General features: G+C 37.8%; 1 protein-coding gene across 1 annotated transcript; it reads left to right on the forward strand.

Moving 5' to 3' along the window:
* Nucleotides 1-2,764: 2,764 nt before the first annotated feature.
* LRRC6 (leucine rich repeat containing 6) lies at nucleotides 2,765-36,051 on the forward strand (the record flags this gene model as incomplete). The annotated part of the gene is made up of 11 exons (XM_009695105.1): nucleotides 2,765-2,923; nucleotides 5,831-5,908; nucleotides 7,799-7,971; nucleotides 9,108-9,307; nucleotides 10,445-10,633; nucleotides 13,746-13,823; nucleotides 16,543-16,608; nucleotides 18,146-18,215; nucleotides 19,051-19,146; nucleotides 25,916-26,001; nucleotides 35,730-36,051. Coding segments are annotated over 11 exons (1,379 nt in total), but the record flags the coding sequence as incomplete, so codon positions are not given.
* Nucleotides 36,052-72,089: the final 36,038 nt, after the last annotated feature.

The following is a 72,089-nucleotide window of genomic DNA, read 5'->3' on the forward strand; positions in this document are numbered from 1 at the left end:
TTATCAGAGATGTGAAACACCCCTGAATGAGGTTAAAATAAACCATATTGTGTTACTTATGAACCCATAATCTTTTAGAGGTAAAGCAGTATGACCTAAAAGACTGAGTACTTATACATGTCACTCAGGAAAAAATCTACTAAGGAATTCCCTTCCTCTGTGATTTTCCCTGTAATCTGGTTTGATTGTATACCGTTACTAGACTGCCAGTCTCTTGCTGGGCTAAAATAGTGCTTTGGAAAGGCACTCCTTCTGTCTGCATGAAGCCAGCAGATGCCCGCTTTGAGCAGACACTGCCTGAAGGAGAATGGCTTCATCTGTTGAACAGCATGACATGAATTTGAGTCTTAAAATAATGGTTGCATACCTCAGTTTCCTGAAATGCGGGTTCCCCCACTGTTTCTTGATATACCTGCAGCTGTCCACCTGCTTATTCTTTCCTTTGCTTTAATACTTTCCTTCATATCTGCTCCCTTTTGAGTAAAATGTGTAATTTTTGGAAGCCCAACTGTTAGATCTTTGAGATCTGTCTCGAGTTGGTTGATGCCATCCCTTATTACCTCCTGTGTTCATGGCAACATGGGAGTAGCCGTGATCTATCAGGTCACCGGTCCATTCTCCTGTTACTGTACACGTCAGATATTCTGGCTAATGAAGTTCTCAGAAGTAATGTTACAATGTGTTTTGTCAATGTCCTGGAAAAGCTTTTATTTAAAATTTGTTGTTTTCTCTCACAAGTTTGTTTTCCTCAATCCTCTTAAATGAACTATATAGCATACAAAATGTCAAATTTTCACTCAGTTCCCTAGAGCAAGTCCCCAAAATAGGTCTCTAAAGCTCCACTGTAGCTTCCGTTGTGAATGATTGTCTCTACTTTGCAAGCCATCTGGTAATGAAAGTGGATATTTTTGCACAATCTGCAACAATCACTTCAATTTTCTTTTCATCAGCAAAGGGAAACCTGGCGGTGATAAAACTCTATCAGGAATAGTTTGTATGACTTCTTTTTGTATTAAGGATATAGAGCATAATGTAGTCTCCAATGTGTGTGTATGCAGATTGTGGAATATTGTTTTCTTGCTAAAAAATACCTCTTTGCACTGGAAATACTGGCAGTGAAAGGTCTCCCACCAAACACATTAATAAGCAGGCTATTTTTAAATTTTTTTTTCATTTTTTTTTAGTTTCCAGCAGATTTACCAAGTAACTTATTAGAAATGCCAGTGTTTTTCATATTTTCTGTCATATTTAGTCATAACTATCACCATTTTTTTCTCCTTTCTCTATTAATTTAATCAGATTTAATCAATAGGCTGTTGAAGGGAAGATGGTTGTTCAGATGCAGCAAACTTGTCCAGCATGATTAAAAAAGAAACACACCTTTCCCAATACACTTTATGTACAGGCAGGATCCTCTCTTCAATCAGTATCACCATTATATAATTCTGTAAATCGTGTCAGATGAAAGTCTGTTGAACAGAAGGGAAACTTAACCCTGGTCATCTGTAAATTAATACATGCAAAACCGGTTTCACCCCTTTCCCAAAGGCTGTACACAGAGGAGCTGCACTGACACATGCAAGTTTGGACTGTACTGATACGTAGTTTACGTAGCTTGTAGCAGACTAATCTGAGTGAATGGGTGCAGCCATTTCAGTACCACTAATAAAACTGGATGATGTCACAAAACCTCCCTGAGACAAAGAAAAAATGAATAAATACAAAAGTATTTAGTTAATGCATGGTAGGAAAAATTTGTTTTCACAGATCTCCATGAATTTTTCCTTTTTATTTATTTTTCTTCAAAGTCTTTTTTGGAAGACTTGCTAGTCTTTCTTTGGCATTAACAATCAGGAAAATACCTATGCTAATTTGATAAAACTCTGGGTTTTTAATCAGTACTTCACTGTAGTTCACTGCTTGTCAAGGAGAGGAAAATGCTAGCCTTTTTTTCGTGCAGTGGGCTGGAAACAGAGTAATAACATCTAGCTCAAGAGTCAGCACTGGTTCTCAGAGAATTTCTTTACCTTCATTATACAGAACCTTTTCACTGTTTGAAAGATTGCCTGGCCTTAAATATTACTATGTGATAACTCTGAACCCAGGTCTCTGGTGATTTTTGGCCACTGAAACTCTTTTGCTGGCTGCCAATGAGCTGCTGGTGCCTGAGAAATACCCAGGATTAAATTTCATTCTAACATAAACACTTACAAGCATGAATTAGTTATAGCTTTGCCTCAAGTACAAGAAAAGTAAAAAGTCTGCCCACTTTCAACATTTATCCTGCTTATTTTTGTGCACACTGTGCTGGCGGAAGAATATGATGACACACTGTGGGTAGTTTACTCCCTGCCCCCTTCTATCTATGATGTGAACATTGGGCATCAGGAAATAAAAGAGCATAAAACACTCCATTGCTTGTCTACATGAATCAATCTGCAACCTGAGCTATGACGAAAATAGTGGATGCTGGATTAATTTCTGCAAGCGTAGTCTCACACTCTTACGGAAGGCTCAGTAATTTTCATATGGATTTTTCCAAATGTTACAGATGACGTGAGTGTGTTTCACAAATGGTATTTACTTGGCAGAGTGGGCTGAAGTTACTTGTTACTTGATGTTTTTTCTAGTAGATTTTATTTTTGTCGTTGAAATATCTATTTGGTATGGTGGAACAAAAGATTTTAATGATTTTATAAGTTGTTCATAAGTCAAATGGCAGAAAATGACTAAAGGGAAATATGACATCTAATGTTTCTTTCAGTCACTGAAGATCTTGTTAGAAGATGTGCAGAACATAACAACTGTGAAATTTTTTCACTGGAAGAAATCTCTTTAAAAAAAGAAAAACTAGAGTATCTTGACAAATGGTGTCGAGATTTAAAAATTCTGTATCTTCAGAATAACCTAATTCCTAAAATTGGTAAGTGTTTTCTCGATATGTTTCTTTTTAAATGGATTTACATGCATAATTTTGAAATCAGAACAAAATATCTGATGTGTTATACTTTAGGGGAATGTAGAGTGAATAACTACAGAAAAGTTCTTTGTAGATCTGCTCCTACAGGATTTCCTTTCCCTGTCTCTTTAGTAAATATCTAAGAAGCTCAGAAATTTGCAAGAGAAACTGTAAATCAAAAAGACAGTACTGACATGCAAGTTACTAGAATATGAGTGTGGAACACCTTTTATTGATTAAAATGTCAACAATCAAGATATAACTTAAATAACCTGTCTTTGTGGCAGAGGCGCAAATACTGTATCATATACTGTGGATGTGGTATCATAGGACTAGCTCTCTTCAGGCTCATTTTTAAATTCAGTTTTTATACAATCGGTGGTTTTTGTTAACATTGAAATAATTTTCAGTCAGATAAAATACTTGCTTTTGTGCATAAAGACAGCCTTTTTCTGTTCAGTTTCGATGGTCTTCCTGCACCACAGGAGAAGGTATAATTTCATATGCTCTGTGTTTTGTGGTATAGGTTCACATGTTTGCTAGGCTCTCTATAAAAAGATACAGCATCAAGCCTTGGGCTGGAAAAGCTTAGACTTTACAGATAGCGTATAGACGAAGAATGGAAACTCAGAAGTGTTCAGGAATTGTATTAGCATATTTTTTCCAAGTTCCTTAAGAGAAGAAAAAAAAATCCAAAGTTTTAGGGTGAAATTTGCACTCGGGACTTGTAGGCAAAGGCTTTAAATTCTCTTGGGGGGCTCATCAGGAAACTGTATCTGTACTGATAACATCTGCATTTCTTAGAGTGGAGGAATCTTCTCTCAGAGAGAATGAAGTTTTTGAAACTGCTTTATGCTGCTCTGCCACATCAAAACTTGGACTAAAATAAATTGGTTTTCTCTCTCTTACTGTGTCCTTAATAAGGCACAAGACTTCATCTCATTCTTATGTCAACACTCATACCTCCTTTAGGTTAGAACTTTATATTACCATTCAGATTATTGCTTTTTGGACACAAGATTTTTTCAGCAACCTCATTTTTGAGACATTCAATTTTTATCTTAACTTAATCTAACTGTAGGAGTTAGAAAAGTATGCAACTTCCTACTTCATATATTCCTGTATGATATAACAGCTTTCTAAGAAAAAAAAAAAAAAGAAAATGCACTATATGCACTATATAAGTAGTGACCAAAGGGTTGCCAACAGGGATTATGTTACAAAGTACTGAATTTGAAAGGTAATTCTTCCCAGTGGATACCAGCATGTCCATGTGGAGCACACAGCAGTTCCAAGCACACTTCAAAATAGCATAGCCGAATGGTTTATATTGATTCTATTGGGATATGTCTTTTCTCTTCTTAAAGAAAGCCTTTATGTAGCCCTCAAGATCAGACTTGCCTACTAATCAAACAGCAAGTTATAAGGCATCCACTGTATGGATTAGTCCTGGTTCTTTTCTTTCCTATAAATAGAAAAAAACCCACAAGGTACCATTGGCTTCAACACTTGTCTCTCTCATATCTTCATGTGTACGGGCACTGCTGCTACAGAAATACTGTAAGAAAAATGAACCGCCAACCTAAACTGCACAAGTCCTTGCTGAGAAATTAATTTTATCATCTGTTTGTGAATTATGAAGAAAATATCTCTCCCAGGTCTTAGCAAACTAAGTGATAGGATTCATGTCACCAAACTTTTACAGATCTATCTCTTAGGCGGTTACTGTAGCCTCCCTTTATGACCAGTGATGAAGAAAAGGCATATTTTTGAGCATGATTTGGTTCACTGGTTCTAGACAACCAATTTAAGATAAGACAAATCACACCTTGAAAAGCCTATTTCTCTCTATTGATTACAGAAGAGCCTAGACAACTAACTCGTCTGTAGACATGATCTGTGTTGGGCAGATGAAGCTCCCTCTACTTGAATTTCACTGTCTCATCAGAGACAGTCTGTACAACAGTTAATCAGTGTGGCTTGTGAATTAGAGTTTGAGTTAAACTTTATGACTTCATTGGGTAGGTTTTCCAGGCAGATCTTCAAAACATCTGGTGATTGGGGAGAAACTGGTGAACTGTGACACAAGTTGTACTATGTATCTTGTCTCAGATTTCTGTCTCTGACCTGTGTGTCATGTAACTCAAATAGTTTTTGCATTTTTCAGATATTTTTAGGACTCATGAAGATCATTGCTGCCCTATTCCCTCTTTACCCTCTTTCTGTATTCAAAGGAAGAAATGCTAGCCATTCTGACACAACCGCACACATTGTGAACCTGCTAATTTCAATAGTTCATAGTGAAAATAGTGCAGGTTAGATTCCAGACTAGCAGGGGGAGAGTGTGTATGGCTTTGTTTTGTTCATACTGAAGCCATATAAATCCCTATTTGCAAAATTTTTAAAAAGGGAGGAGAGGAAGTTTCTCGTATTAACCCTGTGGATAAAAGAACTTTAAAAACTAAATATATGCTAAAGAAGCCAATCTTTTCTGTGTAAGTGATTGTAAAACTCTATTTTTATAAAGCATGAATAGGTATGGCCTGATGTTCCATCATGCCTTTTGGCCAGTCCTCTTGCGTTACATGTGTGTTTTATGTATTTGTGACAAAAATGTGTTTATAAACTTCCTTATTTATTTTTGCTTTTTTTAATTTTAATTTATGTTTTCAGAGAGCCTTTTTAGTTTTGTCTTTTTATTAATATTAAAATATTAACGCCCAGTAATCTGATACGTATTCTGATACATATTCTGATTTGTCTTTCCTATTTTTCTGCTTTATTGTTTCTTTGAAGTAAAGTGAGCAAGTAAAATGTTAATGCCCTTTCCAATGAAGAAAACTGAAGTAACGGATCTATGTTTTGTTACAGAAAATGTGGGCAAACTAAAGAAGCTGGAATATCTAAATGTAGCTTTGAACAACATTGAAAGAATTGAAAATCTGGAAGGTCAGATTTTAAATAAACCATTTTGTCTTTTCCTATTGAAATGCTTAATTTGTGACTTAGTGTAAAAGAGGGTGGAAGCCATTAACTCTGTCCACCAGTAAAGGTACTTTGTCCATAGTCAGAAAGAGCCTTTTTTGTGTGCAGCGTTTCAACAAATACTTCTTTGTAGCAAGTACTTCGTTCTGCTGAAGGTTGTCATTGAACTTTCTTTAATGTATTTTGACACGCTTTTTGCATACTCTCTCACCAGTGCTACCAGCTATGATAGCTCTATTCTTGAATACTTTAGAAAGTAGGCTGTAAAAAGTCTCTCGTGTAATGTTTCAACAGTCATCTTCAATTCAGCAATCAAGTGTGCCACATATGAAGGTTCTACTCTATGCACAGGTTGCATTATCAGTCTAGGGTATTTTTAAGAGTTTTTCAGATTAGTATTTTGTCTGTCATTGCATGAAGATTTGTCTGCTTTATTTGTGTTTAATCTTTTATCCTGTCACTATAATTGCATGTGCAAAGATCTAGCATTTTCCAAGATCAAAATCCAAGACTTAGAGCCACCCGTAAACACATTCCGTATTCTTTGAATACTTTCTGACTTAGTTGCTTTCTCTTTCTTGATTCTTATTAGGCCAGCTGCTGAATCTTTAAAATAGCCACCTTGACAAGGGAACAATAAAAAAAGCCAGGTTTTTGTTGTTGTTTTTTTTTGTTCATTTTGGTTTAGTTGGTTGGTTTTTTTAAGTCTACAAACTGATTAAAGAGGATGGCTTAAATCAAATTAAAAAAAAAAAGCAAATAGGCTAAACACAAATTTGTAAAAGTTGAAGAAACAGGTAGTACATTACCTATTTGGCAATTTGTTGAGAAACTTGCATCTGTTTTTATGTCAGTAAATTTTAAGTTCCTCTATAAGGCTGCACTATTTATTACGGTGATTTGTCATTTACTTAGGAGTTAGAACCTTTGGGAGTGAGCCTTGCAAAAATTTGGGTTATTTAAATCCCCTAATAAATCATTTTGAGTTGTTTATTTTCTTTCAGCTCCACTATGCATAAAATACTTGCCAAATAAACTGCAAAGGAAAAGAAGTGATTGCAATGATGAGCATCGAAGTTGAGCTTGCTCTTAGCTAAACTTTTTTGCTCTTAAAGTCAAAGTTATGATTCATGGACAGATTATAATAAAAGGAGAGGCTGGTATGGATCCAAATTTCTCAGAGCATTTTGTTAGCTAATTTAGAGTTTCTGTTTATAATGAAATGTTTTGGTTAACAAACAACATTTTCTCACCGGTATTTGCAATTTAACCAGTGATAAAGTATTCACAACGATAGCTGAGTCCGTAAAGTGGAAAACCTCTTCTTGACTTGAAGTTAATTTTTAGAAAACCTTATCTTTATGCTTGAATAATGTTAGCTAAGATGAACAGTACATATAAATGAAATTCACGATTGATCCTGCTCTCCTGAAGCAATTAGGCACTCTTTTAGCCATATGGTGAAGATTCAGTTGAGGAGGGGTACCAAGGCAATCAGATTGTTAAAACTGAAGTCCAGCATATCTCAAAATGAAACATTTAATAGCTCACCTACTATATCAGCACTAACCACAAAATTTTGATAGTGATAAAACCAATAATAAGGTTTGATATTTTGTATTTTATTGAGATTTTTTTTCTTTCTATGAATATTGTGACCTCATAAACTTAAGCTCTGAGTCACTCTTTCTCTTGTGGTTTGGAAAAGATGTACTCTGATAGGATGAAATTAATACACAGACAACAAATGCAAGCAGTTTTATATCCAAGTGTATGCATGTGTGTGTGTGTGTGTGTGTATGTCATACGTACATTTATGTTATGGACAAATTGAATTAAGTTTTTTTCAAATAGGATGTGAAGAACTGAACAAACTTGACCTGACAGCAAATTTCATTGGTGAACTCTCCAGTATTGAAGCCCTAAAATATAATATACATCTGAAGGAACTGTTTCTAGTGGGTAACCCATGTACTGAATTTGAAGGTTATAGACAATTTGTAGTGGCAACTCTTCATCAATTAAAAGTAAGATTTTAAAAATAAAATTTATATCCAAATCAATAACCAGCATTGTTGACTGAACATACTAATCCCAAACAAAAGAAATACCTGTGGTAGGAAAACTAGTAGCATTTTTCTTAGTATCGATGGGAAATTGAATTCTGTTCTGAAGAATAAGTGACTACAGTAAATAATGTGACAGTAAATTGATTCTGACTAAAACACATGCATTTGTTGACTTTTTCATGATTGCAGAAAGTTACTAGGTTGTTGGTACCATACCAACAATAAGTACCAAACCAACAGTGTAAGGCAGTAGAAAGATAGAAGTTGATGGAAAAATGCACTAAATTGCATCGGCTGTAAATAGATACTTTGAGATTGAGGTTTTGTGCAATGACTGAACTGATGTAATGATTTCCTGTCATTGAAACGGGCATCTCAGTCCTGAAATATGCTCCCACAGTTTCCCGTGGAGAAGCACAGACATTTGCTTAACTTAGTAAGAATAGATTCAACACACTTAGTTGGCAATAAACTAACGCCTCAAAAAGAATAATTTTGTAATAGCTTCATGAGCTGAATCAAGGTCAGACAAATATCAGAAAAGGCTGAAGGAAATTTCTCTACTACATAGTCTAATAAGACCAATTGAAATTCCTAGAAAATGCAAAAAGCAGCTCTCAGACTCACAAAACCATTTTCAGATCTGAATAGCAACTTATTGTTGATTCTTTTTAATATAGTATAACTTACATAGTGCTATGGAGGTTTGAAGGATATATTTTAAATTTTATACAGAAGGTAATCTATCAAAATGAACCTAGAGCATAGCCTCAAACTGTGCCCAGGGAGGTTCAGGTTAGACATTAGGAGGCATTTCTTCACAGAAAGGGTTGTTAGGCATTGGAATGGGCTGCCCAGGGAGGTGGTGGAGTCATCATCGCTGGAGGTGTTCAAGAAAAGACTGGACGTGGCACTTAGTGCCATGGTCTAGTTGACATGGTGGTGTTAGGGCAAAGGTTGGACTCAATGATCCCAGAGGTCTCTTCCAACCTAATCAAATATGTGATTCTTTGATACAGTTTAATAGATTTATTGATTTGAATGCGTTTAAAATTTCTCATGAATCTATATTGATTTTTTTTCCCTTTGGGAAGTGTTTGGATGGTAAAGAAGTAGACCGTTCAGAGAGGATTCAAGCACTTCAAAACTATCCAGAAGTGAAACAGAAAATCAGAGAACAGGAACAAGCTTATCTTGTCAAAAGGACCAGAGAAAAAGAAGAGGCTCAAAGAAGGATGCAAGAAAGAAAGGACAAGAAACAAAAACAAATGGAATCTAAGCTTGGATTTGACAGGTAACAGTAAGCAACAACAGTTTGTGAGTAAATGTCATTCTTCTCTTTCTTCATTAAGAATTTTGTTTTTCCTCATTAAACAGTTCATATAATTCCACTTAAATCTTTCTGTTTGTCTTTATTATTGATTCTGGCAGAATTATTTCTCCTCATGCATGTCATCTCTAATGAAAAATATAATTAATTGCAAACGTAATTACTGACCTGCAGATAGTGCAATGGAATTTTTTGTCCCAGAACTCCAAGCTGAATTGTCTGGGTGCCAAAACAGTGTAATTGATAGCTACTTTCAGTAGAACAGCTGGAAATTTGTATTTAAATTAATGCAAAGGTTCCAGAGAAAGCAGCTGTTCACCTATAATTTCTTTTGCTTTAGAGTTCTTAGATATGAAGACTGAAAAGGAATTGCAGATCTTTGTAGAAGTAAAAGGCTATGGAATGTTGATTTCTATACTTCTTCCACCTCATATCACTGAGATTACCTAAACAGCAGAAAGATTTTCGTCTAGGGTCATCTTCCACTGCAGTTGCCATCCATCTTATTTTTAATCCAATATAGACTAAGTTCCATGGAGCTGACTATGGAAATTTGTCCTTGTATATCACAGCTGTATCATAAATCTAGTTTTCTCTGTATATTGGTAGAGAATTTCTGAAGATTACAGAGGCTTAGGGCTAGGGGGAAAAATGATTCAAGTTCCAAGATGGCACTTGAAAAGATACCTAAGTAAAATATTGCTACCCTATAAATTTCTAACCTGCTGCTGCCTGATACTGGGAATACTTAAACATCACAGAGACTGAAGGTTTTCTTTCATCTGAAAATTGTGAGGGTATCTGTAAATTCTACTCCTGAAATTAAATCTGTTGATCTATCAGGGTTTTCAGAGGGTTAGGCATAACCATAGTATCACTTCTTAGTTAAGTCAATGAAAAACATTATGTCGAAATATGTTTTGTTGATTGATGAAAGAAGCAGAGCAGAGAAAGTTATCCAAATGTATAAGATACTGTTCTTGATAGGAATTATACAGCTATTAGTATTGGGTTAAAAAATATTATTGCACGAATTCATTAGCAAGGACTGTTACTCTTCCTTCATTTCATTGGCATAATATTCCATGTGATCTTGTGTAGCCCAGACTCCCTACAGGACAAAGAAAACCATCAGGCAGAAGGAGATGGAGAACAAGAAACATGGAGAACAGTTGAAGATGATGAAGACGACAGAAGATTTTGGGAGGAGCTTACACCATATACTCCAGAATCTAGACTAGAAACTCACAGATATATTGAAGAAAAACGGAGAGCTAAAGACAATATAAGGTATGTTTTTGTTTTAATATATTCTATGAATTGAAGAATGGGAAATTTTCAAAGGTACAGAGAAGAGATAGGTGACTGCCTCACATTAGATATTACCGAGAACTGGCAGCTTAAATCCCTGTTGCCTGTGCAAATATGCTTATAAAATCTAAATGAAATATTCAGACTGTTCATTTTGTTTTGTTTCATTTTCTAATATTTATTTATGATACCCTTTCTTTTGTTTTTCCTCAAATAGAGTTTTTAAATATAATTTCTCTTTACAACTCTGTTTTATGGAGTTTAGAAGTTTCATTTTTCTGTCAGCTAACTATGTTTCATGTAGTTCAATGTTTAATACCCTTGCTAAAAGGCATTTATCCGAAGTGCACATTGCATTATATAAAAGCCCTACAAGCCATGCTACAAAATTTTTGCACAAGTGGCATTTCAGGCATCTTTTCTATGTGACTTAGAAATTTTTTTACATACTTTATCAAAGATATTCACTCCAAATAATAAGATTCTTCACGTTATCTATGGTATCATGGTTATCATGGTGAATATGAAGATGTCTGACCCCTGAAAAGCCTTTAAAACTTTCTAAAATTGTCACTAGTTTTGCTGATCATGCAAAATTAATGCAGATACTAGCAAAAAAAGTTATTGTATTGCTGCTGGCTTATCATTCCACAAACACTGTAAGCAAAGTATTTTTTTTTTTTAATTTTTTTTTTTGCTTATATAACATCACTTGTGCCAGAGATTTTTCTAGATGTTCGTTTTAAGGGCATGCTTTTTAGAAGCTTTATCAAGCCCAAGTATTGAAAAAGTCAATCCTATGGAACTCTCCAATAAATGTGGAAATCTGCATAACTTGTCGCTATTATTAATTCAAGATCTAGCACTTTCCCGGAAGAACTACTGTGAAACCCAGATTCTAGATGCTTAGAAGTTTACTCTATTTGAGGATGCCTTGCTCTAGCCAAAAACAAATGTGTTCCAAATGCTTCCCTCTAAATATTCAAGGAGAGTCCAAATAGTGTTATAATAAAGATAGAATAATTCCTTTCTGGATTTTTCTAGATTTCAAAGGCTTTTAAAGGAGTTAGAAATCCTTTCACAGTTCAATTTTTTTCAGCAGTGAGATTTTTGTTAGGTAGTATGAGAAAGGTGAGAACAGAAAAGTGCCCCTGACAACTTCAATTTGAAGTTGATGATTCATCCTTGGTGGTAGACACCCCAAGGTGTGTAACTTTAATATAAGTTACTCAGTATAAAAGGATGTTTATTTTAGTATAAAATTGACATGAACTCAATCAGAGCAATGCTAAATTTGAACCTATCTATGACATGTTACCACACGTTAAATTTGCCAACTGTGGTATAGTTCCACAATTGATAATAAACTGAGCAGCTTTGGCTACTGCCAAATGAGTCAATACTTGGTGTTTCATTCAAAGAAAATTCAGACAAGTGTAAAATCAGTTGCAGCTGAAAGATGCGCAGGATCTCCTTTATCTGCTCATTGCCAAAACAAGGCCTCTCAGCTCATCTCAGCACAAAGTTAAACAAATTATCTTCAACTCCAATGATTATGACGTGACTGAATTTGCCTTAAAATGGTTCACATAGGCAGACAGATTTCATCTAGAACCAGATTATTAACAGCTAAAAGGTGGTAGGATATAATTTCCTGAAGTATTTCTGAGAACTACATCTTTAGAAAAGAGTGGTGGTTCATTCACTTTGCATTTAAGTGTCAAGAGTAGGGATCCAGCTGTAGAAACTACTAGCCCACAAACCCCACATTAAAGCTCTGATTTATACTATAGAATAGAATTTAACATATGGATAGTTTTGAATCTTTCTTAAACAGAAGTTGTTTTTATATAGTCATTCCAGTAGCTCCAGTTGAATTTTTTATTTCTTCTTCAAATCCATTGTATTTATAGACCAAATATTTTTTTTAATGTTTTTTTTTTCCCCAAGGTGGTCTAAATCTTACATACTTTATTTCCCTCATTAGTGATTTACCTTTATGGTTTTCTTAATCTTGAATTTAGTAAAACATTTGTTTGGGACCACAAAAAACTATGTATTGCTGTTGTCTTTTTGAGAAATGTTTTTTTTTATATGCCGGATGAAGTAGCCATACACACTATATTGAACAACTGAAGAATGAATTAATACAAAGCAACAATTACAGTGCTGTATTTTTAAAGAAAACATTAAACAAAAACCATTTTTTATCTGGGTGCAAGCAGGTTTTTCTTTCTCATGTTCCTTATTCTTCCTCTCCTTGCTCATTAACTAAACATCTATACAGGAAAATACCAGTACTACAAGTCTTAATGTTCTTACAGTCATGTGCTTTGTTTTGGCAGATAAATTTAAGGTAGCTTGTTTATTGCACTAAATGAAAGTCAGATCTAGTTTAATTGCTGATAGCTGGACATGGATAGTGAAGATAGTGAAGTCTCCATCAGTAACATGTGTTGTATTTTTTGAAGGAAGAACACAACAAAAATGTAATAGATGCATCAACAAATAATCTTTGGTCATATTGTATCCTATTTGATGCTGCTTGTAATCTTTTGACCATTAAAATTCTTTTACTAGTGCAGAATAGTGACTGATAGGCATGATATTTAAAGATATGCCAAGCATTTGTTCAGTAAAAGTAATTAAGTTAGCATGAATAAAACATTTCTTTAGAATTACTTGAATATACATCAAATCAGTTAACAGTAATGATACCTCATGATTATTATGACCATTCATAACTAGAAAAACATCCCTTTTCATATGTTTAAGCAATCCACTGATTTCTTAAGGTATGCCAGATAAATTTGATATATTACTGTTTGATAATGGACATTGTGACATGCAGAAGTTGTTATTATCAATGTAAGATGTGATATTACAAAGAATTTGCTCATCTTTAGATGATGCTTTTAATGTGCAATTGGACATTTCATATAACCTGTTTTGTTCCTGAAATAAGTTGTAACCTTAACATCAAATACCAGATAATTCTTACCTGTTGCCATCCTTTTCTTTCTTTTTTGCTATTAAGTGTAAAATACCAGAATGTGAAATTATAAATCATTTTTCTTTCTCTTTTGTTCAGGGAATCAACAAAGAAAGAGAAGCCTCTTCAGACATTGATCACTGCAGAAGGGAAAGTTCTGAATGTGAATGTGCCTAAGTATGTAAGGTTAAGAGGTTAAACAGGCTAACCTCTTTATAGTTGATTTGGGCAACTATTTCAAAATATATGACAATACAAAAATAAGAGGGCTGACAAATTCTCATTGCAGTATTATATTCCTGATGGGGAAACTGACTTCTAAATTTATATTCTGATGCTGGAAAAATAATCAGTTTTCGGTGAATAAAGTGTTGAAGGTTGTTTAGTTTAACATCTTGGTCTTTGATGATTGAAGAACTTGTTTTTCTGTAAAATATGTAAGACATTTTACTCTTTACATTTCTATGGTAAGGCTCTCTTGCAACATCTTGCTGACAGTGGAAAAAGTTTAAGTGGTTTGACTATTGAAGGTAAATGTGTATGACTAGCCACTTTAAATGCGGAAAAATACACCCAAGTAACATATCTGGACAAAATCGTTGTGTCCTCTGATGACAGATGTAAAACTGGCAGAACTGTGAAGGATATGTAATTAACTTCCATGGCTTGAGGTCCTTTGACACTGAATGAAGTCTCTGGCAACAGAGGCTGGTGATACAGGGATCTTGGTTTTTTTATCGTTGACAAAGGCATCTGGGTATTCAGGTGTTTTGGAATGAGTTTCCAGGAATATCAGACGTGCATTAACATTGGTTTCACTTGAAACAAGTCTTCCTTTTCTAAGGAAAAACAGGAGACAGAGAGTGCAAGCATTGTTTCCATATACACAGTTCCCCAAAGAGCCTCCTATGGGAGACTGTGATCAAAAAGTGGCCTACAAAGGGCCACTTACCTGTCTGCTGTTCTTTGAACAAGTTTTTGCATCTTAAGACTGATTTAGCTGCAAAATCAAAGCTAAGAACATGCTTATCATTAGCATTAATAATGCCTTCTAAATCTTGGAAATTTATAAATCCATGCAAATTCAAGGAATTTGAAAACTTACGTTATAGGATCAGTGTATAATTTTCAGTGTATAGGGAAAAATAAAGGTAGTGGCAGAAGAACTTGTGTTTATTCCATCTGTACTAGAGGATACTTACCATTGTGTTGATGTACTTGTTTTGTAAAAATGTGTTGACTGAAAGAAATTTTAAATCATTTCCCAGTTCAAAGAAGGTAAGTCTAAAATACTTTAAATCTTGTGTTAATAGATTTTGATTATGCCTCTAAAAAGCAGAGACATTTAGAATAAAGCTCTAGCTATCTTTTCAGAAGAAATACAGTCCCCTAGAGTTCGCTGTTAGTAGCAGTCCTGTTTGTGTCACCCGAGTTTTCTGGATTAGAATTTAGTCTGTGGATGTGCCCACGTAAAGCCAGATCAATGAGCAGTTTTTGTCATGGCTTCAACAAGAATATCACAGCTCTTCAGTGCAATCTGGCATTGTATTGGAGAGCCATAAGTAAAGAGATACAAGTAGACAGATGGCGTTCTCCAAAGTTTTTGCTGCAATGCCAAAGTCTAGTGTCCATAGCAATGTCCAAGTTTCTCTGATATTCTTTTGGAAGGTTAGCAACAGGAATGGCTGCATGCTGCTGAGAACAGACTATTTCTCTTCCTTAATTCTGATTAAGCTTCTCCCTAGAAAATTTTAGAATTCTTTTCTCTTTTTCACACTTCATGTTTTAGTGAATTCTAAAATTTTGTGATGCAGTAAGAGAAAAAACATGAACAGGAAACAAAGCTGTATTGTATTCTTCGCAGTATTCCATTAAGAAAGACCCATAAACTAAAAGCTCCATAAGCTTTCTTGAAAATTGACTATATCAGAATACAGGAGAACAAAGAGTAAAAAGTATATCTGGCAAGTATTTTTGTTGTTGAAAAAATGTATCATCTAAACTGTTAACATTTGAGCTTCTTTCTGTTACCTGAACCCAAAGTATCTAAGTATTTTAATATCACTGAACTATTACAGATAAATTATATTAAGCAAAACCCTCTCATTTTATACTAATAACTAATTTATAAAAATCTTCTCATTTATAAGTGGGTTTTATTCTGTTTCTTCTCTACTTTAATACATGGGAAATATTTGAGTATATGAGCAGAACTTGTAAGTCCAGACTTGATCTCCTTACAGTTGTAGTAATAGATGTTGTTTTCAATTTATAACTGGTAAGATTCTTTCATAATTTTAAGAACTCAGCCAGCAGGTCACAAACATGCAGCTAATACAATCTACAGTCTCATTTTCAACAAATATTGTAAAGCTTGTAGAATCAAAGATATTGTGCAAATCATGTTTTGCTCTGGAAATGCACAGGCAGATATTTATACTCTAGGCAATTAATTGCTATGAACAAAGATGTATTTTTTTTTATACATGATAACGTTAGAATTGCCAAGTTCCAAGCTTTTCATACTTTTCATGAACTGTTTTTTCTATGAATATGTTAATAGAGCAGCAGTTATCACCAGCAGATGTCTCCCTTTCTGCATTGACAGACTCATCTTAATTTTAACTGACCTTCAGCAGTATTTTTTTTGTTTTCTTGTGGGTTGCGTGGGGAGAACAGAAAATAAATATAAGAATGACTTTGGTTCAAATGCCAGTATTTTTTTCTGTTCATGAGGAAAATTGCAACTGTTTCTAAAATGATCATGTGACTTATTGTCTAAATGATATTTGTATTAATCTAAAATTGCTAGCAGTTGAATTTGAAGTATGCCATAATATTTGCTTCTTCACTCCAATTGCATTTATCCTGGAGGTTTTTTTGTCATTATTATTAGACTTCATTTCTGTTTGAAAGATGATGAAGAAAACAACCAGATCGTCTTGGATCTTGCTGTTTACAGGTCAGAATTTTTTTTTTCCTCTTAATTTTTGCCATTCTTAAGTTCTAATACACGCTGTTTCAATTATAATACTCTCTGTAATGGGGACTTTTCAAGAGGAAAACAAATACCATAGGGGGTAATGGGATCAATCTTGAAGACTGTGCCAAAGCAATGAAGCTGAATAAACCAAAGACCCTTCAGACTGTTCTGTTACTCCTGAATGAGGATCCTTAGTGTAATATAGTGTGTCTAATAGTCCTTTTTGGAATTGATGTTTTCTGCAGTCCACAGGCAGGTTTCCTCCACACCCATCCTTTTATACTTATGTAAAATCTTTTCCATTCTTCATTTGCAGGTTAGGGTTGTAGGGAATGGGTTTTTTCCCCATTCTCTGGCCCTAGAAGTGCTCCAGTGCAGTTCATGTCCTTCTAGTTAAATTCTTTTCCTTCCCAAGACAGAATAGGGTAGCCTTGTCCTACTTTCCTTGCTTACTGGAAAGAGTCCATGGCCCATGCTATTTCCTGAACTGTGCCACGGCATTGCCTGGAAGAAATGTGGTTGAACCAGGCCAAAATATGACAAGGAAATCTGAGAGCTCTTTAATAATATATACCACTAAGCAGCACAGTGGCCTTGCCCACACCTCAGGAAGGGGTTGGAAACTCACAAGCTTATTTACTCATAATAGGAACTTGTTATGGGAAAGCTTGAACTAGTTGTATAGCATAAAAACACTACTCATGCCAGGTATTCTTCCCTTAAAACTCATTAATTTCCCTCAAAAGAGGCCTGCTCCACATTTACGAAGTATAAGAATTAGGATTTTTTTGAGCCTCAGAAAATCTGTTCAGGTGCAATAAAATGTTAATTATGTTGTAACATTCTGTGCTCACTTGCAAGAAATGCAGAGTAAAAAGTTTGAATAATTCACCTAAGTAATGTTATAAAAGAAAGGAAATAAGGACTTGTGCATTCATGTGAGTGTATGTGTCACATGATGAAGATCAGATGTTAAAGTGGAGCTTTTACAGGTCACAAATTTTGTTTGACGGTACTGAAATTTAAAAGTACTGTGTTTTCTCGGAATGTAAAGTATTTCTGTTCATTATTTTCTGGCAAATTCTGTGCAAAAAAAGGAACTCTTATTATACATTTACTAGAGAAGCCTTCAGAAAGAAAAGTAGCAAAATACTTTTACAATTTTAAGTAACAAATAGATGAATTTTCATATTAATGTAAAGCACTAAACTAATAGAAGAAAGACCTTTTCATCTTCCACAAAGATTCTGAATTCTTGCAGTTATACGATAGCTGGTGTAATGGACTTGACAGAATTCAGACATTATTTTAATTGACATTTGTGAACACACAGGAAGATCATGTTTTTCTTCCAAAGATATTAAATCCTAATAATATTTCATGTAACTTAATACCTGAAATTGAAGTTTGTAGTTTATAAACTGTGAAATTATCGTTAGAGAGCTATATAGTCTGCACTGCTTATTTACTGGACTCTATTGTAGATTGATTCATTTATTTATATTTCATTCTGAAGACATTTGGACACTTCTCTGCTTGATGTTGATGTCCAGCCAACTTACATACGAGTACTGGTGAAGGGAAAGGTTAGTGTTTTCTTATCATATTCATTTCAAATCAAGAGTTAATGCTTGCCATAGTTATTCAGTGGACTCTGGATCTGATTTTTATGAGTTACTAACCATGTGCACCTATGCCAAAAAAATGTTTTGTCATACTTACATTATTTTGGACCACACATAAACCGTGGAAGTCCTTACCAGAAGACATACTAAGCCTGAAATGAAATTTCACTCTTTCTTTCTCGCCGTCTCTCTTCTTATTCCCCCCGCACAGCGTACCATAATTCAGTTAAGAAGAGAGCTTGCTAGTTGCCCTAGGCTAGAATTTAGCAATTTCAGAGTCTGGAATTTATAGCTGACAGAAACAAATGGATGTATATTATTTTGCAAGGGCATTTAAAATGTCATTCCAGTTTTCTCTCTTCTCATTGGTTTTAGTTTTATCATCAATTTTTAAAAAATTCAAAGTACTTAAACAGTAAACCAAAATCCCTATTTTTGACTGTACCAGCTGCATAAACAAAACTTCAGAATTACTTTATGTCTAAAATAGACTGGATAGTCTTTCTCATTTAATTGCTAATATAAGTCAAGCGCCATTTTATAACCTTCTTTAAAAATGTCACTTCAGGAATGACAGCAATTCAGGAATATACATATGACTATACTTGTAAGTAAAAGCTGTTTAGCATGCTAATAATTTATTAGAATTAGTAATACTACATATAAAGTGAGAGGATTTAGATATACTGCAGTTAAGATCAAAGGATGTGATAATGATGTTTCTGCATGTATTCTGTCCAGGTGAAAAAAAAAGATATTTTAGCGTTATATACTTAAATCCCATATTTTCTCATAGCCATTTCAGCTTGTGCTCCCTGAGGAAGTGAAGCCAGACAGCAGCTCTGCTAAAAGATCACAAACAACTGGTCATTTAGTTGTTACCATGCCAAAGGTATGTAAAATAATCTGAGCAGGCATCATACAAAGATACTTAAATGTTGTGACTACTTTGGGAATGTTTCTGAGTTACAGGTAACATCTGGCTAGCTAAAGTTATTCAGTCAAACTTTTTCCATCAGGACATATTTTCCAAAGAAGGAACTTTCCAGAAAGACAATTTAATCATAGAGCAAAACCTTAGGATTTAAGATCCCTTTAAAGGAACATTATGAAAATCAGTATTAATATAACTATTTGTATTTTCTTTATTTTCAACAAAGACAACTTTTTATATGTGGAAAGAGACCCTGCAAAACATGTAGTATTGTGCAAAGAGTAAGGAGATGGATTTTTTAAATAACTGAATATAAGCAACTTACCTACTTTCTTTTTCCACTTGTGAAATAATAAAAACAAATTTTTCAAATTTTTGTGGCACACGTGTATGAAGATTATGTTTTGCCTCAAGGATAAGGATGATGTACTGCTCTCATGTATCAGATGATCAGAACAAGAGTTGCTTAATTTATTTTCCCTTCATTCTCTGCCTGGATAGAAAGGATCCACTGACCAGTGTACAAAGTATATGTAATCACAGAGCAAGAGGGTTGTGGCAACACAGTGTTTCAACTGAAAAATGCTGCACAGCCGTCCCTAGTACTTAAAGAAGCCTGGGTAGAAGTCATATTCCCCTAATATTCCTAACTTTGTGCTCTTCCATCTCACCTGTGCTCTGTTTGCCTGTGTGGTGTCATGCTGATCAGAACATTCTGCTGGCAAGTAAAAGCCAACTGGCTTAAAATGGGTTTTGTATTCTCTTTCTTCCCTGCCCAGCCCAGTTCTTGCAGTGTAAATGACGGTAAACTGATAGGTATGTCCACTGTATTTCCTCTTCACTATGTGTCTTCCTATGGTTTCAGTAAATGTAGCTTGTACCCTGGGTACGTGAGTAGTATTTTGATTTGTGGGAAGACATAATGAGTAGATGAGGTAGAATCAAAGGTGGAATCAGGACATTTCCTATCCATTCCCACACATCTGCCGAAAAATTAAAGAATAGAGAGGGAATGACCAGCAATGAGGAACAGTCAAAGACATGGAGGTCAACTTGTCTTACTGAAGTAGTCAGTGAGAGGTAACAGGTGGCCAACCAGCAGACAGTGGAAGTTTAGGGGGCATTAGAGCTTAAATACAGGGAAGATGCAGGAGTGTGAACAAGAACAGAAGACAAAGGGCAGAGAGAATCTGAGTGGCAAAGGTATCTTCAGGTTTGGGCAGGTAGGATGGTGGCAGAAACAGGAAGGCATTTAAGGTGGGACTTGGTGTTGTCTGGTGCAAGACTGATTTCTTGGACCTGCAAGAAGAGCAGAGATGGATTTAAGGGCTTGGAGCAGACAGGGAGCTGGAAGTTTTAGGAAGATAGATTTCTGGAGATAAGGATAGATTATATGGTGGAGTTCTGGGAGCTGTACCAGAGGTAAATCAACTTCAGCATCTTGCTCCTCTGCCATTATGGCTTTGGAGCGTTGGGCTGCTTTTAAGACCTCTAGGACTACATCATTCAGAAATACAACAACTCTGTCCAAGGACAGTTATAGGAAAAAATAAAATTCTTGGTGCACTAACCTTACCCTTTTGGCCTCTAGTAAGTTTGTCTGCTGTGTAGGAGCAGTGAGACATGGTGCTACATATAAATCTGCCAGGATATATCAATTACAACATTTTATTCTGAAGGAGGAACCTTCAGCTGCTCTTTGGGGTCATTTTTTTCTCTTTATGCTCTGATTTAATTATAAGACTATGCAACTAGTAGCTGTAACTAAAAGATTATTTTTCAGCTTTTTTTCCACTTGTGGTTCCATACCTTCTATGTTTTCTTCTATACTCCAGTTCCATACCATCTGTCGTTCCCTACATGGACAGCCTCTCATTAAATCACAAACTGTCACTCTAGCATCAAGCATGCAGTTTCACCAAGAACTTGAAGAATGCTGAAAATTGTACTCATTTGGTTAAGATTCATATTTTGTTAATGTTCAAAATTCAGTCGTATGAGAGTATATTCTTTCCTAAATTTATTTCTTTGAAACTGAGGCCTTGACATTTGCCATTTTAGCTAATGTAATTTTCAATTATTTCTGAACATTTTTATTTACTATTTACTTGTCTTTTGGATATTTTAAGTACTATCAGTTTTCTATCCCATAACACATCTTTATTACTCATTTATCTTGCTATTCTATTCTCTTTGTGGATGATCAATGCCTTAGAAAATTTGAATATTTCAAAGAGTCTCTGGATATATTCAACTCCACTGCCTGCCTAGAAATTCATACCTAAATCAGCAAAATTGCTATTATCTCTTCATATTGTGATTGAGAACTGCCTTTATTCCATTATTAACTTTATATTTCCCCTACATTTCACCTACCTTGATATTTTAACTACACCTACATATCTTACTTAGCCTGAGGGTCTGGAGCCTACTTTGTCTCAGAATGTCATAATTCACAGATATTTGTAAGACCTGAGGAGAGAGAAGCTCTATGGAATAACTAAGTTGATGTTCTCAGCTTTGCCTTTTTTTGGTTAAAAACTGCTTGTGTAGCTGGGACACAGAGAGATATGCGTGAATGGAGTGCTGCATGGTCTATTACCTTCATTGTCAATGGATCCAAAAACTTAGATCCTGGAAAGCAGCTTTGCAGAAAAAAACATGGGAGTCTTCATGGACACCAAGTTGAACATGAGCTGACAATGTCGTCTTCTGCCAAAGAGGGCTAATTGTATCCTGGGCTACATTAAGACTGTTGCCAGCAGGTTGAGGGAGGTGATCTTTCCCCTCTGTTTAGCATTGGTGAGACACACTTGGAGTACTGTGTCCAGTGCTGAACTCCCTGGTATAAGAGAGACATGGACATACTGGAGACAATCCAGCAAAGGGCCACGAAGACAATGAAGGGACTGGAGCATCTCTGATGAGGAAAGGCTGAGAGAGCTGTGACTGTTCAGCCTAGAGAAGAGAAATCTCAAGGGGATCGTATAAATACCCATAAATACCAAAGAGGACAGAGCCAGGCTCTTTTCAGTGGTGCCCAATGACAGGACCAGAGGCAATGGGCACAAACTGAAAGACAGGAGGTTTCCTCTGAACATTAGGAAACACTTTTTTACTGTAAGAGTGGCTGAGCACTAGGACAGGCTGCCCAGAGAAGTTGTGGAGTCTTCATCCCTGGAGATATTCAAAACCCTGGGCAACCAGCTCTAGGTGGCCCTAGTTGAGCAGGGAGGTTGGACCAGATGACCTCCCCAGGTCCCTTCCAACCTCAACCATTCTGTGAGTCTATAATCCCATGATCTCCATAGATTTGCTGACCAAAGATGGATTTGTGCTACTTCACAGCAATTACCTGTAGCAGATACTAACTTACTGTTCTTTGTTCTATGTTACAGTCACATAATCTGTTCTCTTCTCCCAGGACTGATTTAGACTGAACGAGTTGTATTTTTGGGATATATATCCTTTTCAGATGCTCTCTATCCATACAAATTTTATTGGTATTAATAGGGTGTAATCTAGGAAGCAAAGTATAATAAATAAAGATTAATGACAACTGGAACGTCAATAGATATTTTTCTTCCAGAACATTATGACTGAGGTTATCAACAATGTTTGAGAATACTAATTTGGTATTTAACTTAATAGGAATTCCTTTTAGTAAGATAATAGGAAAAACAATGTACATGTGACTTCTTTCAGGCTGTATCAGAGATAAGATAAGCCTCATGACTATATTGCACTATATTTAACCTTTTCATTCTTGATAAATCGTCATTATAAAAATAAAATTATTTGCAACTGTGTAAATGGCCTAGTACATTCGTTAGGTAACCGAAATGTTAAAAATGCTATTAACCTAAAAATAATTTCTTATGATATGCTTTTTCCAATACTATCCTGAAAAGATCTCTCTCTTCTCCATAACAGAACAGAAAGCTAACTGAATTCAGTGTTTTTCACTTGCTTTAGTGAGTTTCTGATCAGGTTACTAAACCTTTTACCATTCATCTTCCAGCCTGTTCATAGTTCCCTAGCCTTTAAAATGAAAAACAAAGCCTCTTTCCTTGCCTCTCTGATGACCTTGCCATATCACAGATGTTGGAGATAGTAAATTCCACATGAAGTAAAAGCAAGCAAATAATTTTCATCTTCTTTATGGAAACATTTTTCCTAAATGTGCTATTTACTGCACAGCAAATCACTGCAGAATGGGTGTCTATCTAAGGCAGTGTCTACCAATATTTTTTGGAAGGTCATCAAAACAAACTGAAGGACACAACATTTGGTTAAATGATACAATGACACTTTTAAAGCGTAGTGTTTCTACTGAGGTAATCATCTGTACAGAGAGTAAGATGAGTAAGGGGTTGATAGTTACCACGTTGTACATGCTTCAGTTTCTGGGAAAAATGTTTGTGACGAAGCTTTTCAAACTTTGAACCTCTATGGTCTGGCAGTGTCACCTTTGCAGATGATGCAGGAAAATTAAAAACTGAGAGTTTCTTTAATAGACTTTGACAAAAACTGGCATATGAAATCAGTGATTTTGTAAAATGTCATCAGTAGATTATACCAGTAGCATTTTAATTTTTAAAGAAAAATAATGAAAAAGCAGTTTTTATTTAGGGTTCTGAGACATTTTGTGTCATGTTTTAAAATTTCACTTTCCTTATTATAGTGAATCAGAGAGAAAGATTTCGACTGTTTGGTTAATTCTTTATTATATAAGCAGTCACAAATGAATCCTGAGAGCTTTTTATTGCCTGGGCATTTAGAAATTTAAAGATCACTGAGCGTTAGATTTCTTAACTAATTTAAAAATAGGAGTGGTTTATGTTATGCATGTCAGTGTTAAGGTTATTTGATAGAATTACATTATATAATTCTCACTTATCTAGGTATGATAAATGCAGTAATATTTCATTCCTGTCAAAGGCATGTGGAGTTATACAGCTGTGGAACCCTAGAAATGTATTCATCCTCCAGAATAAATACCTTTCAGGGAAACTCTGTTACTCAGTGGAATTCCTGTTGTAGAAGAAAGTCACTGTAGGAAAAAAATGTGGACTGAAAATATGACTCAGCTTAAAAATACAGTTTTCACATATTCCTCCTGTTTCTCAAATATGTTCCAGATTCTATTTAAAACATCCATTTCTAGAATTCTCTGATAATGATTTAAAAGCAGTCTACGTTCTGTTTTCTGATTAATGCAAATATTAGCAATAGCTTCATAGAATAACTTTCAGAAAGCTTCATTACATTAATTTAGTCTGTCTTCCTGTGTACCACAGACTTTAAATTTCATACAGTTATCTCTCTACTGAGCCCAAAGTCTTATTTTTGACCACAGCTGAAGCTGTGGCAGTTCTGTTTTCCAGAACAGTTATCCTCACTTGATCACCACCCCTAAGAGATGGACAGTCAGCTACTGGCTTGGTGAAGATCACATACCTTTATTGCATATAGAGTTGTGTTTCAAAAAAGAAGAAAAATTAGAGAGTAACAATTTTATTTTTCTTGAACAGGCACGGGAAGACATCTTTTGAGCAGAAAAGATTTTATGTCAAACAATATTCGTTAATTGATAATAGATGTTGTAGTAGGCAAATCCTAACCCTTCCCTAAGTTCCAGGATCACTTCTTGTCAAGGAAGCTTTTTCTGTTGATTGCAGAATCAGCAAATTTCCTCACCACCCTTGATGATGTGCTCTGAGGGCAAAATAAGGAACATTAGTCTCAAGGGGAACAAAGGAATGGATTATGGTTACAAGAACAGAATACTAGAGGACCTCCTGAGAAGAGAGAGAAGGTCCAAAGAAACAGACTTTCCTTCACCAGAGGATACAGAGAATCAGAGGGGATCAAGCTCTTCATGATGAATTTCTGAAATGAACCACAGAAGATACAGGCTCTGTCTTATTTCTTGTAGATTTAGAACAGAGACTTTTAATTCACTGGGCTTCTGGAACAGACTACTTTCAAATCAATTGCACTAAGAAATAGTCAATAAAGTGAACTATTTGATATAGTTCCTTTTCTCCTCCTTCCTTTCAAATGCTTAAGGGCTCCCTTTCCCATGATGCTGTCAAGAAGGGAAGGAGATACTTTTTTCCATGAAATACCCTTTTTGTCAATAGCACATCTTCCAAAAAAAGGTGATGGACATGCTTTCTTTTAGAAGGTGAGTTCACTTGGACTTTGAACTTGACATTCTGTTTTAGCAAAGGAGCTGAGAGAGTTTGTGGTAATTTGTCCCTTTTTTAAAGGCTGAGAAGAAGTCCAGACTGCAGCAAATTCTTTAATAAAAATGTCTAAACAGACACATGGACACCGGAACTCAAATGCAAGTGAGAGGCACATCGTGAACCAGTTAGTTAGCTATGGAGAAAATCAGTAATGTGCATTAGTAACATGGTCCTAAACAAGACAGCATGTATTTAAATACAAATAGATGTATATATTTAAATATATTTTTATATATATACACTCATATATACATTTGAATATAATTCCATTCAGATCATTTGGTTAAAATTGCCTTATGCATGTGTTTCATGCTGAGTGAAGAGTGTTAAAATCTAACTGAAAGGGTAAATGTCACAAGAGAAAGTTTATTCAGACCCTCTTAATTTTTCTATTTTTGAGAGGTTATTTAAATGCTTATGAGCATAATTATCAACTTTTATGAGAATTATTTTTCTGTATGTTTTTATTTTAGGCTAAAGAAATAATCCTGGCTAAGCAAAAAGTATCTACCTCAGTTAAACATTCTGACTGCAATACACTGCAAAAAAATGCAAGAAGGTAATTCTTTTTTTTTTCTTCCACATTAGTTTTATTTTTTATTTGTGTGTTATTCACATGCCAGAATATATGCTTCTTATTATGATATCATTGAAAGTATGAAAATATTGGTTTATATAGAGTAAAACTATGTCTAAAAGCTTTAGACTAATAGCCTGTCTGGTGCTGTTGATAAAGTGATCTGCTCCATGAGAAGAGCCAAAAAAGTATTTATTTCTGCCAATCAGTTTTATTCCATCAGCTCATTCAGATTATTAAACTGGTGTATACTAACACTAAATCACCTACTGAGAATTACCTCTGCAGAGCTCCTTTCTATGTAACTCAAGTCTGAAAACAATTTAGAAAGCAATGATTTCAAATCTCTCTCATGAATGTATTTTCTCACTGGTAAACAGGTTGAGCTACTGCACTAATAAATAGGTTCAAAAAGCAATTCTGCAGGGCTTTATAACATAGATCCATCCTATTAAAAGTGATGTAAACTCCAGCTCTTGAAATCTTGCAGTTAATGACTGCCAGAAGCAAGCAATTATCAGTGTTGCACTGTTTTTTGTTTTTACTCTTAGCAAGAGTTACTAGCCATTGCTGTAGATAGACACTAGGGTTGGGGGACACTTGACCTAAGTACAAATACTATGATATATCTTTTAATCTTTCCTTTCCTCTTGCTGTAGGCAATGGTATTCATACCAGAATAAGATACAGTAACAACAAAGTTTGTGAAGCCTTTTATATGTTTATCTTTGAAGTGTTGCATTTGTTTCTTTGTTTCATTTCATTGTGATAAATGTTGATGGAAAGGCTAAGCAGTTAGTAAAAAATAACATTATGGATCATGAGTATTCTTCTTGGTCTCAATATTTAGGACACTGGCAAAATGAGTCTGCAAGACTCAGTTGTCATTAATTCTGCTTTTTATTTCTTATTTTAAATAAAGATCAGTCATGACTTCTTTTCTTGAATGACCAGCATGATGAGAAGACGATAGGGTGACTGCAAGAATTTGATGAGATTCTTAATGAGCCACAAGCACTGCACCCTTTCATTAGGCACAGTAATCACCACAGTGCACTATCTTGATTATGGAGTATATGAAATATTTTTAACAGGTCCAAGCCAAATGGTGAGTACCTGTTCCCCATGATATTTGAAAAGTCATGGCAATCAGGTGAAGTCCATGGTGACTGGAAAAAGGAAAACATTGCACTCATTTTTAAAAAGGGTAGAAAGGAGGACGCTGGGAACTATCAACCTGTCAACCTCACCTCTGTGCCTGGGAAGATCATGGAATAGGTCCTCCTGTAAGTTATGCTAAGGTACATGGAGGGGAGGGAGGTGATTTGAGACAACCAGCATGGCTTCACCAAGGGCAAGTCTTGCCTGTCCAGCCTAGTGGCCTTCTATGATGGAGTGACTGCATCAGTGGACAAGGGAAGAGCTACGGATGTCATCTGGAATTCTGTAAAGCCTTTGATATGGGCCCCGACAACATCCTTCATCGTTCTCTCTGAATTGGAGAGATATGGATTTGATGGGTGGACTCTTCAGTGCATGAGGAACTGACTAGATGGTCACATGCAGAGGGTGATGATCAATGCCTCAATGACGGAGATCAGTGATGAGTGGTGTCCCTCAGGGGTCCGTATTGAAATCAGTATTGTTTAATATCTTCATCAATGACATAAACAGTAGGATCAAGTGCACTCTCAGCAAGTTTGCAGATAATGCCAAGCTGAGTGGTGCAGTTGACACACCTGAGGGACAGGATGCCCTCCAGAGGGACCTGGACAAGCTTGAGAAGTGAGCCCATGTAAACCTCATGAGGTTCAACAAGGCCAAGTGTAAGGTCCTGCACCCTTATCAATACAGGGTTGGGGATGAAGGGATTGAGAGCAGCCCTGCAGAGAAGGACTTGGGGGTACCGGTGGATGAAAAGCTAGACATGAGCCAACAATGTGCCCTCACAGCCCAGAAAGCCAACCGTATCCTGGGCTGCAACAAAAGAAGCATGACCAGCAGGTCGAGGGAGGTGATCCCACCCCTCTACTCTGCTCTGGTGAGACCTCACCTGAAGTACTGCCTTCAGGTCTGGAGCCCTCTGCACAACAAAGACATGGAGCTATTGGAGCAGGTCCAGAGGACAAAGATGATCAGAGGGCTGGAGCACCTCTCCTGTGAGGAAAGGCTGAGAGAACTGAGGCTGTTCAGCCTGGAGAAGAGAAGCCTCTGAGGAGACCTTATTGAACCCTTTCAACACTGGAAAGGAGCTTATAAGAAAGATGGGGACAGACTTTTTGGTAGGACCTGTAGTGATAGAACAAGGAGAAATGGTTTTAAACTAAAAGAGGGTAGATTTAGACTAGAAATAAGGAAGAAATTTTTTATGATGAGGGTGGTGAAACACTAGACCAGGTTGCCCAGAGAGGTGGTAGATGCCCCATTCCTGGAAACATTCAAGGTCAGATTGGACGGGGCTCTGAGCAGCCTGATCAAGTTGAAGATGTCTCTGCTTGTTGCAGGGAGGTTGGACTAGATGGCCTTTAAAGGTCCCTTCGAACCCAAACTGTTCTGTCATTCTATTCTGTGATTCTACTTTGCAAAAGGAATGGTTCTTTCCCACAGAAGCACAGCTAAAGCTTTAGATACATTAAAAGAAATCAGTTAAAAAAGAAGTCTTAGCCTTTTTCTAGAACAAAACTAGATCTTCCTTCTTTAGATAACTGACATTATCTCTCTTCCAAATGGATTCTGCCAAACAGCAAAAGAGTTGGGAACTTGTTGATTAGGGATATATATTTCCTTAGAACCCTCTGTGTGCCTTTAGTTTTGGCTACACAGTAAATGTTTAAATGTTTAAATAGAAGTAATAATGGGAACATGGACATAATGGAAGTAATAATGTGAAACGATCCCCTTTCCTGCTAGCTCATGAACTAAAGATACACCATGGCATAGCAAAATTCCAAGAATTTGTGTTTGATTTCAATGCAGTTTTAAGTAAATATGAATATGCTTACTGCAGATTTTGAAGGAAAAATACAAATTTTACTGTTCAAATACTACAGGAACATGTATCACAAAAGTAGAAGTAGGAAGAAAGGCTTTTGAATTACAACTCTTACTAAAAATAGTAAGTATTGACCTCTTTAGTTGAAAAGTTGCTGACTAGCCAGATGTTAAAAATTTGCTGAATAGTTGTCTCTTAGATTACACAAGAACATTCATTACAGTGATTACACTTGACAGCTACAGATGTCTTAGCTAAATGCTGTCAGACATATAATCTGCTAAGCTATAATGTAGTGCTTTAAATCTCTTTTAAATCTCTTTAACTCTTGTTAGCTAGATTACATGATGATACTATCATTACTTCTACCACATAAGAGAGATTTCTTCTGTGACTGTATACAAAACTGTATTTCAAACCTTCAAAGAGACAAGTTTCTATGGGAGGAATTTGACAGATTGATTTATTATGCTTATAAAACCTTTATTAATGTAGTAGCTGAATACGCCATTCTTTACTGTAACTGGCCTCACTGTGGGGTAGAATTTGAGTTCACCATAGTTGCATTAATTTGAAGAGACAAAGGAGCAGCAAAAGAGCAGCAATTTCTAGGGTACTTCACAGAGTTGAATTAAAACCAAACCAGCAAGTTCTGATCTATACACAACTTTTATAATGAAATAAGGAATGTAAGGTAGAGGTGATTTCTATTTGAGTGTTCAAGAATTGCAAATCTGATGGCTGTAAGTGTCTTTCTTCTCTTAGCCAAGTAAGATTGCATTGACTAAGCCAGCAGGTGCTATAGAAAATAACATACAATGCATGAGGCTAGAAATCTGAGTTACATTCTACTGGAATCAATTCTTGGTGGCAGTACGTAATTTCTGGATTTTTGGGGGACTGGCATTTTTGGGGGGGGCGTGGGGTTTTTGTTTTGGTTTTTTTTGGTTGCTTTTTTTTTTTTTTTAATTTGTTTGTTTTTAATCTGGATTCTTAAGAGGAAAACAGAAAAACAGAAGAAAAACACATGCTACTGTAATGTCCGCCACTGTCTGCTGGTCCACCCATAAATGTTTTTGAACAGGTTATCCAGTTTCAGCCAAATTTCAGTGGTTGTGAGAGATGTCAAATATGTAAGATTACCTGTAAGTTATGTTGAACTTGAGACCAAGAAAACTTGGGTGTTTTTAATTACTGTATTGGATTTTAATTCCAAGGTTTTTCTAGCAAATGTGCCAACATAAGACTCATGAACAGCACTTCCTTTATGATTTATAGTTTCACAGTGATGAACAAGCATTCATTTACTTTCCTTGGTGAACTTGTTGTTTTTAGTTGAGCTTTTTTCAATTTATTAGCAAGTAAAGAATAAAAGACTGATCATTCCAAAAAATCTCTACAGTTGTCTTACTTGAAATGTAACAGTGTTGCTGAAGATGAGACATACTGCAAAGCTCTGATTTACTGGATGCTTGGTTCATTTTGGTGGTGAAGATGTAAAGAACAAATTTTTGGGAAAAAATTGTAGATGTAAGGGTAAGAATCAGTCTTTGGGAGTGAGGAGTCCTAATTTAGATCCTTGAAAGTATCCATGTGAAGTGTGGGAATACTCCCTTTCCACAGACTTAATGGCTGAGAATCTTCCCCAGTCTTACATTTCTACAATTTACACACAGAGGGATAGAGGCGTGACAAGTTGGGAAGGAGAGAACTTCGTGTTGCAAAGTATTTCTCTTTGGAGAAAATGAATATAATTTCCTTAAGACTAGGAATAGGAGGCAAGATGAGGTCAGAAATTGAATGACGCTGTAGGCAAACTAAGTTGAAAGACCTGCAAGAGGATTTATGTGATCTTTCAAAACCTGAATTCACTTCTGTGTCTAAACCAAGCACAAATTTTTTAACTTGAAGAAAGCTAAGTGCATCCAAAGTGTGGCCTGCACGAAAGATGAATAAACATGTGGAAAGATCACAAATGGCAAATCAGTTACCAATTCTATCAAGATGTAGTGTTTGCCTTCTATAAATACCTGTGAGTAGATCGTAAATCTTGAGAGTTGAATAGATTTACAGAAATAATATTTTCAGGCTACATAGTTTGTTAGCTGTCATGAAGACATTGAGAATTTTTACAATGCAAGTTACATTGTCTAGGAAAGGAGGAATCGTAGAAATTGTAATACAATTATCTTCTTAACCAGAAAGTGGAGTCAGGTATGACTAAGCAACATATTAAAAAGGCTTTTTACTCAAGTTAATTTTAAAGTATAGATTCATTTGCATTCTCACGGAGGCCTGGAACTAATCAAAGCAGAGGGTATACATCTCTATCATTTGACTGATGAGGAAAACAAAAGATGGGGTGCTTCAGAAGTGATTTGAAGATTAATTTGCACACACAAGTATCTGGTAATCCATAACTGTAATAAGGGTGATGACACTTCAGAAACATGCCCTTCTGGAGAAAAGTGTTCTCAAGAATACTGTTCAGTTAACTCTTGATCACTGCAACCTAAAATAATCTCTGGTTGTCCATATGTGACAAGGACAAAGACTGAGTCTTTAAAGTCTCTTTGTAACCTTCCATAACTTTGTAAACAAAGTCTTAACATCTTGTTAGAATAAAGTGTGTAAGTTTTTTCAGTGTGAGTTTGCCTAATGTTTAAACATTAGGGACTCAACTTTAACTGACAAATTTAACAATGCTTTTTATTTTTCTGGGTTAATCAAGGAGCGAAAAAAAGATGGTATTATAACCAGAGCTAGAAATTCAGGGTCAATTTGCACATTGCAGATGTTGAAGTATATTTCTTGCTAACAGATAAAGTCAGTTGGAAATTTAGTATCTAGAAGCGATTGTGCAAAAGAAGGTAAGGAGTGGAACAGTGGAGTTGAAAATGTCACACTGATTATGATTTTCTGTCTAACTTTTAGAAATTTGGATGCTAGTGTTATATACGTTCTCAGTCTGATGAATCCTATTTGTGAGTTGTATTTGTCTTTTAGAACAGAATGGCTTAGATATCATCAGCCTTTTATTTATCAGAACTTGTTACCAGTGTTTTGTTACTTCTGCTGGATCGTAGTTTAGTCCTTGAAAGATGAATTTGATTCTACCAGCCATTGTGTATTCATATCTTCCTGATGATCCACTGATTCTGAAGACTCCAGCTACAGCTTCATTTCAGATTACACCTATGTAGGGAGATAGGAGAGGCCTCTTATGCAATGAAAGAGGTATTAATATTCCAATTACTTATAAACCTATGATTATTTGCTTAGATTACCTAGTAGATTTTTCTAAGCCTGTATTTTCAAAGTTGAGACCGGACCATGGCAAGTGTCACACAGTCACCGTCAGTTTTCAACCGACATAAATAAAATTTGTCTTTGTCAAAGATCTCAAATAAAATATAATTCCATATACTGGAATCACTTTATTTTCTTATTCAAGAAAAGGATTTATTAGTACTTTTTCTGAGATGATAATGACTTTTGTGCTGTTTCATTCACAATGTTAGAAGACTGGAAAAAGTGCCTTTCCAAAACTACTGGTTGTGACTCATAAATATCTTTGGAAATCCTGGTGCCAGAAAGAAAATTTTCAATCAAACATCAAAAAACATATATTCTGGATCGAATGTATCAAAAATGTTTAGCAATCTTAATTTTATTGAAACTCAGAAGTTGAAACAGTCATCATTAAAATATCAACTATGTGAACAAAAGTATAAATTATCAAAAAATATCAAATTATCAGATATGTGCTCTGTCACACACCAGATTGTTCATCAGGCTGCTGTAGTTATGCAAAATGGAAGGACTGATCTTCTTTATTGTGCAGTCTTTTCATTTTCTTTTTTAAAAGCATTGTTGAACTATGTGGAGATAGAAATAGCCTTTCTAAGGGGAAAAAAATCCAGGAAAAAAGAAAGGATTTAATCCAGTATTATTTATTTTTATATGGTGTTCTAATATTTAGACCACAATTTTCCCTTGAGTAGAGAACACTCAGCAGCAAGTAGCAGTGCCAAAAACTGTGAACTTATTTTTTAAAAAAACCAAAACTGAAATTGAAATAATTTGCAAATATTGAGATTTCCAGACATGTGCTGTAGCTGGTCCTGCAAGAAGTATTATTGTTTTCATCACTGTTGTATTACCATTGCTCATGGGAATGCTTCAGCAACAAAATTATTTTTCTTCTGCTAGGTAGAATTAAGTGGAAAAAATGTTTGGATGACCTAAAACTCATTCCTTTTTCCAGAAATTTTCAGGTGGTTAGCCTTGACATCATCAATACCCAGCCTCTTTTTGCATAGATTACATGACGAGAGGAGCAGATTCTCAGTAGATGTATGGGTTGTAGCTGCACTGACTTCAGCATAACTGAGTCTTGCTGTCAACCAAATACTTTTGTCATGGCAGTTGAGATAGCACTATGAAACTTTACTAAACAAGTATAGAATATTTGATCATGTGCATGTAAGTGCATAAAAATCCACTTCCTTTCTGGAAAAAAATCACCTGTGTTTGATTTTTAGTCTTTCCTATTGTCTGTTGTTAATAGGTACTTCTAGATACTACTGGTTGAATTTTGAGAATGAGTGATGTGTATAATCCTTTCATGCATTGTTGATGTAGATTGTTACCTGCGATGCTTACTGTTAATTAATTTCTGATCCATTGAAGTTTATTCTGCTGCTAAGCAGTAAGCTATTCAAACTCCATAAAGTTTATTGTATTTTCACGACTAAAAATTTATACAAATTTAGAGCTGTTGAACAAATGTAAAACACCACTACTGATTACAATACTTCAAATCAAGGAAAATCTTTTCTAACATGTGACAGAAACACAGGTTGAGGTGAAATAATTTTCATATTTCTACTTTTTTAGGGTGTGCTGTCTTTGGAATCACCCCAACAGCTACTGATAAAGTAATTCTGGGTCACGGCACATTTCATAAATTACACAGGAAACAAAAATGTCTGTTACCTTTTGGGATCAACATTTTCTAGCATGTTGTCACAAAGTGAATGCTCTTTCATTTCATTAAACTGTGTAGTATAACAAAAAATCTGGCCTTATAAATTGAAGAACATTCAGGGTAAAGAAATAAGAGTTTTCTTGTATCTGTCTTCAGTACCCATAAAATTCTTCTCTGAGTAGTTTTTATTTGTGCCACATTTTTTGAAAAGGTTATCCAGATTATTAAAGCAGGGTGCTTCTCTGGTCATTTTCCACTCAGGAAAATGATCAAATAATTCTTGTAGCACAAGAAAAATCTAGTGGCATAATGCTGAAAGAGGCAACTAGGCTGAGGACTGCCTCTTCCTTGAGTCATGCTTTCCTCAACATAGCATAGGAACAGAGGAGGAAACCTCCCATGAATTCCTTTGCATCTCTTCTTCACTGGGACAGAGATCCTGCACACAGATGTGGGCTGGGATGTCTGCTCAGATCGCACAGAACCTTGATGGAGAAGCACTGGCAGAATTTGGAAGCTGCTTGGCAAAACTCTCTCTTTGTTGTAACAAGTAAAGATGGTGTATTTTCAGTTAAAAATCTTTTAATATACTTTATTTACGTATTTTCATTACCTGTGGTCATCAAAGAAATGCATTCTTTCATCCAGTGGCTTTGCTACTTTTTGGTTTGTTCTAGTTTTAATAAGCCTTTTTGATCTCCTGGGTAAACATGTAGTTTTGTTACATCTTTGAAGAATGTCTTTTGTAATGCTGAGCTTGGAACTTTGACCCAAAGTAGCACCCAGTATAAAATGAAAATTAGTATGAAGATGTAAATATTGTGTTGGAATTTGCAAAAATAAGAACATCATTGTACAATTAAATTTCCACTTTGCCATTTTTCATGTAAATAATTACAGATTACTTGAAAACAGGTTAGATTCTTTCCATTTAATTGTTGAACTCCTCTGTTAGAAAAGAACAGTGGCTTTAAATGCTGCAAGACAGAAAGTATATTTGAAATCTTTGATCATCATGTGATGTGGATAGGTTGCCTTAATGAGTGGCGTTTACATATTTCTAAGTGTGATCTAAAAGAATATCCTTAATAGCAATAGAATTTGGAAATTCTGTTATAACTCTGACCTTTATTATACTTTCATTTAAATATTTTTTCATAATACAAACATGGTGAAGATTCATATTGCCAAAACATAAGAATTAGCTGATAAAAGCAAATAAATTCATACAATTTCATTTTCTTTCTAAATAAAAGATTTCTGCTTCCCAAAGATGAATCTGTCACATAGAAATTAATGGACAGGTAGTGTGAAGGAACTGTGTTAAAAATGAACATAAAGGAAAAAGAATGAAAAGAAAAAATTATTAGATTAAAAAAAACCCTGTTTTACATCAAAAGCCAGTCATCTGTAATGTGATACCAGCAATCACCATGTTCTGATATAAAGCAAATTATAGATATCAAAAAATTAACTTTTTGTGTTTGTAGGCTAAGTTTTCTTTTGTACAAGATCTTAGAGATGTTGTAGTACTTTTCTGTGTTTACACTCATTTTTTTATAACAATCACTTTTCAAGTTACAAGAACTCTTAATCCTCGCTTAATTGAATTTAGTAACAGCTCCCACACTGAGGTCAACAGGTTTATAAACAGGCACCCAATATAGTTCTGTTACATTTGACACTGAAATTAAGTTTTTTCCATTTGTTTCCCTCTTGTTTCAGGAGCGGACAAGTTGAGAAATTAGAAGTGGATCCTAGTAAATATTCATTCCCAGATGTGACAAAGATAATCCAAGAAAAGGAACAAATTGAACAGGGACCTATTAGGCTACAACCAGGGAAGATTACAGAGACTGAGAAGAGTTACGTTGATTTTGAAAATAATGAAGATGTTCCTCCCTTAATTTGAAACATTCTTAAATAATCCCTCTATATGTGGCATGTATGCTTAAGTTGTCTTCATGACTCTGTGTGTAAAGTAAGGATAATATAGATGAAGTGGGCAATATTATTACATTTCTTATTAATAATTTTGTTTTACCTGTGTTTTCTGCACCATTTTCTGTTAGTATATTGCCGTATAAATTCTTTTTTTCTGGATTTTTTACTTAGTAAATGTCAAATCAGAATGGGAGCCATATAAGTCAGACATTGTTGTTTCTTCAAAGAATTTACTGTCCAACTTGAAAGATGACATGTTACTGTAGAAAAAGAGAGAAGGAAGGAAGGAAGCACCTCTAACAAGATTTGTGATTATTCTCACTAAACTGAAGATAGCAAAAATCTCTTGTATATTTCTTCGGTGTTTTCTTTCTCATGAAGGTCAACAGTAAAAGAAAACAATGTATTCCGGGAGTGAGAGAGACATTGCTGTAACCTACCATACATCAGTGAGTTTTCCAGCATAATGCAGAGCTCCTGGATTCTGGAGCTGGTATAACAATGCCACTCCTTGAAGATTTTGGGAGAGAATAATGCTGAACATAGTATCTCGGATGTGACACCATGGGGAAGCTGGGAGAAATCAGCCAGATCGTTCTTGTTCTTCATGCAGCTACTCTAAACTGTTCCCTCTTTTTCAGGATCCACCAAAAATATCAAGGCTAATTTTTAGCTGTTGGATGAAATAAGGTTGAGCAGCTGTAATGGGATGAGCTGCTCCTTCCTGACTCTCTAGCACATTTTTAGCAACCAGAGGCTTGTTGTTACGGTTTTTTCCCTCAGCTTCTGGATTACCACATGAGTAAAACAGGCAACATCAAAGAACAAATGTATACTGGGATACATTAGAAAATTATTGCAATTTGGGAAGACCAAATTTCTTTTTTAGTTGGTTTTTTTTGTGTTTTGTTTGTTTGTTTGTTTGGGTTTTTTGTTTGTTTGTTTTGTTTTTTGTTTGTTTGTTTGTTTTTCCTGGTTTCCTGAGAAACAAAGCTTATGTCATCCTTATCTCAGCTCTGCTTTTAAATGCTATTTCTGTTATTTTCACCCTACTTGACAGAAAAGAAAGGTCACAGAAATACTCAGCTCCTCTAAATTTAGTGAAAACCATCACTGAGTAGTAAAACCGGATTCTTTTGCTGCAGCTGCTGTTGGGAAGAGAGAACTCAGCCATTAGGTGTTCTGACAGTAGCCACTCACCTAATCAACATGTTGGTAACTGAACTCTTTGTGCATATTATCATTCTTACCTAGATGGTAGTTAAAGAAAGTAGGATTCATGATGGTAGGGCTCTGGGAACCTGGGGAAAGCTGAGGAGAGTATGAGAAGTATTCAGGAAAATGATTAGACCTTGAGTTACTATGGAAGCAAAAGGTGGATGTGGAGAAGACAGTGGAATTTTGCAGAGGGAAGGTCACAACAAGTATTTCTGGGTTGGGTCGTTGTTGAAATGAGGAATATGTGGGGAACACATGACATAAAACCATAGGAAATCAAGCCTTGTTAGCTCTACTGTCTACAAAACAATTTATTTAAGGGTATATATATGCCTGAATGTCTCTTTTGACCTTTTAGTTGGGCAACAAGTATTCAAGACTATACTAAAAAAAGATACTTTTGTTTTTTTACCAATTTTAAAGCCACTGTTATTTCAAAGAGAAAAACTCAAAGAGAAAGTCCAGCCAAAAAAGCTAAATTGAGTGACTTACATTACCTTGCTAGCGGATTTCAAACTGTTTTTCTGTAAAGGAAGACTTAATTTGGTCCTGCAGAAGGAAAATGCTTCTGATTGAAATCAGCCAAATGGGATAGAGCAAGCAAATTCAACTCAGGAAGAATCAAAGCATATTTTGTGGTTAGATCTTGTTTTCATCCTTAAGGTAGAAAATTAATAAGCTGCATTTATAACTGAGCCACTAAAACTCCACTTAAAATATGTTGTTTAAGTAGCAGACTATGTTCAGATGCTGCCCATAATATCCCTCAGCACATAGTCAAGTTCATGATATATTCTTTGGAAATGCTGTATGCCTAATTGTGAAAAACATCATGCAAAAAACTTAGCAGTTAGAAAGAGAACATTGCTGTTAAATTCTCGGGGGTTTAGCCTCTCTAAAGTGCTTTATGATTCTCCACAGATGTTTAATGTAAGATAGTCTTTCTTCAAGTGTACTGAAGAGAAGCAGAATATATCCATCAATTTAGGCTGATGGGTTGAACTGAAGCATTTTCTTTGGTTGCAATTTGAAATGGATATAGAATAAAAAAATGAAGTTTCATACTAATGCTGCATATACTGAGAGCTGAAAAGAAAATCTGTATATCACAACGATATAAACCAAAGTTGAATTTGGGCATCATCCGATCTATTGTACTATCATCTTGGATTTTTCTTGTGCACTGACTTGATTTTTTCAGTTCCAGAATAAATTATTCCGTGATAGAAACCTCTCAGCCCTGAAATATATCTAATCATCCCTACTCTGGTAAATGGAGTATAAAAACATCAACTTCTTTTGCAATATACCCTATTTGCTATAAATTCTTAATCATGAGGGCTAACTATGAAAAAGAAGGTATTACATTTCACCTCTTGACATCACCAAATAGTTATGCATCCACAAGGATTGAGTATGGTTTTTTTTCTGGATTGCACATCAGAACATCCACATTTGAGATTGTATGGGGGGGTCTGTGCCCAGGTGCTGGCAGCAGGAGCTGCAGTGCAGCCTCTGTGAGGAGAGGCCGGGGCTGCCCCGTGCCGGGCACAGGCGGGTTCAGCAGAAGCTGGGGCTGCCCCATGCCGGACACAGCACGGGCTCCAACGGCCCCACGACAGGGCACAGCTGAGCCCCTCAGCCAAGCTGGGGGTGCCCGGGGGAAAACAGGTTTCAGAAAGGGCCAAAGGCGGCACAGGCAGAGGAGGAGGAAGCCAAGGAGGGAGCAGCAGCAGAGGGACCCCGAGGCCGGAGGAGGAGGAGGAGGATTTGGGCAGGAGGTGGTGCAGGCCCGGAGCAGGGATCCCCTGCAGCCCTGGAGAGACCCCGCTGGAGCAGAGACCCAGCCTGCAGCCCGGGGAGGGCCTGGAGGTCCTAAAATTTGGTACTGTTTTAAGTAACTGTGTAGCCCTAGTAGGAAAACAGGCAACAATGTAATTTTTAGCAGTTAGATGGACAATTTATGGTTTGATTCCTTTCAAGACTGCTTCCTTTTTTTGGTGTGGAAGTAGGAATTTCACTGGCCTTGGGATGGGTGAAGAGGAAAGGCTCCGTGACCTTTCTGAAGACAAAAGTCAGTAGATTTCGGCAGCAGATACAAAAATTTGTTTCATGTAGTTTTATTGATTGCTCTGGGGATTTTCTGATGTTTCTAAGAGAAGGTCTTCCTTTTCATTGCTTATTTCTGAAAATCTTGTAGGGACAATCCACCTTTCATACCTTCAGCCAGTTTGGTCAAACCTGTCAAGAGTTTCAGAAGGTTGTGGAAAACAGGCATCCATATAGCCTGGTCATATAAGATTATTTCATTTTTTCATAAGCAGGGAGCTATAAAGTTTGACTCTCCTGTCAAAGCAAGGTATAATACATTTGGATCTTTCCCCATTCCAACTCTTTTTCCAATTCTCTTTTTCATCTAGTTTCTAGTGGATGGACTCTCTCCAGTATGTTCATTTCTCTCTTGTATCGAGGAGCCCAGAAGTGGACACAGTACTGAGCTTTACGATACTTTATGAAGTTTATATGAATTTATAAACATTATGAATCATAGTTTCAGAGGTAACATTTAATGCTAAGCTTTTTACTTACCTGCCAGGTTCTTTCCTTTAAAATATATCATTATCAATACCATTGTCTGCGTGGAGATGAAATCTACAACACAAGATATAAGACACTGACAGAAATTACTGTGATGACCAAGATCTCAACTGGACTGCCGCAAAGGCCACAGTCAGAAGTGAGCTTTGGAAGGACTTGTGGAAGAGAAGTGGCAACAGAGAGAAACAGTTGTGTAATGTAGATCAGAAGTGTTTGCCTGCAGGGTTAATGCAGATATAACATCCATGCACTGAGTGGGGCTTGTTGAAAAGCAGCTTTTCACACAAAGATGTATGTAATAATTGCCTTTGTGATTGAAAACTAATCATAGCAGCTGACATCCATCCACCAACCTAATTATATGTACTCCCTTTGTAGGGTGAGGAACTTTATAAGGAGCCCAACCAACCATTGATTTGGATTGAGAAAGAACTTGTTTTCCACAGCAATTTGTGTTAGTGGGATAGACAGAGAGGAAGGCCAGAGTGCCAGATCTCTGGGCACAAAAGACCAGATAGAGGAATAGTAAATGACTGGAGTCATGGCACAACCCTTTCCTCTACCCGCCAGCACACAGGTCCTTCTATTCATTGTTTAATTGTAAATTATTTGAAAATAAATGTATTTCTTCTATTATAGAGTCATCTGTAGCATGTTGAAGCTTATTATTCTCATTCGCACCACCTGAGCAATGCTGACAGTATACAACTCTCTGCTTCCACCTCTGATACACCCAGGCAGAGTAAAAGCCCAATGAGGCTGAAAACTGGGAAAACAACATATAAATTAATAAAGAAAAAAGGTAAGACATAATTTAGAAAACACAGCTTATTCTGAGAGTGACAGTTTCTGTTTTACATTTTAAAAAGCAGAAATGATCAAATAGATTATTGGTAGCAGTAGAGCTGCTGTTGGTTGTGTAGTCGTGCACTGGAACTATCTAATAATCAACCGGGATCTCTCTGAGCTAGGTTTTGTACAAATTGTTCCTGCATCAAACCTGTCACAGTCGAAACATTATGAGAGCCAGAGAGTACATCAGGCTGTTAACTGTATTAGTTCCAGAATCACCATGAATTAGTTGAGCTGTTTTTAGAACTCATTGAAACTAGAAGGAGCAGAGAAGGAAGGGAAATAACGTCCCCCACTAATCCAGCCATTGGAGATGTTACTTCTGTTTCTTTTTTCCTTTAACATGAAGTCAGTTAGACAGGCTGGACATAGTCTCTTCTGCCCCACAAACTCTTCCTGTAGACAGCCACAACCATGCCCTTCCACAGGGCAGAATCTCTAACAGAAAGCTTCCATGAGAACCACATATTCCTTTAAAAAAACTCTACCGCTACAGCTCCTCCATAGAAAATCCTTGACTTGGTGGGAATTGACCAGGGATCAAGAGTCAAAAGTCCATTCCTTTAAGGAGATGGTATAGTACAGGACCAGCCCTCTACTTTGTCTCGGTTAATGCAAACTAGCATAATAGTTTGCCCTTGGATGAGTTCAGGTCTGCACACGGTGGCATTTTTTCCATATAGGGCACTCTATGGAGGTATCTCAACCTATAAGAGACTTTTCTCCTATTTGACAACAGTTTTTTTTAGCATGAAGCATAAGAAAATGATAATAACCAAGTCCACGCTGGGAGTTGTAGTGCTGTTACTGGAAATACAACTTTCCATGTAGTACAGCCTCAGAGTCTGGGGAAAATATCTCTGAAGTTATAGCATGTATCACATGAACAGAAGCACTTAAAAGCTCCATGGCTCTAAATTGTAAGCATCTTTCTCCTCAGAAACTTCACAGAAAATATGTCTATAGAAAAGGATACTGGTGAACATTTGGTTAGAAAGATGTGAGCCATGGCTATGCTTTGACCCTTGTTTTTGTGCTCTCAGTGCTAACCATCTGCAAGTCTACCAGCAGCATAATTATGCCTGTTTTACAGTGTACATAAATTAGTGTTGGCTCCTCTGGTTTTGCAGCCAGGCAGGCAGCCATCTGACTTTTTAATTAAGGATTTCACTGAGATTGATAATAAAGTTCCAATATGCTTCTATATTTAAATGAAAGTGCATCAGCAGTATAAAATTTTCAAAGGGAAAACACCTACAGAGATTTATCAGTCACCTATGAAGTATAGCTGAAGTTAAGCATGACATCAGCTATGGAAGAAATCCAAGCTGTCTAGTTTTCCTGCACAGAAATCCTCTAACGGAATCAAGTTCATTTTTTAAAATAATTTTATTTTAATTTCTATGAACCTGAGACATTGTATTGGACTTCTGAACATTTAAAGATGCTGATATCCTGCATCATCTTCAGAATTTCCTGTGTGTTTAAGCTTCGCATCTAGTTACAGCTGCAGATATTTAAATGCTTAAAAAAAGTATCACCCTCCCTTATGTCTATAGTAAAAGCTGTATTCATCTCACTAAAATTATTTTTCAATATTTTAAATAAAAATATAGATCTGTTTAAATTCGTGCTTACGGTTTAGCTCAATCTGGGAATTCATGCATGAAACTAAGTCACTGTCAAGTATTCTTAAAACTTTTCCGAGTATATGTCCAGTACAGGTCTATGGTATTTTAGATCAATCCATTAATCTTCTTCAGTTTCCTACCCACAAATCTTGAGATTCAGTCTAAACATTCTCAAAGTGGTAATGAAGTGTCAGAGGCTCCTGAGACATGTTAATGTGTACCTTGTAGATGTGAACATGTAGTCAGATTACTTTGTGCTATCTGTGCTGGGGTGATTTCTGTGGGGCTGAAGGTAATTTCTCACACTTTATCAGCTGTGATGAGACACATAATTACATGCCTGTGATCTGTAAAACAAATTCTCCCTCTTTATCATTGTTTGACAGTGGACACTTAACAACCTGGTTAATAAAACCAGATTATACTGCTAGAATTAATGAGGCATTGAAAGGGTTTAATGACTAATGGAAGCTTTTTAAAGCCTGTTTCAAAGGGATTACTTAGTTTAAAATTTGCTCGTAAGTAGTAGAGAAATGTTTGGCATGGAAGTCACAGTTATTCAGTTGAATTTCTCTGCGTCAACTCAACCCTGATATTTCGTCATTGAAAATCTTTGATCCAGTTCATGTTCTTTCAACAGACAAAAAAGCTCTTTCTTCTTTCCCATTGTATTTGTTCAGGATTCAGTGTAGAAGATTCAAGGATAACTGGCAAAAATGACCATTTAAATCAGCTTGGGTCTGAAGTAGAAAAGACTTTATTATTGAGAATAAACTAGACATAATATCTGAACCACAAGATTAAACCAAATTACTATGTGTAGTAAGAGACAGAGAAGTCTGCCTTTTATATGAGGGACTGAATTAGTTTCAGCATCTGCTAACTCTTGAGGTACCAGAACTTAAATTTATCACTAGGCCCTTGAATCAGGAAAAAAAAAGGCATAGTTTGGTCAGATAGAGATTCCAGGTTTCCCTCCTTGGCTGTAAAGACTGTGTGGTATTCTTTGACCTGGAGCTTTTCTCAGATTGGGAAGGAGGATCCAAAATATTGTTCAGTCTGCCCAAGGAATGAACACCTGTGTATGAACACAAGTATAAAAGTTCTCCCCACTGCCTGTGCTGCAAAATGGTCTTACTGCTTCTGTACTTCCTTGTGCATACCGGGGCATGACAATGGGTCTTTTGAGGTGGTTCTAGGAATCTATTGCCTCACATTGCAAACCAAGGCATAGCAAATGGAGACAATCAGGAGACCCACTTCAAAAGTACCATCCAGTTCTGAACTAAACCAGACTCCACCAGTCTATTTCCAGGCTACTGTTGCTTGTGAATGTGATGCTGTTTTCTATTTTTCATGCTGATTTTAGAGTTCTTGTTTTATGTTCATAGGAACTTGCCATTTTCTTTTGCCAAAGGAATTTGTGTAAACAGCTTGGTGTGCAAAGTAACTCTTAAATTCTGCATATTGCATGGTTTATTGTCAGGATCAGAGTCACTTAATGTAAAATGCCTTTGCAATAAGAAATCCCCAGCACTCAGACCCACAGGTCCTTTGCTCCAGGATCCTATAGATCATACCCTGCAGTTTCCCAGACAGGTCTGAGCTCTACTGTTTTATCTAGTCTCTACTAGCTTCCTGAGGAGGCCTGGAAGCTTCCCACACATAGCTCAGCTTCGTTGATATTGAAATCGTTGGTGAATCATGAGTCAAAAGTAGGAAAAGATATCCTCATCTTATGGGTGAGCACATGAAGAATCTTACAGAAAGTGACATGCCTCAGTCACTCGATCCAACAGTGACAGAGCTGAGGATATAATTCAGACGCCCATCACTTGAGGACAGATGGCACAAATACACTGACAAATTTCTAATGCCATTACCCTCAGCAGTAGGTGAAAGGAAGGCCAGATGAAACCAAATCAGAAGTCCATTTAGCCCAAGATGTGGCTCAATACCATGCAGGAGATTTCATAGGCCAGCAAAATGCAGTGAATGGCAGCGTACCCACCGCTCTGGAGGGCTGTGTGTGATTGCCCCTCCGTGCCTACTGACCCTCTAGGGGAAGTAGGACTGAGACTGTGGTTCTCTTGCACACTGCAACCTAGCCCAGTCCCTGCCCCCTCATTCTGGGGGAGGCAAAATTCAACTTTGCATACCCTGCTGGGAAGTGTTGACCCTGTTCTGTTTAAGAAATGTTGAAAATAGTGATCCTTCCCTGATAAAATCTCAGACAGTCAGCAACTGTAGGATATCCTGACCTAGGGGCTAACATGCAATTATCTTTGATGGAAAACTCCTCTGCGAATCTGTGTTGTCATTATTTCAAACTGACTATGCTTATAAACCTCTATTCTGTATCCTGTGGCTAAAAACTTCATGCTTTAATTATGCATCTTGTAAATATTGGCCTTTGTTTATTTTAAGCCTATGAACATTTCCTTGGGGATTCCTAGTTCCTTTGATTCTTCCTCAGAACCTTTTATACTTCTATTACATCCAGGAATGACCAGGATAATCTATAAGAAGTATTTGCTCTGTGGTTTTACACATCAGCATGCTATCTCTCACTTTCCTACAGGTTCTTAATTGTCTCTTATCTTTTGAGTACTGTCAAGCACTGAGCCCACATATTTATAAAACTATCTACAGGAAGCTCAGATTTTATTTCCTGAGGTTCAATAGCTAGACAAGAACCTGCTACTATGTACTGACAGATCAAGCTGGTTTAGATAGAGTTGTTTTCCCCTTTGTATTTAGAGACATTGAACTATTATTTCATTCAATCACCCAACCACTTGGAATTTTTGGAAATTTTTGCAGTCTTCTCAGACAGTTTGAGATATGACTACTGCAAGTCATTTTATCATCACCTCAAAATTTATTTTAGCAAATAGTATCGTCACATTATTCATCTCTTTTTCTGGGCTGTTTGAGAAGACATTGAGCAACTCAACTTTGAGCGCAGGTCTCTCTGGGGATCCACAGATAATCCTCCATTGTGAAAACTGACCATTTATTCCTACTCTGTTTCCTGTCTTTAAGAAATTCTTAGTTATTGAGGTGACCTTCCTTCTTATGCTGTGACAGCTTAGTTCCCTTCCTAATCTTTCAACCTTGTCAAAAGCTTTTCAAAAAACTGAGTGCATTATATCAACTAGAACATCCTTTTCCACATTCTCACTAAAAATATTTCTATTTGAGTTGAAATATTGACAGTAAGACTTTCAAGTGAGTAATGGTATCAGTTGCTTCCATTTTTAGCATCTAATCTGAGATGCCTTTAGAGGGCAGTGATTTTTCAGTTTTTCAGTAAGTGCTGAGACCCTACCTTTAGTCACTCCCTTGGAGGAGTTCAAACTTCAACATATGGGAACATCAGTTCTTGCTTAAAAACTTCGTTTGGCTATGTGGAAATACAGAAACAGAAAGTAGAATACAGTGGCATTTCTGATTGTGCTGAGGACAGAAATTGGTTACAAAACAAAATGGTAAGGGCTTTCAAAAATACATGTGTCCCCAAAAGCACAAAATAGACATGTCTTACTTCCCATCCATCTTTTGTCAAATTAGGTAAGTTAAATGAAGAAGAGTTTTTTTCCTATGCAGACAGACAGGATGAAAAAAGATGCTACCACTTGCAAAGAAAGCAGAGGAGAGAACTAGAGTCCTCCCCCCTTCTGGACTGGAGTTGAAGAGGAGGCAGAACATGCCGAGATGTCAAAGGCACCAAGGTGCAAAAACTCTTCAAGTACTTTTGTCCATGTCACTCCTTGACAGTAAATTGCTGGGACCTTTGCAGGCAGATGCCAGGCACCTGCCATCTTCACTTCCACAGCAATCTGGCTGTAAAATGTTTTTCAAAAATGTCATTTTCAATTGGAAGGTCATTCCAGCAGAAAAGTTCTCCAACAGCTGGCAGTGCAAATTTTTACTTTGACCTTTAGAAACCCATTTCCAAATTCCTTTTAAATTTTTTTTTCAAAGGTAATGAACTCTTATTCTATACTAGAGCTAGAAAGAGCCAAATGTTCTCTTGTTCCCTTTAGACTTGAAAGAACATATCATTTGCATGTCAATAGTCTTCAGTAGATCCACTTTGTACATCATTTACATGCCTTTGACTGTATGACAATTAACAAATCAGTATCTGCATATGATGTATCTTTCTGGGAAATGGTAAGAGGTCAGTAAGAAACTTTACCATATTCGTCATACTCATTGGCATTCCAGGGAGAAGCAATTACAGTGGCTCCACTAAATTTATTACTGCACTGTGTCAGGGGATTCGGACCTTGACAGTTTACCCTTGGATATTCTGATAGAGTAATATAGAAATATGGTGGATCATAAAAAATGCAAGAGTTTTTTAGACCTTAGTCAAGAAACTCATTGTGAATTCCATTGTAAGGAATTTTGGAGTGAAGCATGACTTGGGAGTCTAAATAGAGCCTTTCAAATGGCAGTAGCAAATACATCAATGAACCTGAGAACACCAGTCAGGAGAAAGAGTTGAATACAGGATTTGCAAACAGGTGCTAATTCTTCTTCCACTAAATCCTTATGAACTTGGGTAGTTTTTATTGATCTCCTCCTTCATTCTGACATTTCAAGACAAGAAAGGCTGTGCAGTCAAAAAATCCAGCTGCATGTCTGTGCATAGGTGTTGAGTCCTTGGAAACAAGATCTAATATGAATTCTTGCAGCACCTGTGCAAATAAATCCACTGATGCACCACTAACTGGGGTTAAGGGTGTATGTGTCAAACCCCATACAAGTGGGACAAGAAGAATAGAATAGAATAGAATAGAATAGAATAGAATAGAATAGAATAGAATAGTTCAGTTAGAAGGGACCTACAATGATCATCTAGTCCAACTACCTGACCACTTGAGGGCTCACCAAAATGTAAAATATTATTAAGGGCATTGTCCAAATGCCTCTTAAACACTGACAGGCTTGGGGCACTGATCACCTCTCTAGGAAGCCTGTTCCAGTGTTTGACTATCCTCTTGGTAAAGAAATGTTTCCTAATGTCAAGTCTGAACCTCCCCTGTGACAGCTTTAAACCATTCCCATGCATCCTGTTGCTGGATATCAGGGAGACCAGCACCTCCCTCTACACTTCCCCTCCTTAGGCAGCTGTAGAGAGCAATAAGGTCATCTCTCAGTCTCCTTTTCTCCAAACTAGTCAAACTCAGAGTCCTTAGTCATTCCTCATAGGATATGCGTTCCAGTTCCTTCACCAGCTTTGTTGCCCTTCTCTGGGAGCAAAAGAAGAGGACCATCATTCTCTTTCACAGATTTGCTTAGAATTTAGTTGAGGACAGCAGTTTTACTCTGTGCCAGTTTAGAGAAAAAGTGCAGCCTGGGGAAGAGTATTCAACCCTTCTCTGAGATTGACGGGGCCCTGCCACCTTGGCCCATGTTTGCTGTCGTATCTCAAAAGTTGCACAATCCAACTGAGGCAATGCCAGCTAGTGTCCCTCCTCCAGTGTTCACATGTAGTCCTTCCCATCCAAGACTTGGTGACAAAGGCATTTTTCTCCACCACGCTTCAAACAAGGAACACCCTAACGACCGGTATTGCTGTGGCTCTCTGCTGAGTTAGTTCTATTGCCTTAGTCCTCACATTGCCCATCAAGTGGTCGATTTACCCTTTAATATGGGTTAGGAAGGAGAGGATTGTTGACTTTTCCTTCTCCTACAGGACACTACCCTTCCCCTGCCTTACCTACCCAATCAACAGTGCTGCTGGAGGCCCTGTTTCTTTCACCACCACCCTGTAGGCATCCTTCAGGCCTGTGCAGGACGGTGCTGCTTGCAGATCTCCAGGCATTGCACAGGAGAGCACACATACAGAGCTGACTGCAGGATGGGGGCTCAGCCCTCTACCTTATTGCTGCTCCCGCCTGATTCCTGGTGTTGTTTTCATATTTAGACAATGTGGCCCTGCTAAAAATTTTGTTCTTGTTGCCCCTATATCTTTTTTTTTTTTTTTCCTTTTTTTAGGTTGACATGTGCCCTGCAGCTTCCAGAGACCACTTATACCTGCCTCTTTCTCATCAAGGACTTCTGTAATCCTCACAGGGTTGATGGAGTTACCTGGTCATGGTCCTCACTCCCTCTGCTTCCTGTTTCAAAGTCAGAACATGTGGATTGTAAGGCAACAAAATTCCTGCTTGCAGTGGTGATAAGAGAGCACTGTAGTACCCATACTATGGCTGTCTGACAAATTCATGGTTTCCACTGGAAAGTTTTCCCCATTTGCTTTGAGATAAAATGTAGTCCCTGAAACTGAATTTGCAAAATTACTGGAAAGCAGAAGGGTTTGCATGAAATGAAAACTGTGTCAACATTTAATAGGCTTCTTCTGCAAATGTGGCTTTCATTTATTTGCCCTCTAAGTCCATGTTTCTGGTACAAACACAGCGCTCTTCTGATTATGAGCTTGCTCCTCTTTTTCCTAGTTGTAGGATTTTATGTTTCGTTGGCAGAAGGACCTTTTTTAATTAATTTGTTTTCTTTGTTTTTTTTTTGTTGTTTGTTTGTTTGTTTGGACCTTTTTTAATTAATTTGTTTTCTTCGGTTTTTTTTTGTTTGTTTGTTTGTTTCTGGGATGAAGCTCATGCTTTCTACACATAGTGGTGAGTCTGGGATCAAGAGAAGGTATTGTATGTGCTAAGAGACAGTTTGACACCAAATGTGTCATAGGAGTGCCAAAGCACACAGAAGTAATGGTCCAAGAAGTGCTGGCTCCTACCCTGGGGATCACATAATCTAAAGACCTGGTTACTTGGGAAAAGTGACTGCACGTAATCTGTAAATTGATGTCATCTTTGCTACTCCAAGCAAAATGTCATCTAGAGAGTTGAATTCAGGCTATGTCTGAGACACATTGCTTGATAGTCAGTACAGAGTAGTTACTGAACTCACTGTATAAATTATTGGGAAGTAACTTCTTTTTATAGTCAAGTCAGAGAAAAAAGAGATCTAAAAAATAAAATATGGTCAGAATGTCACTTTCTTAAGAGGGTCAGCATCAATCCCTGCCCCAAGTCCAACTTTAGAACAAATCATGGCTCTTTCAGAGAACAAATGAGTGTGGTTTATCTCACCCAAATTTAAGTGACAGACTAGGGTCCCTCATAGCCAATGGAAAGACAAAGGAACTTCCAGAAAGTTTCCCTGTAGGGTGAGCAGGCTCCTAACTTAGACACTTTGATGGGAATATATGCCTAACTTCTTATGCAGACAAACCAAAATATTGTGTAATTGAATTTTTCCTGATATCTCTATACCATCTTTCCCATCATATAAGTTTGCTATGAAAATGGCTGCTGCACCCTGTGGCCAAAGATAAAATAATTCTGAAAGAAACAAATTTGCCAAGATCTTGTTGCAACTACAAAATGAACGGAAATGCAGAACTTCCTGCATCTCTTTCTGACATTTCCATGTTTATCAAGGTGAGTTCTAATGCAGAAAAGTGCTGATTATTATTCTTCCTCATCCACAATCTTATAACCTGGTACCAGGAGGAAAGATAAATGAATACTGGAAAATGACTTAGAAAACATGTACTTGTATTTATTGATCCAGAAAAGGAAAGTTTTATAATCAACACAATGATGTTTCTCTGCATTCAGCCATTTTTCCTCTACATTTAAAAATACATTTCCAGGTTAAGCTCCACTATGAGAAATTTGCTGGTTGAGACATAGCCAAGTGGTTTAAAGGACTGAAACATAAAAAGAAAGACCTCCGTGCCTTGTTTGGTTCTGATACTACCTTTGTTTTGGGATTGTGAGTTTGAGGAACAGACTGTACCTCATTGGAAGGACTGGATTTGGTCATCCTTGGGGGAATAAATCGGCATCTTCTACAAGAGTGCAGAGAACAAAATTAAGGGAGAATGGAGGATATTGCTAGAAATGATCCTGACGTCCTGGACGACAGCTTGAGCAATCATAGAAAGCCCTCCTTTTAGAAGTGCAGAGGATGAGGATGCACAGAAAGGTTGAAGGTAAGTAGGAGGAGGGGACTTGTGGGAAGTTGGGTGTGTAAGCAACCTCCGGCTGTCTTATGCTGGATTTCATAAGTAGGATGCAGTTTTGATCAAACATTCATGGCTTCTCACAAGCCTTCCACTGCTGTATCCGTAGTGTCACACTCCAAGGACGACAGTTAGCCTCCTGGTTTGGGGCTTGAATGAGTGTTCATATAGGAAAGGTGAAGAAAGTCTGCAGCATCCCCAGCACTTGTTTGAAGACTTTTGGCTGGTAGTAATGGAGGGAGTCAGACAGTGTGTCCCCCATCCTGAGCTCTTCAGGCAGTGGGAGTCAGCTAGTGAGTGACACCAGAAGGCTGAAGGCAAGCGATCCACAGCATGTGGTACTCAGCCGTTCTTAGCATCCCTTGCTCTTTGATAAGAAGGGAGGATTTGCATGACTTTTTGGTGAAATTAGCTCATAGAAAACAAATCTTTGCTTGTTAAATGCATGACACATGAGCTGTTTGTACATGCATCTCATTAGCACGGGATTTGAAGATGTCTCTGGGGGGAGCCAGAGGTTAGGGGAGGCACCACATTCTCCTTGTTTGTCACTTTTTCTTTGTCAAAACCATGTCATTTATGTTAAACATCTTATTAGCCAGAGCCTGACTTTCTGACATGCAAAAATACATCCCTTTGAAACTAGGCTGTCTGGATTATGTAAGACCCCAGACACATTTCTTCCAGCCTTGCAATGGATTAGTCTCTCTTACCAGCTCAGTGAACACTGACATCTTTTTTGTTTGATAGCTCTGCATATTTAGTTGCTGAGAAAACTGAGATCCCTTTTTCTTTTTCCCCCCTCTGGGTGCATTGCCAATGTGCAGTCAAGCAGTAAAGCATTTCAGTCAGGTATTTTATGGAAGAATTTGGATTTGGTTATGTCTTCTGTGTATTCAGCCCAATTTTCTCTTGTTAGTTTAAAATCCTAAGCAGTCTTTAAATTGGACATGTGCAAACACTCACTTTTAATTGAGGACCTATATTTTTCAAATGTCTCTTCCTACCTCAGCCAAATCTTACTTACATTAAAAGTACTCTCAACAATCAGCACTTCCCATAGGCTGCAGCACATCTTAAGAGCTCTCCTGCAGAACTGTCATACACAGTGCAGTCTCATGTTATGCCTATGCATGACCTACGCAAGGTCACTTCACCAGTTTGTCCATACTGTGTCCCCGTGTCTCAATATCTTCTAACGGTGGACTCTCTGATATGTGTATTACCATAACTGACAGTCTTACAGAAGTAAAAGATTTTGAAATCTCTTTTCTGCTGGGAAACTGTCAAGGGAGTTCACTGCCATTAAGAGCAGCTATTGTAAGTCCCACTGATAGCTGCATTTGCACAGGAGCCCAGGGAGGAGTGTATAGAGAAGCTAGATTGGGAATATGGAAGAGGGCACTTCAAAACACCAGTCACCTTTGAGAACATGGACCCACGGAGATGAAGGTCATCCAGGAAACTGAGAGATGAATATGTGTTGTGGAAAACTCATCAAAACGGCGCAGATGTGCTTGCAGAAGTTATTCATAGAGCTGTTGCAATCAGAGGGGCTGTTACACATGAAGGATGGGCATTTTGCAAACAGAACATACGAGGAGATGCCCCAGTCAGTGTATCACTGGTAACATACCTTCGAGCAGCTCATCTGTGGATCTGTGGGTGCAGTTAGATAGCATTGTTTTATCCTCAAACTCTGTAGAAGTAGGGCTGATTTACTTCACTCCTGTCCACATGCTTGTTCTACTGCAAAGTGGGGCAGAACATCACCATGACAGTGAGATTTTACTTCCTTTGGATCAGACTCAGAAGATGGTGGGAAGTAAAACAGTAAAAATCAGCAAGCCTGAAGGAGCTCAGAAGCAGTGCAGTTGTAGCTGATACCATGTAGAGCAGGCACAGTTTTTGGGTGATATGAAATGCAGAGGTGACATTTCTTCTAGTGATATCAGCAAAAAATTTCAATGACTCCGATGATCCTCCAGCTCACTGAAAGTATTGTGCTAGCCCCAGATGTCTGGTCAGCACCAAATTGCTGAGCAAATAAAAAGTCACAAAATCTAAAGAGAAATGAATGGAATATCAAGCACTCCAGAGACAAGGAATACCAAAAGACATGGTTGCCCTCAGAAAATCAGCTCTTCTCTAGTGCACACACCTGACAGTTTTTATTCAGTTTTTCTTGTCTTAATACAGAAAGAGAGAGAGAATGAATATAAGTATAATTAAAAGATACAGCTGAATTTGCACTGAAATGAACCATCATAACTGTAGGAATTCCTGATTTTTTATGCGCCTAAAATATCTTCTGTGAATAATACTTGCATTAATCTTATTTTTATTTTTAATTTTTTTAATGCTGAAAAATGATTTAAACTCCAGAGATGCCTTGAAAGAAGTCACAGACAATTATATGCTTCTGCTTAATATTCAGAAGAAAGAGAAAAGGAGCTGTTAAAACTATCCATGGTGTGCGCCAGAACTTCAAATGTCTTCTCTGAAAACTAATTACATCTTGGCATATGGAGTCCTGGCAAAAGTGTTGCAATAAAAATAGAGGACAAGAAAAGAGCTAATTCTCTCCATTTAAAAAATAATTCATAGAGCAAAATTCCTTGGTCTCCTGCTGCTTGCAAGCTGTTAATATAGAGCAGAAAGGAACGTTTCCTAATTTAGTATGGACTTTCTTCTAAGAACTGCCAATTCTTCAGATGCTGGGGGAGAGCTAGAGTAGCAGAGCTGTCCAGAATATCAGAATTGTAATTGTTTTTGTCGGTGTCTCCTGCCTATCAGTAGAGACACCAGCAAGTAATCCAATTAAAACAAGCATCTTTTATTTGGAGACTTGAACTCGAACAAGGAAATCCAGGCTCCAATGAAGAAAATGTGAGTTTGCTATCAGCTTCAGTGAAACCAGGATTAAAAGAATTGGCCTTGGTTTTAGAAATCATTGATGGGCAAGAAGGACATTTGAACTATATGCTTAAAACTAAACTATTAATTAAGTCCCACTGACTTTAATATGGGACGTTATATTGGAAGTGTAACTGTCAGACAATTCAGGTAGATTCATTGCATCCTACGTTTAGATTTCTACCATGTAGTTGTCTGTCTCCTAGACACTCTTCACACTTTCATAGTCATGGAGAGAATAGCAAGCTTAAAGATGTGAGTAATCTACTTTTGGCGTTTATGAGAAAGTGCCTATTTCTCCAGATTAACTAGAATAGGACTCTCGGACTACTAAGTTAATGGTGTTGATTCTCCACACTGATTGTGGAAATTGTTCCTGGTGCATTTTCTGCCTGGGACCAACTAACATGTTCCCAAGTAGTCCCCAGATACAGCTGAGGAGCTAACACAAGCCAGGGTTATTCCCCATAGGCACTATGGATGCAGCTATTCTATTTCACAGGGGAAAGAATTTGTTGGTACAGAAGTGGATGGCTGCCCTTTGTGTCAGATAGCAGGGATGCAGACACAACCTAAGAGATTTGGTCGAGTTTACAGGTTAGCTTTGGAGATGCCTGCGTTCAGCCACATGGAGTAGCTGAAATAGTTTTTTTCTTCCTTACTCTACAGCACGGAATTTCTGTGATGGCAAGGGCAAACATGGCAATCAAGCAAATAGCATTGCCTGTTGTAAAGCGAGATGAACAAGAAAGTCCTGTCAGCAGCAACAGAACTGAATTTCCTTGCAATTTTGGTGCAGTATGCATCCACTCTGAGCCTGGCCTGGTAGGCAGGAATCTAGAAAGTCTAGAAAATAAGTTCAGTATGTTGCAGCTACTGTGCAACCCTTGCTCTGCATTACTTAGGGCAAATGGGAACACGACTGTGTGCTTAATACATATCTGTATGAGAACTTCCAATGTTTATCTTGCTACGTCTGGCTTTTATACAATAGCAACATAAGTAGTACTTTGACATTCATATCGAAAGAAGGAGGGTTAAAGCTAAATAGACACTGACTTGTCACATGGTGATAGTACATTCCTGAACATTTCTCAGATTTCATACACTTTGTGCCTTTTAATGCTCAAGTATTTTTCTTGTAACATTTATTTAGAAGAAAACTAATCTTGAAACACTTGTGACTTCGAGTATGTGTTTGTGAAATTCAGTTTGACATATATTAATGTACCTAAGGCCATGGAGAAAGTCAGCTGCAGTCTGCCAATTCCAGATCAGTTCAGAAGACTGCAATTTTTCTAGACTCTGAGTAGATATGCTATATAAAGGATAAGGAGAACATTTTGACCATCCAAACAACAATTTTATGGAAGATCTTTTCAGAATCAGCCAAGAGATTGTAATTCCAGTGCATTTGAAATACAAAATGACAGGACTTCAAATCACCAGGACTATTTAAGAATTTTAATTAGATTGCATGTTAATACTTTTTACCTGTGTCACTTTTCGCCAGAGTCAGTTGGGAAAGATACTCCTGCATCTTTAAACTATCTTCATGATACATAATGAAAGTATAAATGCAAGTATGTTACTTTTTATTCTAAAGCTAAAACAAATCATACCTTTCAATAAACTATTATTGACTATGCTCTTGGTGGTTAGAGAAAACTTTGTTAATACTTTCTACATTTTCTAGTTTAGGTTTTGATCTATTACACAGAATTATTGCATAAGGTTCTGGATTCATTTAGGCTAAAACGAAGAGGCTGGGTCATATCTGTTATGCTTGAATTTAAGGAAGTGTGTAGTTTATTTAGCTTAACATCTTCTGCATTAATAAGGACAGCATGATATCTAGCAACACTGCCCTGGGGAAAACACCAAGAAACTAGTCCCTTGTATTGATTACACACACAAAAAATTATTCAAATTTACTACGATTTTATCAAGATCATATTATTTCTACAGCTTCACCTTGTATTTTATTACCAAGGACAATTGTAGCAAACAATCAAAACATTCTCATTTATGCTAATGTTTTATTTTGATTTTTCTTTTCATTCAGCAAACAGGGTTGTATTAATCTTCCTCAGCAACAGGAACACTTCAGTCTATTAATAGAACTAGATGTTCAATGTTCAGCTATCAAATGAGGTTAAGCATATTTCTTATTCCAGAATTAAACTGTAATAAAAAGGAATACAGGATAAAACTTAATAAAAAAAAATTAGATTTGCACTAACACAATGACTGAAAATTATGAGATTTGTGAACATTTCATAAATACCTAGTGGTTTCTCCCATGTTTGCAAATAATAAACAATAGGGCACCAATCAAAGTCAGAGAATGAAATGCATCCGTCGAATTCATAAGCCAATGAATTGGGTTTTAATGAGAGCTGCACATGGTCATTCAGGGAAAAGAGGGTGGCCAGCAAGGCTTCTGTAAGAGCTAGCAGCACAGATTGAGCGTGGTTTAAACTCTGACAATCACACATTGCAGTGAGAGCCCTAGACCCAGACTCCACATGGGGAGCCCACAGGCATTGCTGAAACACTCCCCGGCAGTCTGTAAGCGGCTCCTTAAAGAGCTGACAGACAACCACGGGCGCTCTAATCCAGTGGGTAAAAGTACGTCGAGGTCCAGTGACTATAAAGTGAAACTACACTGCCAGGAATAGAAAAATGAAGCTAATGTTTAACTAAGAGGGCAATTAACAGTCACAACTTCACAATAAAACAGATGAAATCTTCACAATTTCAGTCCTTTAAAACATGGCTGAATGCCTTCCACTATAAAAATTATAGGTCAACTCTAAGCTAAGTTATGATATGTGCTGTGTCTTGTGATATAACAACAGAACAATTGACCCTTTCCCTGTCTACTCATTAAGGTATTTGCTCCATTTCTTGAGGGATGTGGTTTAAGGTTCCCTATAATCTGAATTTGATCCTTTGCCCTGCTGTCCTACTTCCTTTCAATGATTCCTCTTAAAGACCATGATGAACTTTACTGCCTGGCAGTGCAGACAAGTCCCACTGCTCTTCTGCAGTCTGTTGCAGGGGTCCCTTCCATGGGCAGAGCAGGAGAGGAAAACACTTCCATTTAAACAGGGAGAACTGGGTCTGTGGATGGAGGTCAGGTCAGTCACGTTATGATTCCGAGAGTCGTTGAGTCCTCCTACTAGGGTTGTCTTGGATTAATTAATCTAAAGACCAAGAGAGAGATCTGGTGTGAAAAAGAAACAGGATCAGTACTGAGTGGCGTGATCACAGGCCAGGGATATGTGTCACTTGTGAGCTAAAACAGACTGTCAGAAACTTAGACTGTCAATGAATCTCAAAGGCATCTCATCTCATCGAGAGCAAAATTAGGATTGTTGTGCATGGTGTTCGGAAATAGCGCAGTATGTAAATGCAATTAAACCAGCATCGTTGATGACTCTGAAAGACCATGCCAGCAGAATAAGACTCAGCAAAGCTGCATCTGGCTCTGAGGCCCCCCTTCCACTTCCCTTGTGGAGTAGCTACTCCCTAGGGAATGAGACGTGAACAGCCATAAAGACTACGATCTTTTGCCTTTCATGGCTGATGTGGCTTTTAGGCTGCATCCCAGCATGGTCCTCTGTCAAGCCCTTCCTGTGCCCACTCACCCACTGCTGGATGAGCCTGGTACCTGGTTCCCAGCACCTCTGCAGTATCCCCCAGAGCCATAAGAATTAGAGCACATTAGAGCACATTAGAGCACATTAGAGCATAGAGATCATTTCAGTTCCTCAAGGTCAGAACAGCTATACCCAAATTTTTCTCGGATGTTTGCCTAACGTGACTTTAAAAGCAGTATCTATTGCCATGGTGTTTCCTTCCTGCAGGTTAAGGCATCACCATTTGTTCTGCCTTTAGTGAGCAGAAAATACTGATTATCCCTTCCACTGCAACCTTGCCTGTATGCCATGACTCCCAAAAGGTTCAGCCACGCTTTCCCATTGCGTCCCAGTTGATGCTTTCTGCCTGCCCTTCTTTGGACATCTTGATCTAGCTACTTTTTCTCTTTATAAAAGCTTGTGTTGGAACTAAACTTGATTTCAATTTGAATTTGAGATATTATTTTTCCTAAGGGCTGTGCAAATGTTTGTGGAAGGTAATCTCACCTCAGCAGCTAAATTCAGGTATGTGCACCCAACTGCAATTTTCTTCTGCCTAGCACTAAGCCTTCTTTTGAAATGGTACCAGGAAGACGAGTAAAGAGTCTGTTATGTCAAAGATGAAACCAAGGAGCAGGGTGGTTTATTGTCATTGCTAGTATTCGATCACTGTGTGAGAAACAGAGATTTCCGAAATCACAGGATTAAGGAGGATTCTATAGACATCCCAACTACTTGACAGCCAGTACAGAGAGAAGAGCAGCATGTGAAGGCAGTGATATTTTAATAGTCAACCTTGCCAAAGATAAAGATCCAGACTGAAAAGAATTGTCCTACTTTGGAAATGTCTTTTTAGTACACAGAAAGAATATAAGAAAAAGAGTGTCAATTAGGATGCTCTACTTTTTTTGCAGTCAGTTTGGGAAATGCACTGATAGCAATTGCAAGTACTGATGAGATTACAGAGAAAACTGGAGAACACAGAGGCATTTAGGGCCTTGTTGATACCAGTAAAGACAGCTGATGGGCATACAATAGGCACAAAGGACAGATCCTTCACTGGTTAAAGCCTTCTCAGAAATTAACAATAAGAGCAGGAAATAACAAAATGAGACTCGGTGATAATGCAAGTGCATATATGTGGGAAGAAAGAAATCAGATGAAACACTGAATAGGAGAAAGACACTAAGAAAACAATAATGACGAAGGAGGCATAAGGGAACTATAAGCAGTGAATTAGATACGAGCCTGCAAAGCAGTAGGGAAACTACACTTTTTTAAAGAAACCAGTGTAATTTTGGACTGGAGACCCAGGTTTTTTCCACTCCAGATTGCATGGGAAGTAGTTGCGAAACAGCAGCTCCTGACTTCTAGTATTTGCAAACTTTGCTCTCTGTAGTGTGCTCCTCCTTCCAATTTAGCCATTTCTGGGCTCATGAGCCTATTTGCATTATCAAATATAAGAATGCATCCCTCTATTCAAAGCTGATGATAGTTTCAGGATTCTTCAGGGTTTTTTTTCATTCTAATCTGTCCAAGTATAAGGAAAAAGGGCCTTTTGGAATGTTCTGCTAACATGCAAGCCAAATTCTTAAGAAGCCTATATAAGTTATGTTTAGAACCTTTAGCTGAAGTTTGAAGGACTTCAATGTTCAGAACCCATTTTCAAAACATTCTTAGAAAGTTTCTGGTCTTTTGTGCCAGCCCTAATGGAGTTTTTGTTGATGTACCAACAGGAGTATGTGTAATTGTGGACGGAGATTGATCTAGTTGGACTGCTGCAGCATGCGACACACTGAGGATGGATAGCATTGCTTTTTCTTGCTCATTGGTTATGCTCTAGTACTGCTTTAACTCTCAAACTGAAATGCATCCAGTTAAACTTCAGAAATGTTAGGCAAGTTGGAAACAAGTAGTAACATAATGCTAGAAAGATTTTGGCAGAGAGCAGTGAGTTTTGGAGGAGAAAGCAATCACAGTGGGAATAGATTGAAGTTGGTGATTTAAAGGCAAAAATTGTGAAATAATAAGTCAAATCCTAAATTAGTCTAGTTAGTCTTTACCCCTGCAGAAAACCCTCCGATGATCTCCCAGACATCTGTTTTAACAATGGACACTTAAAAGCATTTAGAAAATTAGTTCACTTTTTGATTTCAGTAGTGTCAGACACCTAAACTGCTTTTAGGAAGCTGGGTTTAAGAAAACATGTCAGTATTTGGTTCCTCGTTAGTTTCAGTGGGAGATGATTCTCTGCAAAAACCCTTTAGCTTGAGGAGTGTTGTCCCAGACGGATGTAAAGGGACACAGTCCAGAAGCATCACCTTATTGCAGTTAGTTTTGAAGGGACGAGACAAATGTGTCATATTGATTTTGATCCAAGGTTGAGTGATAAAAACAAATAATAAAACCTGTTGATATGACAAATCAAAATCTAAGCCTGGCAACAGGATTTGTCCAGAGTGAGGTGTTCACTCTACCTGTATGTTTGACAGTTATTCTGCATAGTATGAACAACCAAGTATATATTAGCTTATATACATATATAAGCATATAAATGTATACATATATATGGGTTCCAAAGCACCAACATGTCTGCCAACAAAACCTACCAAATACTATTGCAGCATTATCTATTTCTTCTGCAGGCAGCCCAAAACACCTCCTCTGAATGATGTCTGTACCCACCACTCTCATTATCATCCTTGTTGATAGTAGCTGCAGTATTTTTCTCCATTAGGGTAGTTATGATATGGCTTTCTATCATTCACTGGGCCGTGGAGACACAGTCAAAAACATGGTCCCTGTGCTAAAGAGCATCGAAAGAGTATAAGTGTAATAAGAGCATAATAAGTATAATAAGTATAAGCGTATAAGTGCTTCCTATTTGAGGCCTGGAGCTGACTAATGATTGTAAATCCTAATGTCAAATCTAGAAGGTAATATTAATAAAAGCTTTGCTACTGACTGCATTGCCAGGTGGGGCAGCCAGGGAGATTCTGTAAAGTGGGCCAAAAAAAGAAAAAAACAAGAGAATCCAAGTCAGAATGCAAAGGAGGAAAAAGTAGGATGATATACTGCAAAGGATATTCTCTATTGCAGCAAGTATGTTAGAAATCAAAGATATATTCAGAGTTTACTCACTACAGGAATGCTTTATTCTGTCTTTGATCTCTGTGCAAACTTCTGCTTGACATCAGTGGGAGATCCTCTTGCTGTCTTTATTGGCCTGAGGACCATCACTAAAAAGGACTTTGCTAGTCACTTCCCGGTGTCAGTCACTATCCAAATAAGCATTACTCTATTTAGAAATTGTATGCTTTCTGTCCATCCACCTGTCCCCCCTTACTGATATATCAGTTTAATGACAGCAAATGTTGCCAGATCAGCCTTGAAGGCTTCAGCTCTTCTTTTTTAACCCAGAGAGACCATAGGCAGCAGTGGTGCAGTTGTCTCTGAACTTCTGCTAATATACCTTATTCCCCAGTGCCAGGGACCTGCAGGGAGCAGAAGGAACTGAATTTCTGCCTTCCTTGTATTTATGTGGCTAATGAAAGTGGCTCATGAACACAAACACCGATTTTTTGAGAAATGAGACTGAGAGTGCAGTTCATTTCGTCTGGGTAATTCATCAGTGAAGACAATCACTTTTGTGATCAAATCATCAGGCTACTTGCAGTCTTCCTCTGGGGGCATTTACTGGGAGGGAGGGGAAGCTGTGTAACAACATTAATTAATGCAAGAGCCTGTGCATAGTTCCCTGTCTGGGAAGGGGACCAAGTGTAACCAGAAGGCGCTGAGACAGATAAGCATGCACTGCAGAGTTAACCAGCATACATACACTGTATGTAGTACATACCATAGAGTTGGTGGGCTTTTGTTGAGGTCTTTTGGTCACAAAGTGGCCAAGTTAGATGGTTTCTATTCCCATACTAGTGTGCTGTGTCAACGATGCTAGTGGGAGGGCACTGGGGCACAGGCTAAAGCCCCTGAAACCCATTTCTCCTCCATACTAGGTAAATACTTGCTTGGATCCTTCTTTTCGTCCATGAACATTACCTTTGCCTTGCTTTGTCACTGTGGTCCTGATGTAAGTCTCCACCTCAGCTGCATACTGGGAAAGCCAACATCTACAGTGCTTGCAAAGAGCTTTGGGTTTATGCAATGGAGGCTCTTCCTAACAGCATAGGCAAAGCTGTGGCTCTGAATACAAAAAGCAGTTAATTCTATCATCTGCAAAGAATATAAAGAAGAAAAATTCCATGGACACATTCCTCAAGTCTTTTTCCTGCCATCTACTAAAAACCATGAGAAATTCTGCAAAGAAATGCATTTGTCAAAAACGTACATGAAAAATAAATCACTGTTTAGTATGCATGTGAGTGGAGTGGAAGAATACTGTCCTTTGCTGGAGATCTGAAGATGGTATTGTACCCAACGTGGCACTGCAGGCTTCTGTGAAGAGCCTCTGCCAACAGTATCTAAGAATAGTCCCTTTGGAAAAATGCTGGAAACACGTAGCTGTGATAACCTAACCAGCCACTGAGTGTCATCTTTGCTCCACAAACGCAGCTGAAAAAGTACGTGTATGTCAGAAAAGAGAAAGGATGCTTGACCCTTAAGGAGAGCTCAGATCTAACAACTGTTAGAAGCTAGACACAGTCCTCATTGTAAACTGGAGAGCTTTAATTAGCTCACCTAGTTTAATAACACAGCGCTCAGCCTATGTGATCTGCAGTTTCTCTCTGATGTAAAGTAGATATCTGAACTTAAAGATCACAGCTTGCTTCTAGAGAAGGGAAAGACTGTATTTCCTTCTGTTGTTGACTCCACTGACAACAGTCGTGTTAAACCAGGGATGGATTGGACACAGTGACTCATAGGGCTAAGCTAGTGAGCACCAAAGCAAGGCTTTTATATCTTCCTCTTCATACTTACTAACTGGTTCTCACAATGTAACAGTTGTTCTCTTTCCTTCCTCATTAATTAATTGCAGTATATAGTTCTGATTTGGCCTATGTCTCTTTTGTATTGCAACAGATAGTCTGACTCTCATATTTTCCACTGAACATTGGTGAAGGTTTTCTGTCCAGGGATCAGGTGCTACATCATTTGAATCAAGACTCTCTACTCAGTGACTAAAATTCTCATAATGGACTCAGCCTCCTTCTCAGGTCTTGCTGGATGGGCTTTTGAGGGGCTCCAAGTCTGTTCCCTGCCAGGTCAGAGAACGCTTCAAGGCCTCAGGGGCCTGCAACACGTTTCATGTTTTGCCAGGAGACAAGCTGTGCCAGTTCAAGTTACTCCCAGATAACTTGGGAGTCTGGGCAACCTCCAGCCTGTCTCTCTCAGATCCCCTCGTAACGGTTCTACATGGCCAAGGCCATGCACAAAGCCATTTCCATCTGCTCTAAGATGTTCAAAGTCATTTTCATCTACCATTAGTCTGCTGACTGCAAACACCTTTGCCTTTACTTAGCCACAGGACTCTCAGCACCTTCATTCTCACTTTTTAATCCCTGTCTTTTACTGTCTCAAGATGATCCTAGACAGCATCTCCTCTTTGTTGCTGTATCAAGAGGTACAGCTGAGCACCACTGCATTAATCAAAATGTACTTACTGGTTTCTTGCTACTATATATAAGCTGTTAGGAAGTTTGAATCCCTGCTGGGGCCGATCAGGAAATCATTAGACTGAAGTAGAAGAAAATTAAATTCTAGAGGATACTGTTCTTCTTAAACTGTACCATAAGGATTCAGAAAAATATGGAGATTCTTGCAAGAGGAGGGCCCTGGATGCCAGAGGAAATTTTCCAAGAACTTGTGATGGAAGGAGAAACAGAAACATGGCAGCGTCTGTGGGTATATTTGCTGTTTCAACTCGATATGTATATCTTCTCTGCTGACTTACAGAGTTACTGTGTTGAGACAGAAAATGAATAGTATCTGGTTTCCCCCAGCAATTTATCTTTGGCTGATTAAAACGGTAAACTCAGAACATCCTTTTGGTCTTCTGCAAGAGGACAAATCTTGCTCAGATCTGAACAATGGCACCTGAAGATACCTAAAGTACAGAGACTCATTTCACCAACTGTCAACAGACTAATTGCAAGAACATATCCCATTGTCAGATATATTGGTCCAATCTCATAGGTGGAGCTTTGACCTTAAACTTGAAAGCTGGCTTTAATTTCTAGGTCAGCTATTGATCCATTGTCTCTCTTGTCTTGCCCACCACCCCAGTAAAACTGATCAAAAGTCATGTTTAAGAATGAAGTAACGCTACTATGTATGCTAAGGATTTGAGCATGTCAGATCTCTAGTACAAGACCTTAGATCTTAGCTGGAATGGAGGCAGTGACCTTGAAGTTTGACTTAAGATAATTTGTTTTGTTGAAGCATCAAGCAAAACCTCCTGTCACCGCTTCTTTTATATATCTTCAGAACGTAGGTTATATAGTGACTGACTTTCAACCAAAGAATATGTGAATGCCTTTTTGCATCCACTCACTGGGCAGGTTTGGCTGCCTGTGTTTCACAAAATCACATAGTAGTTGTGGTTTGAAGGCACATCTGGAGCTCGTCAAGTCCAATTCCCTGCTTAAAACAGGTTGCCCAGGGCAATGTCCTGTCAGGTTTTGAATATCTCCAAGGATGGAGACTACACAACTTCTCTGGGAAATACATTCCATCTTCAACCACCCTCACAGTGCCAAGGTTTTTACTTCTTTTAGTGGAATTTCCTGTATTTAAATTTGTGCCTATTGCCTATTTTGCTGTCATTGAACACCACTGAGAAGACTCTGGCTCCAACATCTTTACTCCCTTAAATAGGTATTTATACACATGGATAAGACCCTCTTGATCTTTTTCTGCTGCTGGATGAATAGTCTGAGCTCTCTCAGCCTCTCTTTGTATGACAGGTGCTCCAGTCCCCTCATCAGTTTCACAGCTCCTCAATGGACTTGCTCTAATATGTCCATGTCTCTCTTGTACTGGGGACTCCAGCACTGGACACAGCATGCAGATGTGTCTCACCAGTGCTAAGTAGAGGGGAAGGATCACCTCGCTCAACCTGCTGGCAGTACTTTGTCTAATGCAGCCCAGGAGGCTGTTGGGCTTCTTTGCTGCAAGAACAAATTTCTGTGTCATGGTCAACGTGGTATCCACTGGGACCCCCAGGTCCTATTCTGCAAAGCTGTTTTCCAGCTAGTTGGCACCCAGCATACTCTGGTGCATGGGTTTGTTCCTTGGCACATGGAGGACTTTCCACTTCCATGTATTGAATTTCATGAGGTCTCTGTCAGCTCATTTATTCAACCTGTTCCCTCTGAATGGTAGCATGACCCTCTGGTGTATCAATCACTCCTTCCAATTGTGTGTCACTTGAAAACCTTCTGAGGCTACACAGTTCAATCATCTAGGTCAGTAATGTACATGTTAAACAACATTTACCCCAGGATCAAACCCAGGTGACACCACTAGTGACTAGCCTCTGTCCAGACTACTGCCGATAACAACACTTTGAGCCTGGCAGTGGATTGTTTGTAAACTGCTGTCTTGCCCCTCCAGAAGATACCAGAGTGAATCAAGTCCTCCATGTAAACCAAAGTCTGTAAACATGAGGCTTCTTCCAGTTGTCTGAAGAAGGCATTGTCTACTGCTTTTTTCAGCCCAGGCGGCCTGTAGCAGACATCTGTCACTGTATCACCCATAAGATCTCAGCTGGGTCATCATCCATCCCTAGGCAGAGCTCCATGACTTCCTGCTGGTCTGACATATGGGGCAACTTGCTTGCCTTTCTAGCCTGTCCTTCCTGAAGAACCTTTGTCCATCCACTGTGCCACTCCAGTCATCTCAGCTATCCCATCACAGCTCTGTGATCCCAATGAGACTGTGTTTGACAAGTTTTCTACGAAAAATAGAGTATTTTTATTGCATTAAAGAAAAATGGTCAGAGTTAGAAGCCTTCAAATATATATTTCCTTGGTTATACCAAAGCTTAATGAATAACCCTAATGAAAAAAATCACCTTAAAAGATGAGCTATATTGATGAAATAGAGCAACATGGGAAAGATGAAGAGACAGCAGCTCAGAAAACTAATATTCCCCAATAAAACATTAATAGAGTGGGAAAGATTGTGATTTAGTGAAATGTAGACCTCATTAAAGCCAGTGGGATCTCAAATGCCCTTTCAGGGCAGAATAAAGAATGTAGTAGGAAATAGAGGCAAAGGAAGGTTGTCGGCACCTGAGGAGACAGTCCTCATCTTAGGGCTTGGGGAAAAAAAAGTGTTTATCTGCTGTCATGTTCAGCAGCAGGTGTAGGGGTTTTGTCTTGCTAGGACAGCTACTTCTGCACCAGGAACTGGTTTGTAAAAACTATACCAAATGGAGCTATGTGGCTATTGCTATTTTTTCATATTCTTGGTCAGTGTAGCCAACTGGTGAAACTTCTGCCTAGTTAAAGTTGTTTCCTTGGCATGGTGCTCATCTGTAGGCCTTGCCACAATGATTTCTTTTGCCAATACCAAAGGCACTAGAAAGTAGCTCATATGCCATGATGTTTTGCAGTTGTCTCATGTTGTTTGCCTTTCTGCTTTATAGCAATGCGTCTGTTCTTGTACAAATTGTAATGCGCCTCCTTCTCTGTTCTCCCTCTCTCCATATTTTCACATTTTCACTATGAAGTGTGATGAACTTTTTCTTTTTTAAACAGTGGTAATTATTGGAGGTTTGTATTAATCACATTTATATCAGCTTGTACCCAAGAACCCAGGAAGAATGAGTCCTTTTCCTATGCAGGCAAAGTAGTTCCTTTTTGCTAAAAATCTTCAACAGAAGAGATCCCCCAGATATAGAGAGAATATGACATAATAGACAATGTGCTGACCACACATGGTATGTTAACCTTCCCTCTGCTTTCCATTTCTCTGCAAAAATTTTCTCCCAAGTCCAGGCATGCAGTTCAGAGATCAGCTGATAAGAGAACGTGAGAAGGTGAAGAAAAGGAGTGAAGAATACAGAAAAAGTGCTAAAAATGTAAGAGCAGCAAGTAAAGAGGGAAGCTGAGGTGAAGGGAAGGAGAAGGTTGAAGTGAGCCATAGTCTGAAGAAAGCAATGTCAGACCAGAGCTTTCCAAGGAGCTAGACATCTCCACTTTGGATGCTCAGGGAAGTGCTCCTATCAGGTGGGCGTCCCAGGCCTGTATGGTGAGGATTTAAGGTGCAGGTGTTATATTATCTGGGATGAGGAAGCATGTGACGTTCCCCTGAGTTGGAGCTGAAGAAATATCCTGTTAATAAACCTGCAGTTTTCTTGTCCATCTGCCTGGAGATGTGAATCGAGTGTACTACCACGACCTCTGTTTTTATTCAAGATCTCTGGATATTTGTCACTTCTGAATTTTGCATTCCTCCTAAACCTGGGCACAACACTCAGTGCTGTAGGAGGACAGACAGCCAACACCATCCAATGTGCAGGCCTTTTCCAGTTTGTAGATATAGTTTCCTCTCACATCAAGCAATTTTTGGAAGTATTCATCTGAGATTTTTTAAGGCAAGACCTAGAGTCATGTCGCTGATTTAAGGAATAAGGAGAAAAATCCTGTCCTCTTGGTGAGCTTTAAAATCGTACAGAGCTTGCAATGCCAATGTTAATAAAGGGTTGCAACAGTTCAGCTATTAATACATTTTCTCTGGCAGAGTTTAGCAGAATATGATGAATTCTGGGTACAGTATGTTATGCTAATTAGCATAAATATAGGAAAGACCTTTTCCCTTCTGAATATAAGAATATTCAGAATGAATACTGTAGTTAACATATGCACACAGGAACATAAGATTATATGTATCACTGGCAACATCATCTTATTAGCTATGAACATATGTTTTGTACAAGGAGAGGCTGATTGTTCAAGGAAGGGCAGAATACTGGCAGATGAGGTGAGGAGAAGCAGCAAGAGATGGAGCTCTTTGGATACAGTTCATAGTGCCTGCCTTGCATACTTCTTAGACTGAAAATCGCCTGTTTCTATGCAGTATATAGAACAGTGTCTTCAGGGTCTTTTTTGGGAAAAAAAAAATGACTGAACCCCCTCCTCCCCATCACATTTATATCAATTAATTAATTTGGACTGCTTTTTTTTCCCTCTTCTAATGAAAGTTATCCTGCAAAGAAAAAGGGGAGAAAACAAACCACCAAAATATATCTTTCCTTTCAGTATTTCAAGTATTCAGTTTTATGGAAATGAACTGCCTGGTCTGAAATGCTTCCCTATATCGTTCCCAAGAATGTAATAACAACATAGGAATAAATGATTGTGTTGGCTTTTTTCCTTTTCCTTTAACACTATCTTGAAATAAGAAATGGAGAAACTTCTAAAGCTTTTGTAATCAATTGACAGAATTGGATACTGTGTATGAAATATTTCTTTCAGAAAAATAACTGGAACCATGTCACAGCAGGAGCTACAGTAGGATAATGAAGCACAATCCTTCTAATTACAAGATCAAAACAAAACAAAATGCTAATGCTTCTCAAATCACATGTAGTGCACAAACATAGTAGATGTTGTTAAAGTGAGGTCTTTCTATCTTTCCCCTTTCTTTCAGTGTCTCTTTAAGCCAATGAGAAGTTCTCTGCTATTGTGGTTGTTCAGGTAAAGCAGAGTTTGGCTCATGTTTATTGATGGCAATGATATGAATTGATTTAACTACCTGAACCAAAAGCAGGGATTTAATGAGAAGTGGGAGTTTTGGATTTGAGGGCATGAGGGGGACAAGGTTGGGGCAAGGGACTTACAAAAGTCCAACAGTCTTCACCACACACTGCTAAAATTTGCTCCTGTTGACACTGCAGTGAGTTCACTTAGGTTTCAGTGAAACTTGTCAGGCATCTGATGGAAAAGTCCATTAGGAATGGTGGAATTATTAAGTGGTCTTTGGGTCATGCCTAATGAAGAGATCTTTCTAGTTACTTGAGATTGAATTGTAATTTCTCTGTGAATGCTTATGAGCAATTTTATATATGAGAGTAACAAAAGGAGGTAGAAACAAATGGACGGCAGAAGTTCGTTTTGTTTTTCATTCAGAAACTGCCAGAAAAGTCTGTTTTCCTCATCTGAAGACTAGAAAATGGCATCAGATCCCATATTTGAAGGACTGAGCAAATAAGGATATGAGCAACCTGATCTAGCAAAGTTCACAGAAGTCAAAGCAAAGTTCCCCAGTGACGACTTAGAGTTTTACATGTTGGGTTTTTTTAAGAGTGAATGTTTCTATTTGACCTGTATTGTGGTGCTGCATCATAAAAAATTAAGATGCTACACAATATCTTCTATTATTCAGTATTACTCTGAAGATGCATCAAACGGAGTATGTTTTCCAAACACAGGATGGTCCGTCTGCTGTTACTTATGTTGCAGTAAATTCTCTGAGGGATACATCATATGACTCAGAATCGGTTTGAAATAGCACAGTCCCACTTGATTCCTGGTAATCACATTGGCAATGCACTTTGCACCATGCTATGCACAGAACGTGTTGTCTTATTCAGATCCATCTTTTTAGCTTCTGTTTTCTTTCAAGTACACAAAACATAGGGGTAGGTCAACAAAAGTTCAGGTTTTGGTTAGACAACATTTGTGGTTATGGTTCTAGCCTATGTGTTTGTTTTTAGTAAAAGGAATATATGTATATGTGGCTATACTATAAGCCTGACTGCTCCAGATTTATCCTTTCTTTTCCAAGTTGAAGGAAGAAGGAAAGGGGAGGCAGAATTGAATCCAGACATTCAGACACAAAACGCTAGAACGTTGTTTTTTGTTTTTTTTTTTTTTGCATTAAATCTTAGATGGCTTTATTTACAAAATACCTCTATCACTTACTCTTGATCCAATCAGTACAAACTTTTACATTTGATAAAATATAAGTGTGATAAAGGCAGGACTAATTTCCAAATTGTTGTGTGGATTAAATATCTGCTTGTTAAAAGAAGTGCAAGACTAATAATTTGCAAAAGACTTTGGCTATTAAGACAGATACCTCAGAGAACAAGTATTTCTCCCTCTGTCCCAGCAACAATTTATTGAAGGTCTCTATTTAGAAACATAGATAGTGAATGTCTTGAAGAGGGCCACAGAAGTACAGCTGCTTCAATCATATTCTGTATAATTTTGATTATTGGGATCCAAGCATAAGACCTGCAGTGCATGGATGCATTTCTTGGAGCTTCAGGGTGGACTCCTGCTGTTCTAAACTTAAGTGGTCTATGGTGCCTAACAGTTCTTTGAATTTAATTGCTTAGAAGCACATGAGGATTTTTAGCATGTTATAGAGATGTCCTGAATATTATACTTATTTTTCCTTTACATGTGTTCTCTGTCAACCAGATAAAGTTAAGATTTCCTCTATCTCACTGGTGCACTGTAAACATTGGTTAAGTGAAGAGCTGGAAGTATTTAATTATTGTGATAATATGAGGCCATTATATCCCATTGATTGTAGGTAGCTGACTCTAGGGAATGCACTGTATAAGCATCTGAAGTGCTTTCCAGGTACTAATTATTGCCACATCATTCCCATTTGAAGGTGGGGAAGTTAAGGCATGGATCAGTAAGCACTGGGACTTTCAAACATGACAAATCCCAGTCTAGACACTGAAATCCATACTGAAAATTTCCAGCTAATTGCAGTGTTTTGCTTTTTCCAAGCTTGCTGGAAATCTGTTGGGGAAATACAAAGGTATTCAAAAGATCTGAATGAGGCCTTTTAGTTTGGTTATGTCATCCTTACCCTTAGCTTTTGATCAGTTGTGTTAGTACAGAACTTCTGGTGGTTAATACAGCTTGTGCCTAGGTGATTTAAGGGGAAATGTTGGAAACTGTGGGCCAAGCAGCTTGCCCCCTGCCATGCTGTGAGCTGCTGGGGTGAGATCTGGGAATTCCAGATTCATGCTCCCAGATCTCCTTTTCTTCCATCTTTCAGCCTCCAGTAGCAGCAAGTGACACTTCTGGTCCAGCACAGCTATGCCGCAGATGGAAATGCCAAAAGGTGGCTGAGGCGGTGAGGAGGAACGTGGGCTTCTCGCCAACGTGCGCAAATATGTAACGTCTCGCTAATGCATTTAAATTAATGCTCTTGTAGCTTCCTGGTTAGAACAAAAATATCTTGTGGTGTAGGCACTTTCCCTTTTAGTGAACAGTGATGCCTCCAAAGAATGAGGTCTTGACAGTCTGAAAGAATTAAGTCTCTTTTCGAGCAGAAAGGTCAGCTACAGGCGAAGGAGCTGCACTGAGAATGCCTTTAAACTGCTCTGTCACTTACCTCCATGATAGATTGCTGGGAGCTCTTTCTCCAAGGCTGGATATATTTAGACTTTCTTTGATAGGTCATTTTTTTAAGGGCAGATTGATCGGGCCAAGGTATGAGCAAATCAGCTGTAATTTGGCCTGAAAGTAGATAGTGATCTGGTAAAATGGATCCTCATCTGCAACTCTTCCCTTTAGTTCTTCTTCCTGTAGTAAATCTGCCTTTGTTCACTAACTGGCCTCTGTGCTGGACTCTGCTACATTCACTTACAAGTGCCAGCAGGACTCAAAGGAACAAGAAAAGGCTCGCGAAGACATTTTAATACATTTAAATATCTTAAATTGATGGGATTCAAACATAGACTGCAAGAGTCTGCTGAACTAGAGGATGTAGCATGCTCCTCTGCAAGCAATAGCAAAGTCTTGGGCTGGGCTCTCACCCTTGCACTCTCCAAAACCTCTGTCCTGCAAGGGACTGTAATTTCCAAGACCTCATATTGTGGCATTAAGAGAAAGTGGTTCATTCCAAAGCAACCTGAAAGCATATTCCCCCAAATAGACCAAATCTATTTTTTTTAACCTGCTTTTTCCCCCCATGAAATTGGAAAAGTGGATTAGCAGTGCTCTTCTGAGACTACAGAAAGGTGCCTGACTCCCTGCCCCAGGGAAATGTCCTAACTGGGATCACACATCTGGAATGGAAAATCCCCATGGCAGAAAAGAGAGGCCATCAGAGCCCCCAGGCTCTTAACTTGTCTTGCATGTTTCACAACCAAAAAAGATATCTTTTTACCTTAATAGAGCAATGACCAGCTTAGGTAGTCAAAAGCTATAGCTACAGCAGAGTCAGAAGTCATTTCTCTCTAGGCAGAATGTAGTTTGCTTGTGCACTAGCAAGGAAACCACAACACCCTGAATTCCAGCTGCTCGAGCAATGCCCCTCAGTCAGCATTAGTTCTTTGGTGGGTGGAGTTTGGGTATCTGAGACTGTTCAGATGGTACAACTACAGTGATGGATTACATTACAAACATAGGGAGAAAGAGATGCTGCATTGGAAAGGAACAAAAACTGGGTTCTGGCTGTTGTCAGGTTGCTGAATGCAGAACAGTGCCGTAAAAAAAGTCATGCAAATTCAACTCCATTGAAGAACCTCATGGAACTTCAACATACTGCAAGCAACCTCAAGGCTTGGAAAGAACAGTGGGAGCAATTTGTTTGTGTCTATTTAAAATGCCACGTTTTGGCTTTGGCCAAATTTCTAATTTCGTTACTACTGGCTTGAACCTCTAAAAGAGAACTTTGAAATGGTAAAACACACACTTCAAACAAATCTTAAAATGAAATTTTTTTACTCTGTTTAAGCTTCTGCAAAATAGATAAAAACCCTCTGCTCAATTTCATCTTTGTCATTGTTTTCCTGATAACATGTTTTGAATTTGACCAAAAAAACAGTTTCCCCTCAACTCAGCTTGAAGCCCCATCATGAACTCAACTTGAAGCCCCATCCATTCATGTCACAATGCTTTTGTTCTTATAGCTTGCTAGGAACATCTACCAAAGACTTCAGCATCAGGATTCGTAATGAACTTGGATATCACAAATGATCTTCTGCCTAACACAGAAGATCATGCCAAAATTAAGTTTGAGCGCTCTTCAGTTTGGCTTCAGCCTCCTACAAAACAATCTCCATTCACAGTCAAAGCATCTGCTGCTGTGAAAATGAGATGGGACAGCTAGATGAACAGACAAGCATGTAAGGAAGAAAGATTTTGTTTTTCATCAAAAAGCCAGAGAATATAACTGATGTTTAGCTTAGGAGCCCAGGAGGTTATGACATCCTCTTTAAAAGGTGAAACTTTACAACACTGAGTATGATTTCAGGCTGTCTGAAGATTCAGACAGACATGGGGATATGTGGCCT

The sequence above is a fragment of the Cariama cristata genome, unplaced genomic scaffold (genome assembly GCF_000690535.1).
Source record: "Cariama cristata isolate BGI_N322 unplaced genomic scaffold, ASM69053v1 scaffold10522, whole genome shotgun sequence".
Lineage (NCBI taxonomy): Eukaryota > Metazoa > Chordata > Aves > Cariamiformes > Cariamidae > Cariama > Cariama cristata.